Source organism: Crocuta crocuta, unplaced genomic scaffold (genome assembly GCF_008692635.1).
Source record: "Crocuta crocuta isolate KB4526 unplaced genomic scaffold, BGI_CrCroc_1.0 scaffold29, whole genome shotgun sequence".
NCBI classification, from domain to species: Eukaryota; Metazoa; Chordata; class Mammalia; order Carnivora; family Hyaenidae; genus Crocuta; species Crocuta crocuta.
The window spans coordinates 229,223-301,311 of record NW_027533280.1 but is presented as its reverse complement, the minus strand read 5'-3'; the positions used below and the strand labels follow the sequence as shown (position 1 = coordinate 301,311).

The window sequence follows — 72,089 nt, the reverse complement described above, 5'->3', positions numbered from 1 at the left end:
TGACTCACATCTCACTTGGGTAACAAGTGGGTTTTCATTGGTGGAAGAGTATTTTTTTTAATGTATATTCACCGTCCACCAATGTTCATGACACTTGTAGTCTGAGTGGCTGCATTTGCTCATCAATATTACCATCATGGGAATAGATGGTAATGGGGTGTGTTTCTAATATGATGGGCATCTCAGAACCCTGTTCCTGTCCCTTTTTAATATTTTTAATGTTTATTTATTTTTGAGAGGCAGAGACAGAGCATGAGCAGGGGAGGGGCAGAGAAAGAGACACAGAATCTGAAACAGGCTCCAGGCTCTGAGCTAACTGTCAGCACAGAGCCCGACACGGGGCTCGAACCCATGAACCGTGAGATCATGACCTGAGCTGAAGTCGGACGCCCAACCGACTGAGCCACCCATGCGCGCCTCCTGTCCCTTTTTTAAAGACAAGGACTCTCTTGATTGTTTATTGATGGTCCTTTCTTCCACCTGAGTATATGTCACATTTCTGATGATCAGTCTTCTCTGTGCGTTATTGTGATTAACTGGTCTTGGGGGACCCATGACTGTGATTTCATGGGATAACCAACAGGAGAGATGCTCAGTTCCTCTAGGCAGAAACACTAACATCTCAGCTATTCCTTATCAGAAAGAAAAATTTTAGTCACAACCTGCCTAAAACTTCTGGAGGGATGTAGTAGAAGGGATAATGAATCCAAGGCTGTTTATCTCTTTCTCCTTTGGTCACAGATAAACACTCATTAGTACCCATTCATTAAAATGTCCCAGTGTTCATGGTAAATCATATTACCCAGAAAGAAAGTGTGCTCCTCTGCCGGCACTGGTGATCTCCTGGCCTGATCTCAGAAAGCCTTGCACAGAAGAGAGACCAGAGCTGGTGGTGTTAGGTTTGCGCCTAAAACTTTCTTTGACTCATCTAACAGGCTGTCTTCCAGATCTGTGGTCAGGTCACCTTTATTTTTTTAAGTAAAAAATTGTATATATTTAAGGTGTACAACATGATTACATATTATATATACGTATTATATTTGTAGTGAGCTGGTTACTACAGTTGAGCTAATTGATGCATCTCCTGATATCGTTTCCCATTTTCTATGTGTGTTGAGGCCATCTGCAGTCTACCCTCTAGAAAACTCCGTGTTCAATGCAGTATTGCTAACTATAGTCATCATGCTACACATTAGCTCTCTAGGCTTATTCGTCTTTGAGGTACCGAATGGGTCAAGGGCTAGATTTGACTTCCTTTGTGTGTGCGGTATCTCCTTTAAATAGTGGAGTCAAATTTTCTTTTAGGCTCAGATACCACATTTTGTGATAGTAATGTGTCTTTGAGTTTTGACCCTTTTAAAAACCTTATAAGTGGGGCGCCTGGGTGGCTTAGTCGGTTAAGCGTCCGACTTTCGCTTAGGTCATGATCTCGCGGTTCGTGGGTTCGAGCCCCGCGTCGGGCTCTGTGCTGACTGCCAGCTCAGAGCCTGGAGCCTGTTTCAGTCTGTGACTCCCTCTCTCTCTGGCCCTCCCCTGCTCACGCTGTCTCTCTCTCTCCTAGAAATAAATAAAAAACATTAAAAAAAAAAAAAAACCTTATAAGTAAGCTCTGCCTTGTGGACCCATGCCACCCATAAAGCCTGTGTTCCTCACAGGCCTGATATGTTGGTGTTATTTAGTCACTGTGTGTTGAATTAAAAGCATTATGCTGTTCATTATCAGCAACAGTCGGAGCATATATCAGTTGTCAGTTTGCTGTGTGACCTCAAGTTCACCAGCAGTGTTGCTGGGGCACAACTGCGTTCTTGTAGGAGGCAGTCAATTGCCCTGAGCATGGTCTTGGACATCAGATTATCAAGTTCACTTCCAGGCAAGACTGCGAGAGTGTTAGCTCAATGCACCCAATTAGTAATACGTCTCAAGGGCATGGTGTAATTACTTATTTTCCTAAATAACACAGACATGCTCCGACTTAATTACAATAGTTTCACTGCGAAATAGAATTGTGGTAATTTCCAAGTTAGTAGATCTCATTAATGAGATTTGCTAAGTCTTATTGGCATTTCTGTGAAATGCCTTTATGTTTCAAATCATTTTCTAAATTGCTAATGTCATCTGTAGAAGAAGAAAACATTTCCAGATTTTCTCCTGGAGGTGAAATCTGTGTGCTGCAGAACAGTCTCTGGTTGAACCATCCAAGGGGCAAAGCTTTCCTGAGCAAACAAAAGAAAGCAAGAAATAAGTATAATCTTTCCCAGGTGTGTTTGACATCCACCATTAAACATCCATACAGTAGGAATATTTTTCACCAGGAGTCTGGAAAGCAGAACCTACCAAGATCCAAGAGTCTTAAATTTGAGATCTAGCTCTGGCCCTGGGGATGTCCATAACCTTAGACGAGTTACTTCATTGCTTTTTTCCAGCTTGCTCACCTGTAAGATAAATGTGCCATTCATTTACTGAGTAACTACTATGTGCCAAGCACTGTACTACACTTTAGGAAAACAGCAGCTCATGTGGGAGGCAAGATTCCTAATTTTTGGGTTGTTCTATTCTAGCAGAAAAGACAACAGACGCAGATGAATAAATAAACAAGTAATTAAGCTAAGGATAATTTGACGATGCAAACAATTGGATAATGTAATTGAAGTAGCCTGGAGGAAGTGAGGTAGCTTTGAGAAGGTCAGGGAGAGCTTCTCTTGAGTGGCAATTTGAATAGCACAGAGTTAGCTATACAAATTTTGGAGTAAGAACATAGCAGGCAGGCAGAGTGGCATAACTCCCTGAGGTGGAAACTTACTGATTCTTAAACACCATTAGCCATAAATTGCAGTGATTTCTGCTCTTTCCACTTCCAGTAAGCAGTATGTGGTATCCAGTGTTCTTTACTCTCATTGGCTGGATTTAATTGTCCTCATTTAATTGAGCTTTACCTTTCGCTCAAGGTATCTCATCATTCACTGAATATGTCTAACTAATTACACATTTCTCTGACCCCTCCCCAGATTCCTGGAACATATTTCCACCATCCCTAGTCCAAAGTACCCCTCTTCCTTGCTCCCCAATGTGACCAGCCAGTTGACAGGAAAGCATGGAGGAACAAGAAAGTCCTGCGGCTCAGACCTCATGGATTGCTATATGTAGATGCTCTTGGGTCACCAGCAGTCGTCTGGAAAACATCCAGTTTAAATTTTGTCATTCATCTAGTACTTGCAGCAAGGTATGGCCATGAAATGCCCCAGCACTTCTTGAATGCTACTAGCATCTTCGGATGAAGATGACTAGAACAAAGCAGACAATGCCTATAGCACACGCTGATCAGGTGAAGCCTTGGCTCTGATGGAATGCAGGAAGTGATGAGGGGTCTTCCTAGTATCTAGACAAACATCCACCAGTGACTATGCCCATTTCAAGTCTGTGCACTCCTAAGCAGTCAGCTAGAACTAGGCACGGCTTCTGGTTGTCATCACTCTGTACCAAGTGCCAGCAGGTCCATGATTTAAAAAAAAAAAAATGCTTCTGTGGCAAGACAGTTACTATGGGTTGACCTTGAAAAAGGCATCTCAACTTTGTGGACCTCTCAAAATAGGAGTCCATAACAGAATCTACTCTGCAGGGTTTTAAGATTCAGATGCAGCGTGCCAAGTGGTGAACACAGCCCCAACAGAGGACACCTGTGGTCATCACCAATGTCATTGTCATCATGCACATCAGTTGTCACCTCCACTGGCACCTTTTCAGTAAAGCGTTCTGTGATCACCCTATTTATAATAACAACCCTCGTCTTCACTCTTTATCCCTCCTTCCTTCTTTATGTGGCTTCTTTGCATTTATTACCATCTTGCATGTTGTCTATTTATTTGATTAATGGTCTGTTTCACTTTTAAAAAAATAAGATGCGTGCTCATAGGGACCTCGTTTTCCTCTAGGAAGTGCTTGTGTCCAGGCAAGTGCCTGGCATCCAGTTGGTTCTCAGTGAGTACTGGCTGATTAAACAAAGCAACCTTCTCCCAGGCTGTTGTGCCTGCAGCATGTGGCTACGGTTGAGCTTTACGGACTGGCCATGGGTTGGGTCAATAACGCAGAGAATCTTTAGCTCTTCTCAGCATGTCCTCAGCTGCAGAATGAGCTGAAAAGGAATTTGGATCACTATTTTAGACTACCATCTCATGGACAAGCCAGCTTCCACCTTTTTTTATTATTATTATTCTGAGAGAGAGATCGAGAGAAAGAGAGTGTGAGCAGCGGAGGGTCAGAGAGAGAGAGGGAGACACAGAATCTGAAACCGGCTCCAGGCTCTGAGCTGTCAGCACAGAGCCTGACGCAGGGCTCGGACCCACGATCCTGGGTTCAGATCATGACCTGAGCTGAAGCTGGATGCTTAACCAACTGAGCCACTCAGGCACCCTTGCTTCCACCTTTTTTTTTTTTTCTTTTTTTATAGCACCATATGGAAAGTCCTTCCGATGGCTAAGCACTCTGTAGATGGAGGGTATTACGTTATTGCATGACAGGACCTGGAGCACCACACTGTGACATCAGGGCGGTCTGCCACCTCCTTGGTCTCTGCTGAGCTCAGATTAAGCAAAAACCGTAGCAGACGCAGGCAGGAGAGATGCAGCCTTTGTGAGATAATGAACTTCCTCTATTCCACGCGAAGGGGGATGTTAGGAATCACCTAGAATCTTGAATTCCGCTCAGGGGTTGATAAATCATCATTGAAAATGGAAAAAGAACAGCCAGGTGATGGATTGAAGCGGTGTTTAATGAGAGTTTTGGAAGCCTTGGTATGCGAATCACTAATCTGTGTCCTAAAGAGGGTGATTAATCAAAATCAAAAGCAATTAAAAACAATACTAAGTTTCTGGGTTTAATTTAATAATCATTTGCTGAATTTTGCCTGGTCCTGGATTCTCATTTGGAAGCCTTTTGTTTTTCTTACTTCAATCCATGAAATACACTGTCTTCTGAAGCCTGAGTTTATTTTCTTATAAATGACCTATTAGAAGGCAACAAAAAATGAAATAAGCCTAATTAATTTAACTTTTAGAAAGTAATGTTTTTACGGAGTAGCTGAGGGGAGTATTATCTAACACATTCACACGAATTTGTGTCTGTTGTGAGCTTCACGAGTATTAAGTGACTAGGTTCATGTTCCCTAGGCGGATTAATACTTGTGTTTTAATGGAAAACAGAGTTAATCAGAAAATTCCCTCCAGCAGCAAGGGATGTGTAGGTCACAGGAGACTGTCTTTGTAGATAATTAAAGTTCAGGTTCAGCCTTTTTTTCCCCCAGAAATGTCTGATTGGATCATTTTTAATTTACAGTAAATATCAAAAGACTTGGCACCTGGGCTTCCCTCTTCTTTCCTGCTCTGTTTGCATGGGAGCTTTGTGGGCTTCTGGCTTCGTTACGCAACCCGAGGGACGTGAGCAATAATAACGCTAGTCATTATATAGAACCCTTCTGCTGTTCCATCTATATGTGACATCATGGAACATTTGTAGTGGATTGGGCACTGTGCTAAGGGCTTCATGGGGGCCATGCAGGCTTTCCAGTACCCATTTTATGGATGAATAAGCTGAGGCACTGAAAGACGAAGTTACACAGGCTGAGAGCTAGCAAGTAGCTGGGCTAGAGTTTATACTGGCAATAATAAACCATTAGACCTATTTACTGCGAGTAGGCACAGTAGGGGTGGATAGCGAAGGGCTATTTGATAAAACCCCAGGCAGCAGAATTCAGACTCCTTGACCAAAAGAGAACAGAACGGTTTTTCCAGGTGCTACGGGATTCCAGGTAGAAGCTGTTCTGCAGCTGGTGCCTTGTGGCCATTGTTTCCAGCGCCTTATTGTGTCTTTGGATCCAGATGCTCAAGGGCTGTGCCAGGTGTCAGCGGCACGTGGACGGATACACAGTAAGGAGAGCACCTGAGCGGGAACCCGGCCGTGTCACAGACGCTGGAGAGAAGGTCAGTGAGTAATTTGTTTCCTGCTCTGCTGCTCTGGGGCAGCGTGTTTGGAGGCCACCGTCAGCGTCTGGGCGCTTACCTTCTGCAGCGTGGCAATCCCCATAGAAGGAGAAGGCTCAGAACGCTCCCCTCATCAGCCCATAATGCAGGATGGGATCCTTTGCTGTGAGGACATGGTTGTGACATTTGAAAGTACGTGAATGAAGTTTGACTTTTTAAAGATCAGTAATGTGTAGATGTGGAACTTCCTGATGTTGATGGCTGTTTTGAGGCTTTGTTGATTTTGTTCTTGGTGGAGGAAATACACACTTAGGTAATTGAAAGGGATGAGGCATCAGATTGGCAATTTGCTGTCATTTAGTTGAGGGGAAAAATAACTTCCTTTTTTAAAGTTAATTATTTAAATTGAGAGAGACAGAGGCAGCATGAGTGGGGGAGGGACAGAGAGAGAAGGAGAGAGAGAATTCCAAGCGGACTGCAGCGCAGAACCCGATATGGGGCCTGAACCCATGAAATCGTGAGATTGTGACCCAAGCCAAAACCAAGAGTCTAACGCTTAACCCACTGAGCTACCCAGGCGGGCGTCCCTGATTTCTTGAGCTATACTTATATCTGTTGTATGACTTTGCGATTGTTTCAAACCTCCAAAAAAAGATGTATTCAAATTGCTCATTTAACTTCCCTCCAACATGTGTGAGTGGCTGAGCTCCTGCTGGAAATGCTCTCCTCCACACGTCTGTCCTTGTCCCTGGCACCAACGGGCTGCATAATCACACGCTTCTCCGGGCAATGGCAGAGGCTCTCAGGAGCCCAGCAGAGTGAGAACACCCACAGTTTTCTTTCTTTCCTTTCTTTTTTTCATGAGACAACATAAGATAGAAATGAGTGTGGGTCTACTAAGAAATCTGAGGCTCAGATGTGGGTCACCAACACTTATGTCTCTTTCTTTTGGCCGAAGCAAGGCTCATGGTTGAATTCCAAGTCAAAAGGGCCTTTGATGGGACGAATGGCGTCTTCCCATGACAGCAGGTATACGTGTGGAGGCTAATGATGCAATCCATCACGATGCTATAATTAGAGAGAGATGGGGTGCATAGGGCCGCCAGAAAGATGGCCACACCCCTGACCAACAGATACAGGGGAGAAGCTCATTAAATGAGGTTAAGTGTGCCCAATGCCCAGCACGATGTTTGATCCATACTTAGCAACTAATATGTTAGTTCCTTTATTTTAATAACTTCCAATCACCAAAATGCATATTTCTTTCAGGAGCTGTTGGACCAAGAAGAAAGTCTGAAAAAATATCTTAATTCTCCCTATCCCATTCCTTGCGATGATGAGAAAAAATTAATTTTTGTGTGTGTCTGTGCCAAGCAGATGGTTGGAGTTAAATGTCCCCAGAGCATGATGGTGTTGTTTGCATCATTAATTAAAGTTTACTCAATAGCGCCTTCATAAATCTTGAGTATAGCGTAACTGCGAGGTGGCTTGGCTCTATGTTTGAGTTTTGGTATGGAAAAGTGCCATCTATCTGCCTACCTTCTAATTCAACCACAACGCATTTGAGTTAGGGTTTGAGAAGGTGAGTAATAAAAGTGGAGTGGAGAAATATGATAATATGAGTCTATTTTTAAAAAGCAAAAAAAGAAAGGACTCGTATTTGAAAGTAGTTGCAAAAATTGATAGCTGGCTAATGCAGGCCTCGAAGCGAGTGGAGAGCTCTCCCTCCTAGGTGCCTCTGCTGTTTATAGCGCGATTTTTTTCACACTGGCCCTGTTGATAGAGAGGAATCTGAGAAGTCAATCTAATTACATGCACCGTTTTAGGACTTGGAAATGATCTGTATGCAATGTAATAAAATTTAATCTTCTTCAGCCAAATTTATAGTTGCTGGTGGATGGGAGCTTGTCTTATGTGGAGGACTGGGTATATTTCAGAAGACAAGGCCTGCCCACTTACAATGGGACTCAAGAAACCATGACTTTAACTCCAATTTCCCACCTGGTCTATCCAAAACCCTCTGCAGCCAGCAGATGCTAATTTACGGCCTGACGGCCTGACCCCCTTATTGCCCATTGAGTTTGGAGTCAACCGTGAATTGACAACCAGCTTTTTAGAATTATATACATATCCATATTATATATAAATATANTGATGTATTATGTATATTTGTCTTATCTATCTATCTATGTTAAATGATGTAAGAAACAAAGGAAAAAGGAAAAAGTCAATTTCCCTACTACTACGGCCCATTGACAAGTCCTTAAAACCGGCAGAATGATCTAGGAGCTCGGCTTCCTCAATGATGACACTTTGCTAAGGGCAAAAGGCAATCTTCCCTTACCATTCTCCCAACCTCCAGGATCCCATGAGTCTACTTTATCATATAAAAATTCCTCTGGAAATCTCCTTTACGTCTACACCCCAAAATAAATGTTAGCAATCATCCTCCAAGCGAATGGTCCCTGATATACATCTGAAGGGTCTCATGGCTGAGGATTCACTGAACAGTGATAACTGACCTTTCCCTAACAACAGCCAGCCCCCTCAGGGTCCTGGATACCTGTGGTGTCCGTAATCCCCTCCCAGCTTGGAAGTATGTAATCAACCACCGTCTCACAACCCCTGCCATGGGCCCTCTCCCCATTAATAAAACCACCTTTTTGCACCCAAGATATCTCAAGAAATCTTTCTTGGCCATCGTCTCTCAACCCCAACATTTCCGCATTAATAAATATATAGAATTATATATACATTAGCAATTATATGGAACTATATAGAGTTCTGTAGAACATAAATATATGTATATAGCTATCATTTACAGGTGGCTGACTGTATTATAAAATGTTTTAAGTGTAATAAATGATGTTCCAATTTTAAAAAAAATTTTCGGGAAAACTGAGCCACCGAGATAGTGAAATAATGCAATTATTCTGATTTATGGGGTGTATTGTCTCTAACTCACCCAATCCAATCTCTTACCTTCTGCGGGAGAATTCTGAAAAATTATTTTGCTAAAATAAGTAACTCTCTAGTTCACCTGATTTATGTTTCTCAATAAAACCCATATATTTTTCTACTAGGACCTGAATTTATTATTTCTTTCACTGAGACAAAATTTATTTGGGGGCCTTAAATTTCCTCAGCTTACGTTAGTGTTGGTCAGCTTCTGAACATTGGGTGAAAATTCCAGCATAATCATCAGGGCACCCTGGATTTTTTATTTGCTTCCGTTCACAGTGAATATGATGGTAACTCGCTCTCGTGGATTTATGTTGAATGGGGAGTCAGGCTAGGACGTTTGTGCTGGTGGAGACTGGGGCCGATCCTTGGGAAGAGTTGAGAAGGATCCATGCTACCTAGAGGGTGGAGGGGCAGCTTCTCCCGAGCCCACCCAAGGAGAAACAGCCCAATACCACAAACACACCACATTAAAGCGTCCAAAAGGAAAGAGAAATCTCTCTCTGTGATCCACGTCTGAAAGAGAAATGGAGCAGCACAAAGTTACAAGGAAGGCAGAAGAATCATCCAGAGGCTCCCAGTTTTGGGGAGTTTGGAGCCCGTGGTTTAGGACAGCAGCCCGCTCCCTCCCCACACCCCTGCAATTTCCTTCAGCACATTTGTCAGACGGGTGATCTGCCAGTTCAGAGAGAGTGACGGCAGCTCAGCCTTCTGTCTCCAACATCCGCTCCAAAGGCTCCCCTTTAAACTTGTGTTAGCCTGTTCTTTGCCGCATCCTCCAAATACCGCTTCCCGGCTCTCAGGGGGCACCTGAGACACGTCTGGTGTTGGCAGCCAGTGTGTGAATCCCTCTTTCCAAACCCATCTCCCCCCCTTGCGACACGGGCCAGGGCTTGAGCTGGAGGCAGAGGTGATTGGCGCCTACCTGTCTGGCTTTAGACTTGGCTGGGGTCTGTTCACTGTTTTGAGTGTGAAGCACTCCATTCAGGGACCTGCAGGGGATGGGACCCTCGAGGTCAGAGACTTGCTGGAGGCGTGTTAAGTCTGTAGGGACGGAGCGATATCATTTGCTCAGCTACTGGGGGAGCATTTACTGGGACAGGGCACAGGGCAGTCTTCACAGGAGGAAGGGACTCCTTGTCCCCAAATGCTGACCACCTCTGACTGCTCTCTGAGGAGAGGAAGGACTGAGATGACTTAGTCTGTGATTTTGCTTGTGGTTTTTTTTTTTTTTTAATGGAATCAAGTCACTATGGACTGAATTGTGTTCCCCTGTCCCCAAATCCATAGGTTTAAATCCTAACCCCAGTGTTAGGGCAGAGCCCCATCTGACAGAATTATAAGAAGAGACACGAGCGTGTGTGCTTTCTCAGTCTCTCTCTGTCTCCCCCCACCCCCACGTCAGAACTTGGGAAGAAGGCAGCCCTCTTCAAGCCAGGAAGTGGTCTCACCAAGACCTGCTACCTGTCAGCACCTTGATCTTGGACTGCCGCCTCCAGAACTGTGAGTACATTTCTGCTGTTCAAGCAGCCCAGTCTGTGGGTTTTTTTTTTTTTTTTATAATAACCAGAACAGACTCAGACACAGAAAGGACATGTCCGAATAGAGAGCTGGAAAGTACATCTGTGAGAAAGACGTGTGGCCTTTGGCAAGTCAGATTCAGTCTCTAGGCCTGGGTTCCCATCTTTCACGTGAAAAGATCAGACCATTGGTTAGTCCGTCCATCCATCCATCCATCCATCCACCCCCCAACCCATCCATCCATCCATCCACACACCCACACATCCATCCAACCATCCATCTATCCATCCAATCACCCACACATCCAACCACCCACACATCCATCTGTCCATCTATCCATCCATCCATCCATCCATCCATCCATCCATCCATTTTCTCTACAAATCACATTTAATCCCCCAGTAAATACTGGTCAGAGTTAGTTACTGAGTATACTGACTATTGTATACTGCGTATCGCAGAAATTCAGACTCATCAGTTTTAATACCTTTTCATGGTGATCAAGAACAGTAAAGATTTACACTAGGTGGTATGGTTAGTTCCTATTTATTAGAACAAGAAACAGGTTCTTCTATCTTCAAAAGTTATCTTTGATTAACTCTTACCTCATAAGCTTTTGTAGGTCTTGATCCCAAAGTAAATGTATAGGTATTTGTTTGAGCCTGTCACCCCACGAGGGTCTAGTATGGCTGTTGGTTTCCAGAATAAACCTGGGGCAAGTTGGCCTTCATGCTTTGGCATAAGCTAGAGTGAGCAGGCCCTCTGTAAGCACTGAGGACATGGGGTCCCAGGAGAGTGGGGGCCTCACTGCCAGCATGCCCCACGCCAGCCCCCTGCCCACATCTGCGCCTCCCCATAGCCAGGAATGCCAACGAGCATCGTGACAGCACCTGCCACGGTGGCCCGATGACGGGATTTAGATGCAAAGTCATTTCCTCGGACACACTCAGAAACAAAGAAATACAAAATGATTGATCCCAGGGAGCAGACTGGAGCCAGCTTAATGCACAAGAAGAGGGAAAATCAACTCAAAAGGTATTTGGTTCCATTGACCCACATCTTTTCAGGATGACCTTCACAGATGTGCAGTTTCTTAAGGTGAAGTGAAAAACGTAGACCCAGATAAACAAGCCCATAAGAAAAATGGCTGTTCGTCAGCTGGGAACAGAATTCTGGGTGTTTCTGGGGCAAACAGGACATGACAAGTTCTTAAAGTTTCTGCCACGATCTCTAATATTTGTGATCCACTTCAAAAGCAGCTACTGAGGCCACATGTGCCACAGGCTGGGTGACTGCACTTGTTCTGTACTGTTAGTGGTGAGGGACGAGGGAGACAGGGTGGGAAGGGCTGAGCTCCTGGTTCATACCTCCTCACGGGCCGTGATGTCCGTTCCGGGTGCTGCATTCTCAGACAGTGACCTGCTGTTTGAAGAAATAAGCCCGTCACTGTGGATAGGAGGCCCAGTAATTCACCACGACGGGAAGTCCTGACTACCAAGTCCACTAAGGGAAAACTCTTTCCAGAATCTTCCACCTTCGTGTCCTCGGAGTCCAAGATGCCTGCTTGAAAATGCTCGCGCTACCTCTGCCTCCGTGCTGGTGCACACAGCTGACCCATGGAGCTCAGCGTTCATGTTGTAATTCATTCATGCCCTTGGAGCCATTATACTAATACGTTCAGACTCCCTGAGTTCAAATCCCAGTTCTCCATTTATTACCAGTGGGACCCGGAAGCGTGTCTTAGGATTATGTGAACTTAATGTTTTTATCTATAAAGGGGTAAACTAATTTCCACCAGAAACATCTCATGGGAGCACATTGAAGAGGACAATATATACTAATAAATCCTATAAAATAGAAATATAATTATCAAATATAAACAAAATAATATAAAAATAATAAAACGCTTATCCTATAGTAAGCAAGTGAAAATTCATAATACAAATCATTTTAGGTCTGTATGCTTTATTTTTTTTTAAATGTTTTTATTTATTTCTGAGAGAGGAGAGAGAGAGAGAGAGACAGCGTGAGCAGGGGAGGCTCAGAGAGAGGGAGACACAGAATCTGAAGCAGGCTCCAGGCTNCCACCCAGGCGCCCCTAGGTCTGTATGCTTTAAAATAAAACACAGAGGAGAGAGGAGAAGGGAGAGAGTTCAAAAGTTTAGCAGAAGCAAGCCATGAGCCCCGACCAGTTCTAGGCGTGTAGTCCAGCGGTCACCATGCCCGTGGCTGCCTGGGACACAGGGCTACAGCCCTTCCTGCACAGGACGGTCCTGATTGTAGTGCTTTTAATGGCTTTTATTTTACCTCCTCTCAAGATGACATTTTTAAAAAATATTTTTATTTAGTTTTGAGAGAGAGAGAGAAAGAGAGCGTGAGCAAGAGAGGGTCAGAGAGGAAGGGAGATCCAGCACAGAGCCCAACGCGGGGCTCGAACTCACGAACCATGAGATCACAGCCTGAGCCAAAGTTGGTTGCTCAACCGGCTGAGCTCCCCAGGCACCCCAAAATCTCCTTTCGAGAGCTCCTTAGAGGTGTGGGCAGTGACGGGTAGGTGCCAGCTTGTAGGCAAAATGTTTGCCCGCCTCCGTCTGCCAACGCCCCGTCGTGTTTTGGTTACGACTTCAGTTTTTATTTTAAAAGATGCTTATTCTAGAAAAGTCAGGCAACGTAGGCACTTGAAAACAAAAAAGAAAAAAAAGCACCTCAAACCCTAAGATCCTAAATCTTGCATTTTTCATCTCGGAAGACTGTCATTTCTTCAGTCCTAACCCAACAGCGTGGCTATAAATGGATCACCGAATGAATGGCGACGATGTGCTATAAAAGCGCACCAGCACGCGGCATGCCATTTTTGAAAAAATGTGCCAAATTTATTTTCACGTTTTTAACAGGAGAGGAAGGATCCAAACTAACATTGATGAACTCCAAACCTTTCCTCCTTTGAAAGATGGATCGGGCCTTTTGTGAGGAGGCCTCAAAGGTCACAGAGTGTAACTTCTACCACGGCCACACATCTGCCCGAGATCAAGGGCAGGAGACATGCCCTTCGCTGCAGGATGGTGAGAGCCCCGAGTCACAGTGAGATAACGTAGACGGCATCGTTGCAGGCATTTTTGGTAAATGCAATCCGTCGTGCGTCTTACCCACAATTAAGGAGCACGCTTACAACACTAATACCCTTGAGGGAAGTAACCTGTTCAAGATTAGGTGAAAGAAGCTGCCAGGTTTTTACCTGGGAGCAGAGAGGGAGCAGGAAAGCTTTGCAAGACCTCCGCCCACTTGGCTGCCTTTCCTGGTCCTCCCCAGAACGATCTCTGCCTCTGGAAGATATTCACCTTCGGCCGAGGAGGCAGCCCATTCGTGGACGGGGATGGCGAGGCCCCATCCCTCTCCGGGGGAGGACGGCTTGCAGATGGAGCTGGTTAGTGCGCACAGCAATGAGCTGCCCAGGCCGCAGGAAACCTAATGGGACAGAACAGCGTCTCATTTTCTGGGAGAGCCAGACAGCCTCCCTGCCATTTTACATCCAATAAGAGTTCCCATCTGGGGCTCCCTTTCGGGCTGTTCGGATCTCCCGTTTCAGAGGCAGCTCTGTAAAACCAGGCTCGCCTTGGCAGGAGCCGGGCTGCGTCTGGGCAGGTGAGGCTGCCTGCTCGTGAGATACCAGCTTCGCCCCGGCTGCTGTCCCGCTGACTTGCCAAGGAGGGAAGGCACCCGGTGCCCCAGACAGGGTCCCACACAGCCGGTGGAGGCCTCTGTCACAGGCGATGCCGGAGTGCGGCAGACGGTGAGGTGCAGACAGGAAATACATACGACGTACTCCCAGCAGACCCGCCTCGCCCAAGAATGACAACAGCGAGCGTTCTCGGGCCTAACGCACGGCTTGGGGGATGGAGAATGGCTACGGTGAGGCGGATTTGCTTCTGGACACCCTCTTCCGTGCTCTTTGGTTATTTCCTTTCTCACCTGCGTCTATGGCTTAGTAAATGGTTTGAAATTGAAAAAATAAATCCCAAGAAGGGACAACATGACAGTAGCATAAGTTCTTCGACGCGAAAGTAGATCAACAAAGTCAACGCCAAAAATGTACTTTGCCAAACTACACATTGGCTGAAATGTGATTTGAACCCAAGTGTCTCCAGAACCAGGTCGGCGTTACCTCCACTGCCTCCTGCTGCATCGGTGATGAGCCCACGTGCTTAATTGTTGGCCAGCGGCCTTCCAAAGGTCCTGGGGCACATACCCTGCCCCTCAGCGGCCCCCCGTGATTGGGCATCCAAGTCTCATGTAGGCCAATCAGTGTATTCTCTCCATCTGGTTCGGTCCATAACCATGAGTCCAAGTCCGCTTATGAGAGAGATGGAGACCGAAGGAGACGGTACAAAGTCCTCGATTCTCAGAGCCCTGAGGACCCCCCGTGGGGCGAGCAAACCCTGACATGGTCGGTGCCTACCTGGGGCAAGAATACTGATGAGGACAGAAAACCGTAAGCTGACAGCACCGGGAATATTTTGAGCCAGGCTGCAATGTTTAAATTGAATGCGATTTCTAAACATAGCACATCGATGTACCCAAACCAAAACGGCCCCATCTGTAGCAGAGACAGCAACTTCTACTTAATGATGCTCAAGCAGGAGCGCAGCCAGAATGAGCTGCCTCGAGCCCACAGCCGCTTCGTCGCTGGCCGCTTCCAAGCACGCACGGCAAGCAGAGGGTGGACGAGGGAAGCAGCAGACCCTGCTGCCTGGGGTGATGTCTGAAAACCCGGCTGTTCGGTCCTGAATGGAGACATCCGGTCCAGTGTGCATTTGATCATGATCTGCCCCCGGGAAGGGGGGTTTGAGGAGGTGGATGCTCGAGGCCGGGCTGGAGGAGACGGGCCGGCGCATAGTGTGCACAGTGTTCCTGGTGTGGGCAGAGCTGGGTTCAAATCCCTGCGTTACCGCTGCCCGGCTGTGTGACCTGGGCCAAACCTCCGAACCTCTCTGAGCCTGTTTCCCCAGCTGCCCAGCGGAGGTGACTTTGCTGGGAGCATAAAGGGGTAGTGGAGGCCTGCATTTACTCATCGCGGGATAGTTAGTTACGGGGCCGCAGCCAAGGTCACACTAGGGGATTAAAGCCGCGCGTGTGCCTCGTTCCCGAAAACGTGTAATTGCAATCTGTAGGCTGGACAGATGTGGTATGTTGGGCCCCCCAATATTTTTACATTTTTTGTACTTAATTTTAAAGATTTGCGTTTAGGAATTTTCCTTAAAGTCGAGGTTTTTGGCTTATCCGAGGGGGAAGAAAAGGAAGATCTGGCTGAAGTGGACCCACATCATCCTCTGGGAAAAACTAACGGAGTCCCAGCCGCCGCCGCCCCCTGCAGACGCGCCCGTGCCCCCCGGGTCCCCCTGGTGATGGCTCCTGGTGAGCAGGCGCCGCGGTGGTCCCGTCTGCGACCCGGGCGCCGAGGCTCGGAGTTTAAACGCCTTGCCAAGGTCAGAGAGCGAGTCAGCAGAGGTCGTACGGCGGCCGCGTCCCCGCCGCGCGGTGGTCCCTGCGCGGCAGCCAGACCGCGTGCCCCCCTGACCTCCCAACGCCCCTCCACCCCAGCCCCCGCCGTCTCCAGCGGCTGCAGTTCACAGACTGTATCTGATTGGGATGGACACCATCTAAGCAATTGTAGCCTCCGGGTCCTGGGTCATTATCTCGCTCTTCCCGGAGTTGGGAGGGGATTTGCGGGCGTCACTCAGCCAGCCAGGGGCTGAGCGGCCGGGTCGCCCCTGTCGCCAGGGTCCTGGCTCTTCCTGCCTCACACTTGCCTCCCAGCAGGAAGGAGGCGACCTCTGTGAGGAGGTCTTCACTGTGTTTAGTGCCGTGGGCAGTCGACCTCACACACAGGACACACACCTCGTTGTCGGTGGCTGAGCTCGGTCACCTCGCAGGAGGAACAATTATGCCTCGTTTGGACGGCAGCCACTTGCATTTTCTCCAGAAGGCTTATTCTCATTTTACTGCCAATACGTTCAGCTCTCTGCTCCCAGGCGGCGGCTGATGGCTCTGTCGCTTCGACGTGAGTTCCAGCTGGAAGAACGTCGTTTGCGGCTCTGATGGCAAACGGCTAATGTAGGAAAATGGACGGATGGCGGGGGGAGGCGTGAACAATCATGGTCAACAGTGGAAATTAAAGCTGCAGGGAGATACCGTTACACACTCATCAGAATGGATATAATTTAAGAAAAAAAATCACCTTTTCAAGTGTAGGAGAGGATGTGGAGAAACCAGAACTTTCTTCTAGTGGGGAGTAAAATGGGGGCCACTTTAGTTTTTTGAAGTTTATTTATTTGTTTTTGAGAGAGAGAGAGAGAGAGAGAGCATGAGTGGGGCAGAGGCAGAGAGAGAGGGAGGGACATTCCAAGCAGGATTTGCCTTGTCAGCACAGATCCCCATGTGAGGCTTGAACTCCTGAACCATGAGATCATGACCTGAGCCGAAATCAAGAGTCGGGCGCTTAACTAACCGAGCCACCCAGGTGCCCCCAGATGGCCGCTTTATAAAACAGTTGACTTAAAATAAAAGTTAAACCTATCCCTTCCCCGTGACCCAGGCTTTCTACTTCGTGGTATCCAGCAGTTTTCACTAGCCTGGCTCCTGAACGTCGGTGGATGTCTCATTTGCACTAACCCAGGCCTGGAAGGGGACGAATGTCCATCAGCAGATGAATGGACGGCCATGTGTCCATAGAAGGAAATAGCACCAAGCAGTCAAAGGAACCTGATTACTGATACATGTTTCAACATTGATGGATCTGAAAATAATTGCGCCCAATGAAAGAAACCACACAGAACACGGCTGGTTCTGTTCATAGCAAATCACAGTACATCTAGGCAGCAAACCTACAGCGTCAGAAGTCAGACCAGTGCTTGTGTGCAGATTGGGCTGGGGGCCCGGGGCGGGGGGTTGGGGAGGGATGAGAATCGTTCTGCTTTCGGTCTGGGTTTCCCAGACTAATACATAGGTCAAAACTTAGAAAGTATTCTGTTTTAAGTACATGCATTCTGTTTTATAGCATGTGTACGTCAATAAAGTTCTTTACAGTCATGCTTGGCACAGGGTAGACATCTGACAAATACACGTGGCAAGGAAATCGCACTAGAATCGGGGCCGGGAGAATGACTTCACTCCCCTCCAGCGTTTGTGCCTCTTCTCTTTCCCTTTTGCTCTCAAAGGATAGGAACCCTCAGGAGGTCGGGGCTTCTACGACATTTGTCAGGCACCAGGTGTCCGGCCACAAAAGGGGAGAAAGGTCCTGGCGCCACTCACTGTATTTTCTCAGACATCCTACTTTTTTTTTCAATTTTTTCATTTTTTTTAAATTTATTTTTGAGAGAAAGAGGGACAGAGAATGAGCAAGGGAGGGGCAGAGAGGAAGGGAGACACGGAATCTGAAGCAGCCCCAGGCTCCGAGCTGTCAGCACAGAGCCCGACGCGGGGCTCGAACCCACAAACCGCGAGATCATGACCTGAGCCGAAATCAAGTGTGGGACATTTAACAGACTGAGCCACCCAGGTGCCCCCAATTTTTTTTTATATTATAAGCAATGTTACAGGAAATGTTTTCTTATATGTCTTTGTCCAGTTCTTTTGTTATTTCTTCAGATTGTTTCTTAAAATGAAATGATTAATATAATATATATTTATATATAATATAATATTTATATTTTTAACAACTATTTTTAAGGTTGCTGCTACCTATTGCCACCATGTTTTGCAGAGATGTTGTCAGATTGCTTTCCCATTAACAGCGTGAGAAATGTTGACCCATTCTGACACTGAGCACTGTCGATTGGGTTTTAAAACATACTTGCTAATTTGACAGAGAAAATGTCACATTGTTTTTATTTGCCCTTCTTTCATAGCTTGTAAGGGAGAAATTTTTGTGCTGATTGATTTGTGATATTTATGTATTCGATTGGTAAGTGGGACACATATTATCATCACTTTGAGCTTTTTAGAAATGACATGTGCGTAAAGGCCGCCTGGTTAGCAATTCTATTATGTCTCATTAATGCATTCGAGAAATAGTTACTGAGAGCCTCCTGTATATGGCAGGCATGATTCTAGGCGCTGATGATTTCGTAATGATCAAAACATTAAAATCTCTGTTCTCTGGGCACCTGGGTGGCTCAGTCTGTTGAGCAGCTGACCCTTGATTTTGGTTCAGGTCAAGATCTCATGGTTCGTGAGATCGAGCCCCAGGTCGGGTTCCGTGCTGGCAGCAGAGAGCCTGTTTGGGATCCTCTCTCTCTCGCTCTCTCTCTGCCCCTCCCACCACCCTCAAATAAACAAATAAACTTAAAATTAAAAAAAAAAAATCTCTGTTCTCATGGGACTTAGCGTCTTCCAGGGCAGAGATACAAGACATGAGTAAATATACGTGGTATGTTGGGTCATGAAAAGTGTTCAGAAAAGAAAGACCAGGAATGGCGTCCACAGGGGTAACAGGAAGGCTGCTCTTCCCCGTGCGCCTCCCCCACGCGGCCGCTGTCCCCCACCGGGTGCGGCCTTGGCTGCCAAGCCAGGCAATATTGATCGCAGACAAGAGGTGTGGGTCGGGCATCGGCGGTCCTGGGTTCTAGTTCTGACACTTACGGCGTTTGCTAAATGACTCCGGACGAGCCCCTTCCCTCCTCGGGGCCCTTCTGATTAGACGGAGTCATTTCGGTAAGATGCGTGTTTGTCCAGGCGCGACACGGTTATCACCGACGGGTTTTAATAGCACAGGTGAGGGCGTGCGTGTATGTGCTTGAGTGTGTGTGTGTGTGTGTGTGTACACGTGTGCAGCTTGTATGTGTGCTGCTATAAGTAAAATGCATTAGGAGGAAGTAAGGCAACGCTGGCCCACGGACGGTACTTGGCAAAGCCTATTGCTAACGCGAGGCTTGAGCATAGGGCTGGGCTGGTTTAAAGGAATGTATCAAGCTGGTAATAGTTGGAAGAGACAGGGATATAGTACAAGGTGTGATGGCAGGTGTGGGGGGGGCTCTCTGTGCCTCCTTCAGACGCGAGGCCGAGCCCACCCGCTCCCACGGCCCCGTGGCGTGAGCGCGTGTGTGCGGGAGGAGTAGGTCAGGGTCTCGGAGGCGAACCCCGAATCCCACGGGGGACGCTGTGCAGGGAGGCCCCCCAAGGGGAGAGGACGGCCCGAGTCTCAGGCTTCGGGGTTCCTCGTGTGACCCCACTCCAAACACACACCTTCTCCTCGTCATCAATGTATTTCATCTTCAGCCACCCAGACAGCGGGATTTGTCACTTACAGAAGCAAAGGTGGCAGCATTTTGGTCGAAGGTGACGAAGCCATTAAAACAGGTACCTTCGGGTTCCTGAGCCGCTGGAAGATGAGGAGGAAAGTGCGCCTTTGTTGTGGAAACTATCTCTTTTAACTTTTACAAAAAAGGAGGGAAGAAAGCAATTAGCACAGTCCTTTGAAGAATTAAGCAGCAGCGATGCTAGCGGCTGAGAGAGAGGAGAGAGAGAGAGAGCAAGAGCAAAGAACTGCTTTATGAATTACATTCAAGCTGAGACGCCCATGCCCATGGAGGTCGCATCAAGTGATAACTTGCCGAGTATCATTTCCTGTGCATTTCTTTAAAATCTGGGGCGCCCTGGGGAAGTTCTGGTGGGGGGGGTGGAAGGGATGCGGATCCACACAAGATAAGATGCCGTGCAGCTGTGAACAGGGAAGGTTTAGATTAACCCATAAAACAATCGCACCCTGCGGCTGTGGCTTTCTGCTATCAACAGTGCATCTGGATCTGGGGGAGACATAGAGGCTTAATCTAAGTGCGTGAAGGTCCATGTTAACTCCCGATGCAGAGGCTGTACAATTCGGTGTTTGCATCGTGTGAGGTCTTCTCGCTCCGCACAGTAAACGTGTTCCCTCCTTTCCCACGGATCCAGAGAGCGCCAAGAATGAGCTTCTCTGGTCAGTTTTCTTGCGGCCTCCCCCCTTCCCTACTTTTTCCCTGCCTTTCACAGACAGCTAAGGTCCCATTGGTCTTTTGTGTTTATTTTTTCCTGCCTCGGGCTTCCCCTGAGCTATTGGGAGGGATGGCTGTTAGATATGCTTTTGTCTGCGAGCAACAGAATAGCTGAGTCATGGTAACTCAATAGAGCAAAACAAAATAGAATAGGGGCTCATTTATCTCCAGGGCAAGAGGTCTGGAAGCTTCTGTTTTGGCTCCAGGGCTCTGTGATATCTGGATCAGAGTTTTTGAGATTCTTTAGATCCTTTCCCCATACCTGTTGCCTCATGGTGCCAAAATGGCTGCTGGAACTCCCTGGATGGGGCTCCGCCTCACTTCCCCTGGCAGGAACTTTCCATAGGATAATAGGCTGGTGACTATACTTCTCATTACGAAGAGGACCCAAAAATGATTGCTTGGCAACTTGAGAGTTCTTTGGGGGAAATAAAAGGAAATCAAATGGTTTTCCCCAAACTACTGAGGTATGTTTTAGGGGATGAAGAAGATTTTCTCTGGATGAAGGCAAGGGCTGCCATGCTTCTTTTGTGTTCTTCTAGCAAGATCATCACCAGACTGTTTAGTGTGAGCCCTGCTTCCTGTAGCCTTAAGAAATGGGGCCCCTGGGGCCCCTGGGTGGCTCAGTTGGTTAAGCGGCAGACTTCAGCTCAAGTCATGATCTCACGGTTCGTGGGTTGAGCTCTGCATCAGGCTCTGTGCTGACTGCTTGANGGACGCTTAACCGACTAAGCCACCCAGGCGCCCCGCCTGCTTCCGATTCTGTGTCTCCCTCTCTCTCCCCCTTCCTGATCACAATCTATCTCCCTCATTCTCAAAAATAAACATTAAAAAGCTGAAATAAAGAAAGGAGCCCTTGGTGTGCTCCAAGACGTAGGCAAAGACATGACAGCTGACTTCGATGTAACACTGGGAATCGAAGATAACCTTGCCCCAGTGGACCGACGCGTACGCATCTGTGCTCCGGCCTAGCGCTCAGAAGCGCCGGGCAGCACGTCAGAATTGCTTTGGATGATCATAATTTAGCAAATCATCTAACTTGTATATTAGGCTGGCTCAGTAAATACGTCCTTGCTATTTCATCTGAAGGAAAAAAATCATGGTGAATGATTCTCACAAACAGAAAAAAGTCACCCCGTCTGCTGTTCAAATGGCACATACGAAGGACGGCTTCTCCAAGACCCCCTCCGAGGACACCTGCTTCCCCCCGGGCGGGGAAGGGGCTCGGCGTGGAGGCCATCAGCAGAACACGTGATGTGGTTTCCAGAGAATTTGGCTTATTGCTACCCTCTTGCAACCTTCCTGAAAGATAGCAATTCCAACGGCTTTACGGAAAAAGATGACAGTTTTCTATCAGATATGCCCATGCTGACACACAAACTGCTTTTCTTTATGCCTAGGAATTTCCTCCAAAAATGTCTTAACGAATCAAACTCTCCAGAGATGAGTTTTGCTTCTTGGCGAGGGGGAGGGGGCGGAGACAGGCTCAGGGTCAAGGCGGGAGGGGCATTCACAATCTCCGCCGCGAGTGGCCCCCACATTTCTCATTTCCCCAGCTCACCTGCCTTCTGTCCACTCCGCACACCTTCCCCGCCCACCGTTCTCGATCCGTCCACCGCGCACTGTCTCTGCTTCAGGTCCTAACCCGGGTTCTAGGCACAAAACAGTCAAATGATACCCACCCCTTACCTTCGGGATTTGTACCGTAAGGCTGAGAGACAGGTATGTGAGCTACATTCCTATGTGCTAAGAGGCGACATGGCTCCAGATTTGAAGAGACGGCTGGTTCTTCCAAGAGGGAAACATGTCACCTGGTAAGGCTTGAAAGTAAAGACAATATCAGAACGGGGTTTTGAAGGATATGTAGGAGTTTGCCAGCAAGAATGATGAGCTGTGAGTAATGAAATCAGTAGTTACTGTTAAGAGCACTAACTGTGCCCCACACATGCCCCCTTTTTACATGGTTTAATTGCCTTGTCACTGTCGGCCATTCAGCAGTGTGAGAGAGAGGAAACGTTCACTGTGTCCATCTTACAGATGAGACAACAGAGGGTGTGGACTCTCCAGACTACAGGCGGGGCTTTCGGCCATCACACCACACCGGTGGGCGGTGCTGAAGAAAGTGCATCGGGAAAGAGAGAGAAGACACTGAAGCACGGATGCTTAAAGGAAGTGGATGTATCTCATCTGCTCAAGGACTGGACGGTGTGTGACTCCCCAGCTGTGTGACTCGGGGACAGATGACTGAGCCCTGCTGAACCTTCACAAAACATGGTGGACCAGTGGAATCACTTACAGGGCTTTGTGAGACGCCCCCTTTCCAGGGGCTCCTCTCTTTGCTTAGGCCTCCCTCTCCTCCGTCCCTGCCCACATGGGTCTGCTGAGCATGCACTACGTGCCAGGGGCCTCCATAAGCACTGGGGATGCAGCTTAAATGGGGACCGGGTGAGGCTGGGCCCTCATGCTGGGGCCGGGGTGACACCTCAGTTACCGGTGTGAGGGCGTCCGGAACACTGTAGTTACAGCTGTGGGAAGGGACAGGCAAGGAGGGCCGCACGCATCCCTGAGTCAGAGGTCGCCTGGCCTCCCTTCCCTATCTCTCTTTGACGCTGTCTCTGTGTCTCTTTGTCTTGCCCACTGTCGGCTCTGTTAGCTTTCATCTCTCTGTCCTTGGCTGTCTACCTCTGTCTTGGATTTCCTATTGTCTTTTTACCAGTCTGGCTTCCTCGTTGCTTCTCTCTCTCTCTCTCTCTCTCTCTACACCCCCCCCACCCCCCCCGCAGGTCATTCTGTTACTCAGTTTGCATCCATACTTGTAGATTCTGCCCGGCCCTCGGCTCCTGTCTTAGACTCCATTCAACACGTAGGGTCTTTTTCTCCACCCCCTCCTCTCCATCTGCCTTCTCCCTGTCCCTTCCCGTCGCCTGACTCCGGCCGCGTCCCCCCCGCTGACCCGACCTGCCTGTGTGCATTCGGCAGGAGCCACGGACCAGGGGGCCCTCGCTCTTCAGCGAAGCCGCCGCCGGGGCCTGGGCTTGTAGCCTTCCTTCCAGAGCTCTTCTCCCCCAGCTGCTGTCTCATCGGGGTTGGGTGTTCGTTCAGTGGCCGATGTGTGCATGCTAGCTCTGTGGCAACTGGTGTCCTATTTAATTTTCATCCGGCCGACGGCGGAGAGGAAGGCGCCTTCAGCCGACAGACGGTTGCACTCACAGGTTACAGACGTCGTCAGGCAGAGCTTGACTGAACTGCTAATAGATTCACAGGCGCCGGGAAGGAGGTAGAGATAAACACGGATTATTCAGTGCTGGCGCTGGGGTGTGCGGAAGAGCGGGACCCACCTGCGTGATGGGGACCCGGGCGTAGAGATGCTCCGGTGTAGCTGGGCGCGCTCGACCTTGACCGCCAGGCTCTGCCGTGTCCCCACACGCCTGTCGTTCCCTCTTCCGCTCGTCTCTCTGCTGGATGAGCGTGTCCTTTCCTGTGGTCGCTGTTAACAAAGGACCATAACAGTCATCTGCTTAAAATAGCAGAAACGTGCCCTCTCAGTATCCCAGGGGGCGAAAGTCTAAAATCAGCGTAAACTGGGTCCGCAGGGGGCGCACTCTCCGCGGGCCCTGGGGCTGCCCCCTCCCCACCTCTTCTGGTGGCCCCTGGCGTCCCTTGGCTTGCGGCCACCTCCTGAGGCCCTGCCCCGCTGGGCACACGGCCTTTTACTCTTCCTTCCTCTCCCTGCCCCTTTGAGGACACAGGCAGGTGTGTGCAGGGCTCGGCCGGATAATCGAGGACAGCCTCCTCTCCTCGAGACCTTGAACTTCCTCACCTCCGTGAATCCCTTTTCGGCCATTAGGAGGACACTGACGTGTCCTCGGGATCAGGTGGTGACTCCAGTACCGAACCAGAAGTTCATTTACTTTTCCAACCGACGAAACAGATAGGAGCCCCCCCTCCTGAGCCGCATGTCCTGCTCGGACCCCTGAAGACACAGGCCAGACCCTGTGGCAGCCCTTCCCTCCACCCACCCCACAGGCCTAAGGGGCCACGACGCGTCACGCCTTCTGGTCGCCTTCTCCCAACACGGTGATCCAGCCCCACCTACGGCCTCCGGGACTGTAGCAATCTCTTCACAGGAGGGTCTCTGTCAAGCAGCTCCAGGCGTCAGTCAAGACCTTGCCCTTGAAGCCGGGCATCTGAGTTCCCCGACCTGCTGGTGGTGGATGTTGGACCTGGGCGCACCAGCCTCAGTTTCCTGTCTTGTGAAACGGGCGTGACGCCGGCCCTGCCCGGGGTGGGGGTGGGGCATCAGCTGATCATTACTCAGCATCGGTGTGTGGGGAGGGGGTGCGGGTAAGCGGGGCCAGCTGCCCAGGCAGAGAGCACAGCCCGAGGTCGGGACATGCATACACTCTGCATTTCTCCTTCCCTCGTGGGCCTCGTTCCTGTGACTCCGTCTGTCTGAAAGCCTCTGTGCCCATGTCTGTACTTCTCCGTCCGTCTCGCGGTCTCCGGCTACGTGGACGCTGTGTGTGCTGCGCTCTCTCTGTTGTCTTTGAGCATGAGGATTCTTTGACGTTCTCTTTCTGCCTCAGTTTCCTTCCCTTCTCTGCCTGTGTGCCTGTCTCTCGTTCCTGTCCCTGCCCCTCACTCAGACGAGGGTTCTGTTCACAGGGGCCTCTGCGGTCTCTCGTTGGCGCGGCACCAGGAGATCACTCGTCACCTTCGCTGCCCACAGACGCCTGACAGACACCTGTGACCCAGTTCAGATGCCGCAGACGGAGCGCAGCCCTGAGCGATAAGAGAACATCAAAGCTTCGATTCGCCTGTTCTTCCTTATCCACCAAATGCAGAGGGAGAATCAGCTGCGGATTGAATCCCCTTCGCTTCTCATGGTTTTTATTCACCGTGACACGGTACAACTCTGCTCAGCCACCGACACAGAAAACAGCACACGTCACCCCTACCTGGGTCACAGAGCCGCCACGGGACCCCGTCTCTGAGCCTCAGCTCCTCCTTCGTAAGATGTGTGTCCCCAAACTTCCCCCGGTGGGAGGCATTCGGTGTCGTTCTGTCCTCTCCATCCCCATGTCGACGTTTGGAGGTCTTTGTCTCGGGGACGCTTACTCTTTCCAGGGTCCCAGCTGACCTTTCCTCTGCTTGTCACTATAATAATTCTCTCTCCTCCCTCCCCTCCTTCCCTTTCTCATCATTGCCCGGCCACTGTCCATCCTTGGGAACCGCGACCGGATAGACTAGGGCTCCCAGCTTTGCAGACGAGGAAGTGGACAGAGGCCCCTGCTGGCTTGGGTCACCCTGAAAACTTGCAGCACAGAGGAGGCGAACCCTCACCCGTGACCCTCAGTGCACAGCCTCTTCTACTGACTCTTCTTCCCGCCCCTGCAGCAAGGCCAGGGTTGTGTGGCTGGCAGTGTAGGAGCCGGCATCTGTCTCTGATGGTGGGAAGGCCTTACGTGCTTTAGGATGATGGGGAAAACGTAGAGACTGTAGGCCAGCAACCCCCACAGCTCACTCACCATGGAGAGGGCATCGGTGTTTGTTGCTATGGTGACAGAGTGCCTCCCAGACACCAAGGGCAAGAGACTCACCCCTGCCCCCACCCCCACCCCATCTTGCCTCAGGATGACTTGGAACCGGCCCTCGAGCTCTAATTTCTGCTTCTTTCTACAAAAGTGCTTCCTTATTGCTCTTTCTATAGGGCTGCTTTCTCTGCTTTTCATCTCGGTGGCATGAAGCGGCCACCAGCTGCTCCCAGGTTTATGTCCCTCCGTCTCAAGAAAAGAGCTAAGGCAGAGGCTTAACCCCTCAATCCCATGGCTGTTTCCTCAAGACCCAGTTTGGGTCAAGTTCACCAATAGAGCAATCGGTGGTGGCCAGGGTGGGTGGGTCATGCTTCCTGGCTTCCCAGAATGGCTTTGTGGGTCTCTGTGGCTGTTGCCAAGCAGAAGGACATCAGGAGGGAGAGACTCCAAATGAGAGTTTAGAACAGCACCGTTTCACATTTATTTAACAAACATGAGGCGGCCACTCATTCCCCATGTTCCAGACATGAAAGTTGGTCTTTAGCTCTCACCGGCTTTCTGGTCCCTTCGATTTTTCTTGGTTCAGATGCCCCCACTGTCTACAGAAGGGGCATCTGTCTTGATGTTTGCCTTCCCAGCTTCAAGATTTCCATGCAGAGGTGAGAAACTCACCTGTTTCATATTCTGCCAACAAGTAGTATAGATGGATTTAATGGAGAAAACTTGGTGAAAGATACATAAAGCCCAGTGGCCAGTCGCTTCCTCACAGTGACCCCGGGGGGCAGGTAGGTGGATGCTATTATCTAGTTAGTCTTGGCTACTGATGGACATTCTTCATCCACAGGGTCGGTGATAATGGGAATTTCCTCCAGCTTTGCCGTCTCCCTGTATTAGCTATTACCCGCTGGACACAGCAAGTGTGCTTTGAGCCGAGCTGAATTTTTATTGAATTTTTCTCTAAGTGCTATCTTATTTGAAATGTCTTTCCTCATTTTCTTTAGGGACCAACAGGTAGCTGGATTTTGAAAGTGTATACCACCAGGATAGCCTATTATCAGAGGCCACAAAAATAGAGTGTAAATGATAGGCCAGGCAGACTTCAGAGTTATCTGATGCCCACCACGGGCATTGAAAATCATGATTTACGTTGTAGCAAAACCCGAGGTTTTCTCTGCCAGAAGTTTATAGCTGTCTCAAAGTTTTATAAATCATAACTCAAGGCATGTGAGGGCAGAGGGAGAAAAATGGAATGAAGTCATCTTCAGAGGCTGGCACGGCATCTCAGGGTTTGCTGCCTCTCTTGGGACTTTCTGGATGTAGACGGATTGAGTATATAATAAACCACAAGCTGGGTGGCCAATATGCATGAGCCTTGGGGCTCCTTCAATATTTCTCTACTGGCAGACCTTCACATTGTGCAAAACACAATTAGTTATCGTTGGGTTTGCTTTCTCGTTTGTCTTCACCAAAGTTTTAGGAGTTCAGTGTTTACCCTCAAAGGTCCGTTTTTCATTAGGTAAGATGACACTGTAACTGCGTTTGTTGGAGGAGGTGACTTGGCTGAGGAGATACCACAGTGGCTCTGTAGGACAGTGGGTGCTGATTCCAGGTGCCTCACTTCCGATCTCGGCTCTGCCACCGGGCAGCCGCTGTGTTAACCGGACCAGCCAGCTGGTAAGGAATGCAAACCGCGGCACACACGTCTCCTAAGAGAGACACCGCACAGAATTGGTCCGCACCGCGGTGGGGCCGGCAGGCACGTCAGAAACCCACAGCGCGCCCGTCAGGATTCAGGACAGGAAAGCTGGACAGCAGCCAAGACTTCCGTACACACGTGGGATTCTTCTTTCTTCAGGGAAACCTCAGTTCTGCTTCTAAGAACATCTCTCCACATCAGTACTTTGGTCCAAACTATAATAGCGTCTTTTTTCCCCCAATTCCTCAGGGCTTTCCTTGTGGATATCTTATTTATTTGTGTTTGTTTACTCTTTCTTGTGAGCATGGATTCTTCTAAGGGGGGGTGGGGAATCTGTACCATTTGATTGTTTGTTTGTTTATTGATCATCTTGATGTACAAAATAGAAAAATGACAGAAGTATGTGTTCAGGTAAGTCTTGGTGTGCAAATGGATGAATGGATGAATGAATAGATGGATGAGTGGATGAATGGATGAGTGAGTGAATGAATGAATGTGTGAATGATTGGATGAATGGATGAATGAGTGGATGGATGAGTGGATGAATGGATGAGTGAATGAGTGAATGGATGGATAGATACATAAGTGAATGAATGGATGTGTGAGTGGATGAGTGAATGATTATTCAAGTGGATGAATGGATGAGTGAGTGGATGGATGAGTGAGTGAATGAGTGAATGAATGGATGAGTGAATGGATGGACTAGTGAATGGATGAATGAGTGAGTAAATGAATGGATGTATGAATGGGTGGATGTATGAACGGAAGGATGATTGGTTATAATTCTATCTAGAAGGAGAAAAAAGCCCCACACATTTATAACATGCCAATGCTTCACCTTCCTTAGCTCCATTACCATATTTTCAAATTTTCACTACAAATTTTCTGTGTTCTTGCCCAGGAGTTGTTAGTTCCAAATTTTTATCAAATAAAAACACATCCTCTCTATGTAGAAGAGAAGAAAAATAGAGCTTACCATATGCATGTTTGAGAAAGTCAAGTTGAGCCCCATGATGGCATGTGCCACGTCCCTTCGCACCTGTTCTTTCTAAACCCTATGCCCTGGTACCTATCAGGAGTGGACTATGAAAAGATTGGATAAGCAGGACCAGAATTTCAAGAAAGAACTGTGCCCCTTTGGAAATAAAGAATGTGCCTAAATAATTCATTGGCAAAATAAGCATTCTCTCTGTCAAAAATATCCAGTCTAAGACCCATGGAATTAGACTCCACGTTTGCTTTTGGTTTTGCCCATCTGGGAGTAAATTTGCGTGTCCCTTTAGGAAGTGGATTTGTGTGCAGGAATGTCTATATAATTTTTAACCTCCATTGACTGAAAGCTCCATAGGGTAAGAACTCTATCTTATTCACCAATGTTTATCACACAGAGGTACTCACGTGTATGTAGGATGGATGGATATTAGGGAAATCTGTACGAGTCGGCTAGAGCTGACATAACAAAATACCATGGGCTGGGGGGCTGAAACAATAGAAATTCAATTTCTCAGCAAGGTCCAAAAGCAAGACGCTCTCAGGGGTGGTGTCTGGTGAGGCCTCTCTCGCTGGCTTGCACATAGCTGCCTCCTGGCCGCGTCCTCGGGTGGCCTTTCCTCTGTGCACACGTTCAGAGGAGGAGGTCCCTGGTGTCTGTCCCTTTTCTTGTAAGGACACCGCTTCTGTTGCTTTGTGGCCTAATCACCACGTCCCCCCTAGAGGCCTTCTCTCCAAACAGTCCACCTGCGAATTTGGGGAGACACAGTTCAGTCCAGAGCTCTGTCCCAAGATGCAGCGAGCTCCTCTCCCTGTGGGCGCATAGTCTTTGCCAGAACATCACCGGGGAAGGCCCTGCTGTTGGAAATCTTTAAAGAGGAGCGGACTGGTGTCTGGAGCACCCTTGTTGGAGTGATCTGACTTGGGCTTGAGACCTTGGGGGCCGTGGTCCAAGCGTGACTTTGCTTCGTGGAACTGATGGTCCGCCGTGAGCACAGGCGGCGGCGCGCAGCGGGCTTGGCGGGCTTCCTACCGGATGGGGTACGGCTGCGAGTCCTGCCCGCGCAGGGCGGTAGCCAGCTTAGGGGAAGAACTAGTTGACGCTTTCTGGAGCTCTCACTGTGCGAAGCACTATGGTAAGCAAGTTGCATGTACTCACTCACTTAACTCACACACGTTTCTGAGGTAGGTAATACTATTTATCAAGTGATGTTATAGATACATAACCAGAGGGGCAGGGCCGTTAGGTAACTCACCCCAGGTCGCCGAGCGGGCTGGTACTTACGGATGCTTGCAGGTGCGGGAGGTGCCCCTCACCACCCTGGGCATTACTGAATTTTCAGTGTGCAAGTGTAGACAGAGGCCATTCTCAGAAACTAGTGGCAAAGTACCATTCCTGCTAACTCCCCATCAAAGGCATCTGTTAGTCACAGTGAGCTTTTTTGAGTTTTCAAAAACACTTCTGTGTTTAACCACATCACCTCTAAGCCTGGTATTATTTTTTGTTTTGTTTTTCCTTTTTTTTCCGTTTCTTTGAAGCTCTCTTCAGGAAGGAAGAAAAATGTGATTTCCAGGGTGTGACTATAGTGTAAGTTTTGAGAATCTATCTTTCTGACTGGAGGCGGGGCTCCTGTTTTTCCGTTACTGGTAACTGTATTGTTTGCCAATTAACCTTGGCTTCCGGAACACCAGAAGCCAGCCCCACATCAGCAGCAAGGGGCCAGATTCTTTTTTCCATTCTTGGGGAGAAGTAGTTAAAACCACTATTGCTGCTGTGGAAGGTAGAGCCTCCCGACTTACTCCATAATAAAGTTTTCAGGTTCCCAATATCTACTGGACTGAACACTAATGAGATGCCAAAAGACTCCCAAAAAGTCACATTAGCATTTTAAAGGCTTTCCTGCCCCAGGGAGGTGTCTTTTTTTTCAAACTTAGTTTACAATGGGTAAGGTAAGGCTTCCTGATAGATGTGCTGTCAGAGGAAATCTGAACATTACCTGCTGTTTGCTCAGAAATGCAAAGAAAATCTGTCAGTACGGAGAAGACATACTGGATGTCAGACATCCAGAAGCTGATGTCATCTCTGGAGATCATCGGCAGCCTGCAATTCCTAAGTCCAAATGAGCTCTCCTACCAAGGTCTCCTTAAATGATTTCCTTCAATGGTTAACCAATGGGCGAAGTTAGAGGAAGGATTAAGCCATCAGTTATATGCTTCTTGAATGCAGACCTATCGAGGGGCTTGCTTGAGCCTTACTAAGGTAGGTGAAGACCTTATGGAAAATTCTGCCTGGAGGGACGTGCGCCCAGGTGATAGGCAGTGGCTACTGCCAAGTCCACCATAGTTCTTAGGTTAATTATGGTATTTTGGTTGCCCTTGGTAGAAATGCAATCACACCGGCTCAAGAGTGCTCTCTTCGCAGAAGAAGTATCCTAGCTTATATGGCTGAAAACATGATGGCTCTCAAGACGTTGGGTCAAGGGCCTCTCTGGTGGAACCAGATTTTTTCTAGAACTTTTCATTCCTGAGAGAGGCCCTATGTACGTGGGGACAGCTGGTCCCCAGCTGACTCAGGGCCCCTGCTCTACCTAGGCTTTTCCTCCTGACCTCTCTCACTCCACAGCTGCTGCCCCGTACAGGGATCAGCCTGTTGGCTTCCTACTGGTTTTATGAGGCTATGCTGTGTGGGACAGGTTGGTCCCTCCCTGAGATTCCAGCTTCCTGAAGGCAGGGACCACGTCTTACTTACCTCTGCATCGTTGAGGTCTATATTGATGGGGCTTTGGAGTGGTGTGGAGTCCAGAGCTGATGATCAAGAAAGAATTTTTGAGACATCTCTGGTACAAAAGGGTGGTTTTATTGAAGCACAGGGACAGGACCCTTGGGCAGAAAGAGATGCCCTGGGGTTGTGACAAGTGACTGGTTATATACTATGGAGTTGGGGGGGGGCGGGGTAAAGACAAAAGAGACGCCTCGCAAGGACTCTGATACACTAAAGAGGACTCAGGAGATACTAGAGGCCTTACTATTTCAGGCTAAGGCTGTTTTCCCTCTAGTAAGGCATTAACACAAGGACAGTAGGGGGGTCCTGGGGAATGTTACTCTGTATTTGCCTCAAGTGTTTGGCAGTGGGCTGCGGGTTATGAGGAAATTTCATTTTACCTGCCGTTTCCTTCTTGCCTTTGTTCCCACATCCCTGTGGGGGGGAGGGCGAGGGCAGTGGGGGGTCCTGGGGAAAGTCACTCTGTATTTGCCTCAAGTGTTTGGCAGTGGGCTGCGGGTGATGAGGAAATTTCATTTTACCTGCCGTTTCCTTCTTGCCTTTGTTCCCACATCCCTGTGGAGGGGAGGGCGATGCTGGGGCTCCGGGGAAACGGAGTCTACCGGTTTCTGGAGGTTAGACTGTGGATAAGACGGCCTCTTCTTGTAATTTACTAAGACATTTGTAAACTGATGGAGACTCGCATCCTGCATGACTGTGATCTTGTCAGTTAAACATTTGTTTTCCCCTTTCCCTTGTTCTTAGGCCGCCAGGGGTGCCTGAGGAACGTCACACGCACATCCCGCCTGAGGGAAGGGGGTGTTGTTAGCTGGTGCCTTGCCCTCAGCCTGCCTTATGCTCCCTCATCAATGTTACTACTACTACTGTTAACAATAATCGGATTATTACTACAGCTAGGACCTCATTCTTGGTCAAAGAAGCATCTTGATATGCAGACAGCAGACTCACGTGTATACAGAGTGCACGCATATGGAAAATTTCTTTTCAAAATGGCGACCATAGGACGTCAGCACTGGTTTGAGCCTTGGCTGTGGAAGGGCAGAAAATTAAGTACCTGGTTCTTAACTGGGCTTGAGAAGCAAGACGCATGGGCAACACTTCCTGCAAATTACTGGGCATGCATTTCCTTCCCATCGGCCATCCCCAGCAGCCAAGAAGTTAAATATAAACTGTCCAGAGGTTCAGAGTTCTTGCCCAGCTTGGTTTTCCCTTCTGTTAGTAATGTCGCCATCTGTCATTCCTTTCTGGTTGGAGACAGGGCATCTATTTCCTGGTTTCTGGACTGGAGAGAACACCTTGTTCTTAACCTTCTGCTCCTGCTGTGCAGATTATGATTTCAATATTAATTAGGCAGGGTTTTTTTTTTCCCCACTACTGTTTTGACGAGCTCCACTAAGAACACACATTCTTCAATCCTTTAATGTGGCACCTCGAAGCTGTCGGTTCCCCAGCCTCTCTGCCGGCCCAGAACGTTGCCGCAACTTCTCCCTCCTTCCGGGGCGAAGCCTCCCAGGGCCATCTCAGCCCCTGCAGCCACCTGCAGCCTCAGGAACATGGGCCTCTCAGAGCTTTGGGGCCCGTCGTGGGCCGCAGGTCTAGACGCTGCTTCACCCTGGCTCTTACTGCCTTGTTCCTTTTGGAGATGCATTCATTTTGTGCTCAATGAGAGAAAAGAACACCTTCATTTCTGTGGCATGTGGGTGGGTGAGTGTCTGACTTTGACTGTTAGCTCAGGTCGTAATCCCAGGGTCGTGAGATCGAGTCCGACATCTGGCTCCATGCTCACCCTGTGGAGCCTGCTTGGGATACTCTCTCTCTCCCAACTCTCTCTTTCTTTCTCCCCCCCTCTCTCTCTGCCCCTCCTCTGCTCATGCCCAGCACGCAGGGAATTTCATTTTCCGAAGAGTTTCAGCAAAAGCCCTGGGATTGACTTGATGGAGCAATTCACCCCACGTCCTGTCCCCAGCCTGGCCACCGCGCTCAGGGGACGAGAACGTGAGGACTCACGCCTGTGTCACCGGCCACTTCGGGATCCAGCTCTCCGCGGTCGGCACAAATCGAGCATGGGGAATTGAGGTCTCCCCAGGGAAAATCAGAGCTCTGTCACTCAGAGAAGCAGGAACGACTATCAGTCCGTCAACAATAATAACAAAGTTCCACTCCGACTTGCCTGGCCTCTTAGAAATGCCGCCCAGCACGGGATAAACAGCATTCGAGCAATGACAGTGGCTAATATCGATGTGATGCCGATTATGGACTAGCTGCTCTTCTAAGGAACTCCTGCGTCTAGTTCACATATGGCTCTGTAGTTCTGAGGGATGTTACTTCACCAACCCCACTTTACAGAGGGGGAAACTGAGACAGCAAAGGTAAGTAACGGCCAAGACTTTACAAGTCATAGTAGGGGCCTGGACTTGAACCCAGGCCTGTGCCATTCTCCCGTTCCGCCCATAACCACCAGTCTATTTTCCCCACTGCAGAACACCAACGTTCCTCTCCTGGCTACTGACTGTGAGGCTCAGCAAGTCAGTTCAACTCCAAGAACCTCAGTGTCTTCCTCTTTACAGAAAAAAATAAACTCAAGCCTCCTTCCCAGCCCTGGATGCAAATATGATACACTATTGTTATTCATTAGTCAATCAACAAACATCAGTGTTTCCAGGTGCTTCTGGACTCAAAACGGGCAGCAGCAGTGAGTAAGGCATTTCCTATCTTTGATAATTTGTACAATGCACTTCATGAAACAAAGTTCATTATTACCATGACTGCCGCTCCTGGGAATAAGTCAGTGGGCTTGTGGGTTGTGACTCTGCAAGTTAAAACAATATTTTTTACTGTTTATTTATTTTTGAGAGAGAGAGAGAGAGACAGAATGCAAGTGTGGGAGGGGCAGAAAGATGGACACACAGGATCCAAAGCAGGCTCAAGTCTCCGAGCTGTCAGCACAGAGCCTGACGTGGGGCTCAATCCCACAGACCATGAGATCATGACCTGAGCCGAAGTCGGACACTTAACCGACTGAGCCACCCAGGCGCCCCTGTCTCTGCAAACTTAAAGCCTTAAGTGTGAGCATTTTCCAGGCGTGCTGACGGTGGTAGGTGGTAGAAACCTCATCTCAGCTGTGTTCAGCCCTTGGTGGAGGCCTTTTACTCAACTTTATAAGACGCTATTAGTCATAGCACTGAGGCTGTCAGATCCTCCCTTTGTGACCATTGTTGTAATACGAAGTGACACGGAGGAGCCCGCTAGGCCAGGGACAGGCAGACACTTGGGTAACACCTGTCAGCCCAGCCTCACCCGTGGCAGACGACGCCAGCTGGTCCCAGGGGTCACCTGCTTCCATTCCTCCCTTGGCTCCACTTCGCAAAGCCGATCTTTCCACTAAAAGACTTCACGGTGGAGTGTTTGCCTTTGCAAAAGAGAGCACAAGGTGCATGGAGAGCTGCGTGCCGCAAGCTGGCGCCTCCCTGCCTGAGAAGCCCCTGCCCCAGGTGACCCTGAGCAAAGCAGTGGCCTGGCCCTTTGCTCAGTGTGGCTGAGGGATGTACAGACTCATCAGGTGACTGCAGCGCCTGGGCACATGGCCTGAGAGCCACGGGGCACACTTCCACTCCCGGAAAGTTCCAGGAGGGCCCCGAGCCCTCCTCTGCTTTGCTTGCTCAGCTGGGGCCCCGGGGACCACACTCACCCCTACTGCCCTTGCGACTGCCTCTTATGTCAGGCTGTGTAGGCTTCCAAAGCCTGCCTCCCACGGTCTGTCCACTGCCCTTCCCCCGTCTCTCTGTTTCTTTCCTGGCTCTGTGCCCATATGCGAACCTCACCATTGAAATAAAATGCTCCCTTCCTTTCTATTCCATGCTGCTTGTGATGCATTTCAGACAGTCTTTACAATCATGATGGTATGTGGGTAGGTATTCTGCATAGACGTCTATACTGCAGGGTGCAGGGCCTGGGCCACAGGGCATTGGTTTGGGTCCCGGTGCTATTACACCTGACATTATCTCAGGCAAGGTGTTCCACACTTCCAAGCCCAGCTTTGTAATCTTCTCCCAATACCCACATCCTACTCAATACGAGCATCTTCTTGTTGGTTTCACGATCAGTATGAGAAGATTTTTCCATTTGTCCCAAGTTTCCCCAGATTTGACTTTCTTTACGGCAACCAAGAAAGTAGAGAACAGAGAACCATTTTACTTGCTTTTTAAAACTGCATTGATGGGGGCACCTGGGTGGCTCAGTCAGTTAAACATCCAACTTCGGCTCAGGTCATGATCTCACGGTTTGTGGGTTCGAGCCCCACATCGGGCTCTGTGCTAACAGCTCGGAGCCGGAAGCCTCCTTGGCATTCTGTGTCTCCCTCTCTCTCTGCCCCTCCCCCACCCCCACTCTGTGTCTCTCTCTCTCTCTCTAGATAATAAATAAACACGAAAAAGATTTTTAATTATTGATTAATTTGGGAAATGATTCTCAGGTGCCTGGTTCTCTCCTCTAGTCCCTTTCACTGGTTCCTTAAAGTGGTGGATCCAATAGGCTTTTAAGATATATATATATAATATACATTATTATTATATTATATATTATATATAAAATTATTATTATATTATGTATTATATATATTATATATATAATTAAAAGATAATATATATCATATACAAGTGATATAGTCCCTGTTGCACTATAACTAAGGCTCTGGGAAGTGTACGTGCCCACATCATTTGGGTACCAAACACCCAAGATGAGGTTTAAGTCCCGATTTGTCCTACTCCAGAGCCTGTGTTTGGTCAGCTCTGAGCCACACCCAGGATGATACAAACTCAGAAACACTTGGTGAATCTCCTGGGTTTTCCCACAGGGTGGAGTATTTGTGAGGGGCCCCGTGGATCGGGACAGCACACCAGCGTAACAGCAGCTGCTGAAGGATTCTGCTGGGCAAGGGAAGAACAGTCAGAGTCTTGGACCCTCTGGGGAAGCACTTGGAAAAGCCAATGCTTCTGCACGGAACCGGGCTGATGGTATTCCCGCAGGGTGGCATGGTAAGGGATACAGCAAAATGGGGCAAAAATGAAACAAAACAGGAATACGATCTAATGGGAAACGTTTAGAGAGGACCTTTCTCTGTAAAGAGGGCATCCCTCAAGACTGAATCAATGCACTGCTCTCATATTCTGCATTATCCACAGGTTCATTAAAAAATCAGTGGCCTCACCGATCAATGCAACTTCAGGGACTGAGAGACCTGTCAGCATAGAGGCCACAAATTGCAGAGAAGTAGACATCTACTCTGGGAAGAAGGAGTTCTTTCAGGCCCAATCAATAGGCAACATCTGCAGCCTGCATAATCCATGGAATGCTGATAGAGCTGTTTGAAAAAGCCAGGGCTAATCACTTCTGTTGTTACTTGATTTAACTTCAAGAATTGCCCTGTTTCATTGATGGAAAAGGAGCAAGATCAAGAGGGAAAGGGAAGTGCTTTTCGTATGCGATCCAGGAAAGCCAATGTGCAAAAGGAAATAGATTATTTTAACCTGGGAACACCCCCATTTTAGGATGAGGGGAGCGGTTTGGGGGTTGACTTGCCACAAGTAGCTTCAAACTCATATCTGTGCAACTCTACAATAAGGAAGGGAAAGAATCTTTTCCAATCAAGTTCAGCTCAAAAGCTCCTGTGAAGGGCTCTGGTCCAGCTTGGGTAACACATCTGACTGCAAGTGACTTCTGAGCGGTCTGTGTTGGGAGAGAGCTGAGGCATTCTGTCGGCTCACATGCTCTCTTGTTGGGCAGGCCTCCTGCCAAAGAGAAAGGAGGAAGCTTTCTCATTGGTTCATTCATTCATTTGTTGATTCATTCACTCATTCATCCACCTGTCTGTCCATCCATCCATCCATCCATCCGTCTACCCATCCATCCATCCATCCATCCATCCATCCATCCATCCATCCATCCATTTTCCGTCCATGCTAGTGCCATTCCTTGTCCTGTGTGTGGAGGATATGAAGGTGAATAGAATACTTGTATTCTGCCTCTGATAGGTTTCCAGTCAGCTTTTCCTACATGTTCAGCTAAAACTGAGACAGAGAACTAAGTTATCTCAACAGGTGGTGACAGTACACTCTTTGGTGATTTGGGGAATGACTGAAAATGGTTTGGAAATAGATACAGGAGGTCAGAGGGAGCAGAAGGAATCTCATTAGGAAGACAATGACAAATAAGGCATTCTCAGCACTGAAAAAGCATCTGCTAATTATTGTTGGATTTTAATGCCTGATGCGCTTGGGCAAATGGGGAGTTATCGGTTTTCTTGAAGCACAGAGAGCGGGAGAGGTTCTGGGGCTTTCGTGCATGAGTTGAGCAAAGGAGTTTGGAGTTTACCCCCTGGTCAGAGGGGAGCCACAGGACAATGGCCATTAGGTGCTCGTTTTTGAAAACGAGCTTTGGAATTAATGAAATTCGATCAGGTAGGGGGTGGGTAGGAGAGAGGGAGAGTATGTCTGAAGTTCTCTTCAAGGATCGAAACAGTGCTCTGGAGGGCTTGAGAGGAGACCAGAGAGAAACCCTGGTGATGACTGTGTTGAAGGTTAAAGACTCTGAGCACAAAGAGCCATAATATCCTCAAACCTCTCTTCCCTCCATGCCATGACCATGACCGCAAGGCCCTGCCCAGCCACTACATTCCTTGACCCCTTTGGCTTCCTTTACAGAATCTACCTCTAGCTGGCCTTCTCCTTTTCCTTCAGCTGGTTGATTTGCCTGGTGCCGTCTGTCTCCCACAACAGAACGTGCCCCTTGCGAACTCTCACGTGACTCTGGTGTCCGAGGCTGCCTCGACATCTAGCACAGCATCTGGCCCCACTGGGGTGTTCAGTAAATATTCACTGAGCTGGTTCACCCATCCATCTATTTTTCATTCATCCAGTCATTAGTCAATCATGCACATATCCAGTCACGTGTTCAATGCACCATTTAATGAGTGCCTTCTCCAGCTGTTTCATAAAAAAGACATTCTTAGTGGATATGTGGGTGTTTGAAAGGAAATAATGTCTAAATCGATAAGCAGAAACTAATAGATATTTCAACTGTGCTTCTGTGTCACAGTTTAGATCTTGCCACAGGCCCTTTACGTGGACTGCATCCTCCCCAGTGGAGAATTCTTCCTTTTGACAGGCAGCCCCAAAGAAAGCAGATCTTCTTGAAGTATTTGCTTGTAGACGGGTAGAGAAAATCACACTTTGTGTGGAGGGTTTGTTCTCAAAATCATGGTTGTGGGAGATGTAGAAATTGGGACACCCAGACATTGCTGGTGGGAATGTAAATCGGTGCCACTGCTTTGGAAAATGGTTTAGCAGATCCTCAAAACATTAAATGTGGAGCTCTCACGTGACCCAGAAGTCCCACGTGTAAGTAAATATTGAAGAGACATGAAAATATAAGTCCGCACAGGCAGAAACTGGTACATGAATGCTCATGGCAACGTTGTTCACAATATCACAAAAGTAGAAATAGCCGAAGTGCCCATTTTCTGACCGTGGGCTGCACACATGTGGTCTACCCAGATAAGAGGCTATTACTCAGCTGTAGAAAGGAATGAAGCCCTGATCTATGTTACAGTGTGAATGAGCTTGAGAACATGATGCTGAGTGAAAGGAGCCAGGCACAAAAGGGCACGTAATGCAGGATTCCATTTATATGAAATGTCTGCAACAGAGAAATTCATCGAAACAGAAAGTAGATTTGGGGTCTCCAGGAGCTCGTAGGGGGAGAGGAGTGAGGAATGAAGTGACATCTAAGGAGCATGCGGTTTCGCTTGTGGGTGACAAAAATATTCCAGAAGTAGATAGTGCTTATTGCAAGCTGAGTCTATCAAAACCCCATCAACGTATCTGCCTTACAAGGTGAATTTAATGATAGGTGAATTTTCTCTTAATGTTCTAAAAGCATAGCTGATTTCCCATGGGCCACGTAAGCAGGTTCCGCGAGAGGAGAACTTCAGAGGTTCTCAAGCCACGGGTCCCCTTCTGTCCACAAGGGAGAGAGTTTGTGCAGATATCTATGTGGGCAAGAGAACTAAGGATTATTACCTCAAAAGAGGAAGTTTGGAGAAGCCCGGGTATTAAATTATTTGAAGTCCTGCTTATGTGATTTTTGGCACTCGTGCAAAAGAGCTGAAGCCACCACGGGTGCCTGGGGGGCCCAGTTGGTTGAGCGTCTGACACCGGCTTGGGTCATGATCTCACAGTGTGTGAGGTGGAGCCCCGCATTGGGCTGGCTGCCGTCAGCACAGAGTCCGCTTCACATGTTCTGTTCCCCTCTCTCTCTCCGTCTCTCTCCTGCTCACACTCGCACACTCAAAAATAAATACAACATTAAAAAGAATTTAAAAAAGAGAGCCGAGGCAGCCAGTTGTTGCTGCCGAGAAGCATCTTGGAACTTTCTTTGTATTAGGATTTGAAGAGCCTTCCAAAGCCTCCTAAAGGATTTGGATTTGAATTTATAGCAAAAATGGCAGAGGTAAGACAGGCATGTCAAGCTCCCTAGCACCCGTCCAAGGAAGACAACACTAATCAATCCTTGCACGCCTCTCCCCAGAGTTCAGATTCCTTCTCAGGACAAGCCCCCCTCCCCACCCCATCCCCTGAGCCTGTGAGGACCCATCTACATTCACAAATGTGACGAAACCTTTCCTGTTTATGGTGCAGTCTGAGGGTGCCAGGAGCAGTAGCGACTAAGGATCGCAGCATAACATCCGCGAGGTTTCCCTTTATACCGGATGGTTCCAGACACTGAAAAAATAAAAGTAAACCTACTCCAGTTTCCTCTGCTGGGCATCAGAGGCATTCTGTCAAGGAAAGCATTACGCCCAAGGCTGTAAAATGTCAATTCTTGAGGCAAATACAGACCCAAGACTTGCTTNTAGGTCATGATCTCGAGGTTCGTGGGTTCGAGCCACGCGTCGGGCTCTGTGCTGACTGCCAGCTCGGAGCCTGGAGCCTGTTTCACTCTGTGACTCCCTCTCTCTCTGCCCCTCCCCTGCTCACACTGTCTCTCTCTCTCTCTCCTAGAAATAAATAAAACATTAAAAAAAATTTAAAAAAAAATCAGATGCCCTCAAAAGGCAGCGCTGGCATTCCCGCGTGGAAGCAACTCGTTTCGGCTGTGGTGACTGCCTCCCTCCAGCGAAGCCAGCTCGTTCCAGTTTGACTTGTCCCAATGCCCCCAGACCCAGGACGCCCCCCGGATGCTGTGCTGTTGCTACGGGCCACACGGGGTTGTGCTGTGTGTGTTGTGTGTGTGTGTTGTGTTGTGTTGTGTTGTCTGAATGGCATTTCACCCCACGCCTGTATTTATGAGAATTTGGGGGTAAATTACCTTCTTCCCAATTGAATTCTATTGTGGAAGTACAGGGTTACAGGACGATGAGTTTGTTTTGTTTCATTGGTGTAAATCTAGATGTTGATTCAAGTGAGGGCCTGGTGTCATCTCACCCTGGCTGTCTGTAGGGGACAGGACTGTAGGTACAGCAGAGATGCCACACGCCGAGTCAAGGTTGTTGCCATTGATGAGTGCGGACAGAACTTTCTCAGGCAGCTCAGAAGAAGTCTCTTCTAGGCAAGGATCTCGTCAACCTCTGTTCATGGTGGAGAGAGCGCCAGCTCCATCAATGGGCCCGCGGCTTGTAATGCCGAGCACATTGCTTGTGCACCAAGAATCTCCCCGTGAAGGGCCAGGGCTGGGCTAGATTCTGAATTCCCAGCTCCTTGAGAACTACTCAGTGAGACTGTGAGGGTGGAGGTCCCGCCTTCTCTTGGCAGCAGGGACCACACCTTGCGTCTGCCGGGCCCTGTCCGCTTGGGACTTTCAAATTTCTCTTTATGGAATAGGTGGTTGAGAGGCCACTGCTTGCATTACTCCCGTCCTTTTCCTGGGAATCACAGAATAAACTCTCCACTATTGATGCCTCATGCCGTAAGTGCATGATGCATGATTCTATTATTTCGCAAGTGCTTTTGTTTCCTGATAGACACTTCCTAAGCAGCTTTCATAGAAGTTGGAGAAATTCTGTAGAACTTTCTCTTATGCTTCCCCCTGAAAACCTGTTTATCCTGCCAAAATACCTTATGAGGGTGTGTGTGTGTGTGTGTGTGTGTGTGTGACTAATCTACGTGCAAACTCCAAACATCTAAGCCTTAGCTTCAACATCTGTGCCAATGGAGCCTAATTAACAGCTCATCTCTCCAGCAGGCCCGGTGCGCGCAGTCAGAGCGGGTGCGGGGAGCCGGGCACGGCCATATGCTGGGCTCTCACCACATAAACGCCTCCTAATCCCTTCTGGGGCGCCGTTTGATGCATACGAAGGCCTTGGATCTTCTCCGAAGCTAACAAGCGTTGATGGTGCTTTTAAAATCCCCCAGTGTCAAGGGATGAGATGCTAATATGAACACATGCTACAAATGAGGGTAAGTTAAACTTTGTGCTGAGACATATTGTCCTGCCTGGGGTGCTCTGAAGTTTTGATAGGGGATAGTTTTCAGAAGATACTTACTTAGAAATAATAAAACCTTATGGAACATGTTTTGGGGCAGGGGCACCTGGGAGGCTCAGTCGGCTTAAGCATCTGACTCTTGACTTGGGCTCAGCTCGTGATCTTGCGGCTCGTGGGATGAAGCCCTGAGTCAGGCTCTGAGCCTACAGTGTGCAGCCTGCTTGGGATTCTCCCTCTCCCTCTCTCTCTGCCCCTCCCCTGCCTGTGCATGCACATTCTCTCTCTCTCTCTCTCTCTCTCTCTCTCTCTCTCTGTCAAAATAAATAAATAAACATTAAAAAACAAGACAGTGTTTGGGGGGAGAGCTTTTTCCCTAGAGGAAAAAACTAACATGTCTTGGTTTTGCCATAGTGATGGCCCATCAGATAGAGTCCAGGGTTGTCCTGGGCCATCAGTGGAGCTTGGCCGAGAGAGGTCAGGGAGCCCCGCTGTGCAGATGCCATGTGTCTCTAATTAAGGTGAACAGTGGACATTTCTTGTGGTTCTGGGATAAAAATAGCCAGTGAATATGTTCACCCTCCAGGTCTCACGGGAGCTCTAGGGAAACACAATTGAAAATATCTTCTGCCAACTCAGAAAACCTTGCCAAAAAAAAAAAAAAAANAAAAAAAAAAAAAAAAAAAAAAAAAAAAAAAAAAAAAAGCAGAGGCGAAAGAAAAGCAATTTCATTATTGAGTCCATATTAAACCAGAATGTGACGTGCATCACCGGCAATCAGATGGCAAAGCCAGAGATGTCACCATTTGACAGAGCCACGCAGATATAATCAGTCTCATACATGTTCTCATAATAAGTCCATTTTTCTCATTTTTAACTTTGATTGGCCCCTAGAGAACCCTGGCCGGTTTACTAATTGCTACATCCTCGGTGTGTGTAGTGCTTAAGAGAGTGAACATCAGGCCTGGGGACACAGGCAGGCAGGAGAAGCGACAAATGGGCCCAGATCCCCCGGTTCAAGTCCTGTGCCCCCTCCCTGAGAGTTTAGCTGGAAGACCCTGGAACAGTCACAGAGTTCTCGCTGCTTGTTCATTCTCCTGTGTCCCAACTGGACCCAGTGCTTGATGGCGAAGGGTCATGGCTTCCATCCTGTGTGTTCATGCTGAGCTGTTAACCCAGATCGGTTAGGAACTTGGCCTTGCATCCAGGTATCATGAGCCTGACACGAAGCTCGATCTCACGAACTGTGAGGACGTGAACTGAGCCAAACTCAAGAGTCAGGTGCTTAATTGACCAAGCCACCCGGGCACCCCTTCCCCAAACCACGTTCAGTAAGGTTTTGCTATTTCTAGAGAAGTATCTTCCCAAACTTATCCCTTATCCTGACTCAGCTCAAATCCTGACTCTGTCTCTTGCAGGCTCTGTGCCCTTGATGAATTGGCTTCTCTTAGCTTCAGCTGGTGCCTTCTGGTGGAAGAGTCAGCATACTTCATGCCACACGATTGTCATGAGGATTAAGTGCATAAAGGACATACTAAGTTCTAAGAACAATGCCCAGTGCATGGAGCGCGCTCCACACAGGCTCGTGATGTTAAGGCAACGCCCCAAAATGTGCGCAAGTGCTCTTTAAGGGGAAGAGAGTAATGCATCATTTTTGCAAAACTACATCAAGCATATGAAACAGCCTTTAGGTTTGTATCAAAAATGACTGTTGAGGGGCACCTGGGTGGCTTAGTCGGTTAAGCGTCCGACTTTCGCTTAGGTCATGATCTCGCGGTTCGTGGGTTCGAGCCCTGCGTCGGGCTCTGTGCTGACAGCTCAGAGCCTGGAGCCTGTTTCAGTCTGTAACTCCCTCTCTCTCTGACCCTCCCCTGCTCACGCTCTCTCTCTCTCTCTCTCTCCTAGAAATAAATAAAACATTAAAAAAAATGACTGTTGAAAGGTTTTTTTTGTTTTTTTTTGTTTTGTTTTTTTTTTAAGTGGCACTTGGGTGGCTTAGTCAGTTGAGTGTCCAACTCTTGGTTTCAGCTCAAGTCATGACCTCCCCGTTCGTGGGTTCAGGCCCCACGTCGAGCTCTGTGCTGACAGCATGGAGCCTGCTCGGGATTCTCTTTTTCTCCTTCTCTCTCTGCCCCTCCCCAGCTCATACATTCTCTCCATCTCTGTCTCTCTCTCTCTCACTCTTTCTCTCAAAATAAATAAACATTAAAAAAGTTTTTCTTAATGTGTTTTGCATATCTTCATATAGATTTGTGCATTTTCTGTGTATGTGTGCAAAACTTGCCATCTGATTCTGTAGCTTTTCTTCCTTGCTACGCAGCTTCCCATCTGTCGGGTTGAGAGCAGGGTGATGAGGGGAGTTATAATGCTCGGCCAGGCTTCCTGAAGTTGAGACAGACAGATCGATTCACTGGCAAACTCCGCGAGAGGCCAGGGGTGAGCGCACACACTAACCTCTCCCTTCTCTTTTTAAAGACAGTGAGACGGTGGGAGGCATGGATGCCGGCTCCCTGCGAGTCCTGCCCTCTGTTCCTCTCAGTGACCTTGGGCTGGTGACGGGTGCCGTCGGTCCTCAGCTTCCTCTCATTCCATTGGGAATGATAACAGCGTTCCAGATGATAGTTCTATAACCCAAGACCTCTATATTCTATAACTCAAATGTGTGTAATGCATGTACATATAAAACATTTACCTTCTATGAAGTATACATGAAATACACAATAACCCATAAAGCATACATACAAATTGTACCTGTACTATGTAACATTAATATATGTAATGAATACATAATGCCTACAAATACAATGTATTTATATGTTATGTAAGTATAAAATACGTATAAAATGCATAATAATCCATTAGACACAAATTATATATCATTGCTATACATATATATGTACTATAATACTAATAATGATATATATAATGTATTGTACTATATGATATACATACACATTATATATGATTGCTATACATATACACTATGTATATATACACATATATTCTATGTATATGCTATACATATATACTGTATATACTATGTATATATGTATACTAATAATACACTATAGTGTAATATGCACAGTATATATGTATAGGCATGGTATATTATTACTATTATACTATACATAACATATATGTATAGTCATACACTATACGTACTACATATGTATAGTCACATACTGTATTACTATACATTGTATCATTACATATTATGTTACTGACTGTACATGGGTATTGAACCCACACCCAGAGCGTCTAACCAGTATGACCCCTCTTCTTGCGATGACCTGAGGTGCTTTGCCCCTGTGATAAGATAACGATGCAGGAACTGCGACCCGGTGTTGGGCTACTACTATTGCCCATATGAGGACAAGTCAGGAGGACCATCTGCTCGACCGCAGTTGATCACAGGTGAGTGAAGCTTTGGATCAGGGGACGACTGTACTGTCTGCCCAGCCTAGAATCATCCATGCATCTAAGAAGCCTGGCCCCTTGTAACTGCAAATGACATCAGAAACCAAAAGAGCCTGGAGAAGCATGAGAAAAGCAATGAGTGGGGTTAGAAAAATGTGCGGCGAAGGGCAGAGAGCCTCAGTGGGGAGGCACACATTACACGTATGAACACGCATGTAAACATGTGCATTGCTGGGTGGGGGAGGGGCAGGTAGAGACACACGTCCGGGAGGCAATGGAGAGGAGCCCCGGTAGATGTGACCGCTGTCCACCAGCAGGGTGCGTGCGCATCCGCAGGGCCCTGCTCCTGAGGCCGTGGGGGCAGGTCTCACGATGGTGCAGGAGGCTCTGGCCAGAGGGGGCTGCCCTTGACCTCAGGAAGAACACCGCTGCCTGCAGACTGAGCATCTTCTGAAGTTCCACCTTCCTGGACACCTACTTCTCACTCTTCATGAAACTTCTGAGGCCATGGGGTGGCAGAACTTCTCGAGAAAACTCATGACCCGACACTCACTGTCTTTCAGGGAATGGAGGAAGCTTTCTGTTTTCCACTTGGTTTGCTTTTTCCTTTTTGACCGTCACTAATGGAACATTTAAAAGTCAGCTTGGGGACCCTTTCTGAGATCCTGGACTGAACTCAGGTAGCCAGGGACAAGCTGGAAACCTGCCCATCTGCCCTCTGATTTTCCCAGGTGGCGTCTCCGTCTGCGCTGCAGATTGTTGCGGGGGGCGGTTACAGGCACATCTCTCCCGTGGGAGAGTCATGACCTCCGTGGTCCGGGAGAATAGCCCCCAGGGGGTGGGGGTGTATTTATTTATTTATTTATTTATAATGGGGAGGGGGTGGCTTTTAAACCCAATTTCCCAAACACCTTGCTCCTGTAGCCGAATCTTTTCCTTATGTTTCGTGTGCTCTGGAAAGCATATGTATACATTACATTAAAAAATATGTTAGGAGGGTAAATCTCCTACGTTAGGTGTTCTTACCACAAGAGTTATTATTATTATCATCATCATCATTATTATTATTATTTGAAAAGGCCAGATTTCTGACAAATTGGGTGCCCTGGCTTCCCCAGGAAACAGAGACTGGGAATTCGTGAGCAGAATTCAGAGGTCATTTTCCCGGCTGCTCCCCTCACCAGCTGTGGGCCTGCGTTCTGTTTATCCAAACACTTGATCAAGAAACACGGGGACCCACGTCTCGAGCAGCAGACTTGCATCTTCTTGGTTGCTAACAAAACAAAACACAAAGCAGCACCATGAATTTGCTTTCGTAATAGGTCTTCTGTAACAGGTGTAGCCGAGTCTATAAAGAGACACCCAGTATAAACACCCTGGAGGGAGAAAGAAGACAAAGCAACTCTCTCAAGTATCATCATAAATAAGCGATTTTTGTTGTTGTTTTGCTTTGACTTTGGAAATAGCTATCAGCTCACGGAATCCAGCGTTGCTGAGGCAATGAATCCCCCAGCATGGGGGCAGAATGAGGGAGCCGATAAGTGCCTGGGGCTGAGTATCTGATTTTTGAGGCAGAAGAGAAGCTGAAATGAGAGGATGAAGTGCCTATTCTGTGTGTAAACAGAAAGTGGATTAGAGAGGAAAGCGTTTATGTCCTATGAAGTCTAACAGCCGCTTAAGTGGATGCTATTATTTGACAGGCAGTGTGGGCTGCTAATGGCCGCTCTGCTCCTCTCCCTGTTTCGTAGCCGTGCAGATTGAAATGATAGCAGAGGAGTCCTTAGTGACGGAAGGTGCCCGGGGTCGTGCACGCTAGGTGGCTGCCGCTGCCCCTCTGGGAGACCACGGGCGGCTAGAAGTAGCTCCGTGGCTGGAAACCGAGTAAATCCGCCAAGGGAGAGCAGCGATGTTGCCCCAGCAGCCGATGCCGTGCTGGACGCCGCCGGGGACGTTGTGAATTAGAAGAGATCTCTGTGTTGGTCTTTGTCTGTGGTTCCTGGTTCACAGCCCCCAAGACCCTTGGGGTTTTCTAAGTGGTAAGAGCAGTTTTGAGCCTCTGCCGTTACCATAGTGGATCTTGTGTCTTGAGTGGGGAGTCATAAAGGCAGAAGGGCTGTTGGATATTCATAAGGAGCCCCTTATAACCACACAGGCTCCCGACCCACCCTGTTTCCTGCCTCTCCTGGAGCCGGAGCTGAGCCCTGTGAGATCCCCACCCGCACCTGTCCTGGCGATGTGAACACCACCATCACTCTTACCTACTATTGCTCGTGTCGGGTGCCGGCCTCGGNCCTGTACAGCCGCCGCTGACGTGGGCACCCCCGATTTCCCAGGAGAGGAGAGGGAGGACCAGAGTGCTCCCAGGCCTTGTCTGAGTTAGTGTGGAACAAGGCTACGGGGCTAGTTTTGTTACGATCTGGAGCTCAAACAACTGCTTCCCCAACTGCTTCCCACTGGAACGCTAGGGGCTCTTTGAAACATGCGGATGCTGGGCTCCGACTTCAAGTCACCCTGATTAAATTGCTGTGGGCTGAAACTGGGGAGTAGGATCTCCCCGGGAGGTTCCATAGTGCAGCAAAGTTCGGGAACCCCTGACCACCTTCTTCATTCTGGAACTGTCTCTCCCACTGGCTGGATCCCACCCTTGAGCAAAGACAAGTTGGGGTCAAGAGACAGCGTCTTTGTTTCCTGGGTTCGGGGCATGAAGCCGCAGTTGTGGCGGAGGGTGAAGACCCTTCGTGCCTGATGGCGAAGATGCTGTAAATGGATCTGTGGACACGCACGTCTGGCCAGGAGAGAGCCACGTCCTGACATTTCATGACCATAGTCCCGCGACTGCTGGACAACTGAGGGTTTCTCAAACACCCTTAACGATGATCATGCTCCTTCTGGCTTGTTTGTGTCCCCAGACCCACCCGGGGGAGTGAGGATGAGGAGGACGAGGAGAAGAAGGGGCGCGGCTGCTCCCTGCAGTACCAGCACGCCACGGTGCACGTCCTCACCCCGTTTGTGGCCGAGGCGCCCGACTTGGGTCAGCTGAGCTACATGCTGGGCCCTGACTGGCAGTTCGACATCACTGACCTGGTGATGGAGTCCATGAAGGTGGAGGAGCCGAAGATCGCGCAGTTACAGGGTGGCTGGACCCTGGTGGGCCGGGAGCTGGGGATGACCAGCGTGCGGCTGTAATTCACTGCCTGACCCTTTCCCCAAATACTAGACCCATTCTTTGCTCGTGTCCGGATATGTTAGTGTGAGGCGCTTCTGTGCATGTGAGTGTCTGTCTGTGAGAGGGGATGATGAAAGCAATACACGGAGTTCATCGGTTTGTGCCCCGTATTCAGAAATTTGTTTCTAATTAACCACAGAAAGCTTTTCAAATTAAAGACCCTCTTTTTTTTTAACATCTTTTTTTTTTTCAAATTTGTATTTAAATTCTAGTTAGTGAACGTACAGTGCACTGCTGGTTCCAGGAGAAGAATTCAGTGATTCATCACTTACATAGGACACCCTCCTTAATACGCGTCGCTCATCTAGCCCATCCCCCACCCACGTCTCTCCGTCCACCCTCAATTTGTTCTCTATCTTTAAGAGTCTCCTCGGGAGCCTGGGTGGCTCAGTTGGTTAAGTGTCTGACTTCGGCTCAGGTCATGATCTCATGGTTCGTGGGTTCAAGCCCCACGTGGGGCTCTGTGCTGACAGCTCAGAGGCTGGAGCCTGTTCAGATTCTGTGTCTTCCTCTCTCTCTGCCCCTCCCCTGCTCACGCTGTATGTCTCTCTCTCAGAATAAGTAAAACATTTAAAAGAATTTTAAGAGTCTCCTATGGTTTATTTCCTTCTCTTCTCTCCCCTCCTTCCCATGTGTTCACCTGTTTGGTTTCCTAAATTCCACATGAGTGAAATCACATGGTATTTGTCTTTCTCTGATTGACTTATCTCACTTAGCAGAATACATTCTAGCTTCATCCCCATCATTGCAAACGGCAAGATCTCATTCTTTATGATGGCTGAGTAATATTCCATTGTGTGTCCAGCCACAGGACACTTGGCGAAGTCTGGACACATTCTGCTTGTCGTGTGTATTTGCAAGTACCCGCGTGTTTCACAATGTTAAGCCTTCTCTTTTGTTAGACTATTATGAAAAATATCTCATAGTTATTTTAATAAGATGGCTGTGAAGAGATTATACAATGGATCGTTATCTTTACAAAGTGTTTAGATATTCCTTATCACACCACGACTTAGGGCTTGCCCAAACCTGATTTTGCAAAAGCTGGTTTACTGATACTGCATTAGTCCAGGTCTGAAACACTCTGGTTGCAGATTGTTGCTTTATGAGGTGAAGTAACATTTTAGGGCCATTAAGATTCCTTTTTCCACGGAATCTTCTCAGCAAGCTCAGTGATGCCACAAGGCTCTGTAATTACTGTCTGATAAACATCTAACTATCCAAAGAGAAAGAATTAAAAGGGGGAAGAGGGCGAGACACCATTTCCCTAAATATTTTTAGTAAAAAGATGTCAGAATATAACTATTCATTCTGAGCAACATGTCACATTTTCTGTGCTTTAATGGGCTAACACCAGCAGGGAGATAATATTCCTTAATTTGGGGGGAATTGTCGCTAAATTAAATCAAGCTCTTTGGAGAACATAACTGACTAACGTTGTAGAAATCAAAGGAAATAATATGTATTGGGTAGATCTATTTATCATTCCGTGTTTTCCAATGAGGGGGATGCAATTAAACATTAAAAATGTTCTTCTAAACCATATGCATTTCAGTGAGTCGCCCAAGCCCAACACCATCTGTCATCGGGTACAAATCTACTGTCTGACAAAGTCAAGTATCCTGACCTATTGCTCTTGGGAAGACCACACGCCGAGGAAATGTGGGAAATCTTATTGGACCCAAGAGATAGAGTGTGGAAGAAAGCTGGCAAGGGCTGAGGGCAGGGAAGTTTCTAACCAAGCAGAAGGCAGCTCTGGACACACTGGACGGTGCAACGGCCCCAGGGTTCTGCTTGATAGCGAAGCACAGATCTCACACACGTGGGGAATGTAGCTTCAGAAACCCTTTGTCTGAAGTCCTGCACTGGAGGTGGAAATCAGACTCGCTTCCCTGGGTCACAGTGACTTAGATCCAGAAGGCAAGAGACGGATTCATCCTGCGTGATGACAGGATTTCAAAGAGCAAAGTTTCCGATAATCTTTGCGTTTAGAGAACAGGGTTCCTCAGGGGCCAAAAAAGATAGCAGCCACCCCCCAAAAAAGGGGTTGATTCTGATACTGCAGCTGTATCTTGTCCCTGGGAGGAGTGTTTCCTGCTAATGTGGCAGGTGACTTTAGCCACGTCTGTCATCGCAGCCGGATAAAGGGAAGGGCAGGTTTTTCCTCTCTTGGTCTGAGTAGTTCCTACTTTCTGGAGACTCATTTAGCGCTGAGAACACACTCTGGGGTTTAAAGGATGATGAGCAAAGAAATTATTGAAAATAAGGCATCCACCTGCTTACAAAGCCCCACGTTCTTTTGCAGGAATTTTACCAGTTTCTTTTCTTTTTTCCCCCTCATTAATGATGTGTGGAGCAGAGACGGGCTTGCTCGCTTCCTTTGAAGGTGCTCTCCCCACTCTCTGACTCCATCCTGGCCGAGAAGACGGTGATCGTCCTGGGTGACTGCGTCACCGTCGCCGACCTGGGCGTGCAGCTGGTGGCTGGCTTGTCTCTGCCCTGCAGCCTCACAGAGCGGACAAAAGAGCCATCGTCTTGATGGTGGCCGCCCAGGACGTTCTCCAGGCCCCTCAGCAGGTGGGATTCCAGAGTCCTTTTGTCCCTGGTCATTGAGACCACTTCCCTCCCCCTCGCATCTGCAGACGGCATCAGTAGAGCACCTGTAGCTAGGACAAGTCTTTGCAGCTTCTTCCTGCTTCTATCCAGTCTGTCTCATCTCTGAGAAAAGTGCTTCGGACTTTGGATAAATTGTCCTCTTATATTTTACATACTGACCATGTGTCCANGAAACTACTGATAGACCATAACCAAAGGATGGCATATATTAACTTTTCCAAAATAAGTAATCATTGATACTTGCAAATTCTATTTCTGCCACTTAAACAAGTATGGCTAATGGGCACCAGACATCTGTTGGTTTATATTAATTATGGACAACTTTAAACTTGTAGCAAATCTAGTTGATTTATGCCAAGGTCATTGTGTCTTTCAAGCATGCCAGTCCCCACAGTACATCATTTCTCAGATACTTCAAATGAGCGTGTCTTCCTAATACAGAATGCTTGAAGTGATATTATCTTGAGCCTGATTAGTTGCACCTGAAAATGATTCAGATGCATCATGTGATCTTTCACACTCTTTGGAGAATTCAAAGTCAAATTCTGTTATATGACATTCAATACGTTAATATACACAGCACTGCATGCACCACGGTCTACACATTTGCTACTCACACCTGTACGATTACAGTCAGTTATTTATGCCAGTTTGATATATGACAGCAACCGATCCAGGTTTTAAAACATAGTTATTCTTCTCTGTCTAGGTATTGAAAACATCTCTCGTAGGAAACCACATATGTGCTTTATACATTTGTGTACGTGTTTACCCATTTGAAGGAAGTGAATTATAACATAAAGCTTTAATTTCATTTTTCTTTGTCACTGGATTTTGTTCAGTGATGGTTCAGTGACACCCTTAGACATTTATGATCCCAAGGATTTTTCAGTTACTGTGTCGTCATTGGATGAAATGGTGGTGTCTGTCCAGGCAAACATTTAGTCCGAATGGCTGGTTGTGGTTGCACAGGGTGAAGGACAAGGCCCCCTAATTAAATTAGAAATGATGATTAGTGAGCCCTGTCAGAAGACCAAGAGGAAGAGTGTTCTTGCTGTGGGTAAAGGAAATGTCAAGGTCAAATTTGAACCAAACGTTGATGAGCACCTGGGAGGCACCAACGATATCGAGGACTTCAGTCGGGAATATAAAGACCACTTCAGTAATTCCATAGGGCGTGAAGGAAACCAGGAGAGAGCGGTTCAGGAGTGGTTCCAACATGGCGCCTCTGTTGGCCAAGAGGAACGTAGCAACAAAAGCACAACCCCACAGTCCCCCCTGGAAGGAAAGGATAAGAAGTTACTCAAGAGTGGCGGTCCAGACGCCTTCACAAGCTTCCCCACTCAAGGGAAGTTACCGGAACCCAATAATCCCAGTGACCTTACAGTGAGCTCAAGGGGGTTAACTGACTTGGAGATCGGCATGTACGCTCTGCTCTGTGTCTTCTGCCTGGCCATTTTGGTCTTCTTAATCAACTGTGTGGCATTTGCTTGGAAATACAGACACAAAAGATTCGCTGTGAGCGAACAAGGCAACATCCCCCACTCCCATGACTGAGTCTGGCTTGGGAATGAAGTAGAACTTCTGGAAAACCCCGTGGACATCACCCTCCCACCAGAGGAGTGCACAACCATGATAGACAGGGGGCGGCAGTTTGAGGAGAGGAACTTCCTTCTCAACGGTGGCTCCCAGAAGACTTTCCACAGTCAACTACTCTTTCACAAACATGACTAGGGAAAAGTCTAGTCCTTTCTTCAAGATCTGTTTGATTGTCATACAAGTTCTGTTACCTGGGATTTGTCATGTCTTGCCTTGACTGAGTGCCCATGCTGGACATTGGTTTTCTCCACCTGCCCTCACATCAGTGTTCAGGGGCAGTGAATAAATTCATGTCCCTACTTTATCTTTCCTAGTTTTCTTTATTTGAAATATTTTGTATCTGAATTGTACAAAAGGCTTCACTTAATATATGTGTCAATAAAAAGTGCTCTTTAACAAATAATTTTCTATGAAGCTTTTTTCCCACATAAATTTTGGGGAAATATTGACATCACAAACATGTTTATTGTGTTTCCTCTGGTCGCTATAGCTTCATGAGGAAACTAATGCGGCTCCTTCCTTGGGGGCGTCCAATCTCTCAAACTATTGTTAGCTGTATTTATGAAGCACTATGAGCGTCAATTTTTTGCACCCAAAGTGAAATCTAAAAATAGTGTTTATATGTACAGCGAAGGAATTGCCAAGGAAACAGCAGCAGATGAGACCTGCCATTTGTGTGAATAAAAGTAAAGAGAAATGGATGATATTCCAATTTAACAGTATGTTGACATCCAGCTGTATGATAAGAAGTGAGATGTTCACAATTGTTTTTGTGGTAGAAACAAAACATCCAGGGGTGCCCAGGGGGCTCATTTGGTTAAGCGTCTGACTTCAGCTCAGGTCATGATCTCATGGCTTGTGAGTTCAAGCCCCACGTCAGGCTCTGTGCTGACAGCTCAGAGCCTGGAGCCTGCTTCGGATTCTGTGTCTCCCTCTCTTTCTATCTCTCCCCTGCTCACCTTCTCTCTCTCTCTCTCTCGTTCTCTCTCTCTCTCTCAAAAATAAATGAATATTTTTTAAAAATTCAAAACATCCACAGGATGCACAGTGGAGAGAGGAAAGTAACTGGCCTGGATGTGAACACACACGCACACACAAAACACACACAAAAATCATGAAAGGAAATGGCAATTCCAAGATTGAGCTTTTTTAGGGAAAACACAGTGGGTGTAAATCCATGGCAAAGAAGGAAGAAATTGCATATTGCATGATTCTTGCATAACTTATAAAGTATAACATGTTACTGGATAAACCACAGAAATGGTCAGAAGCAAAAGAATTCAGGGTAGTAAGATTAAGTACAATTTTTTTAGATTTTTTTTTTTTTTGAGAGAGAGAATGGGCGAGAGAAAGGGAGAGTCAGAGAGACAGAAAATCCTAAGCAGGCTCCACATTGTCTGCACAGAGCCTGATGCAGGACTCGAACTCACGAACCGTGAGACCACGACCTGAGCTGAGATCAAGAGTCAGACACTGAACCAACAGAGCCACCCAGGTGCCCAGGATCTGTCTATCTTAATCATTGTTTTCATGATTATCAAGGAGATTGGTATCTATTGTAAGGTATCTAAAAAACGTATACATGTATAAAGGAAAAAAGATAAAATGTCAGAAATAACCACTGACAATAATGACAAAGATTATTTAAAAAGTGGCTGAGGCTTGCAGGAAGCGTTTTTTGTTAGCCTTTGGATGATTCCGAGGTTTCCCACAGTATCCCCTGGAGGGGTAGCCTCACCAAGCAGACAGAACATGCTAATTCCAACATAATTATTCAAATGAAGTCGACTCCTTCTCACTTCACTTATCTCCATTTGGATACTTGACATTTGGCTCAAGCATAATGGGAATTCGCTTCTGAAATAGAAGCGTCTAAACTCAGTTACAGGGTGAGTCATGCACAGTCAGCCAGGCACGTCCCCTGGAAAGGAGACTTTGGGGTGAGGGGTTTGTGTGTTGGGTGGGGACACAATGGATGTCACCTCCTGGGCCATAGCCTGTTGATAGCAGCCTGCGCACCATGACACCTCCCCCGGCGAGCTGGCTGACTCGTATTGGTGCAGGACAAACTGACAATGTGGACACGTGGCGGAGGTGGACGTCAGGACTGGGAAATGTACCGCGTCCCTGAAGAGGAGTTTGTGGGCAGAGATGATGTGGGCTCGCTCAGCGAGATACAGTCGCTCCTGGGCAGTCCATCTGCAACTTGTGCTAAAGCTCAGCATAAAGTCAAAAACCGGACCAGGGCTGGGATCCCCTTTCCAAACTGCCCCCTTTCCCATATGTCTGCGGGGGGTGTAATATTTGTTACAGAGCAAAAGAATAAACATTTTGGTTTGAAGCCACGGGGCCTCTAAATGTCGGCGAACTCTGGCACTGGCTCTCATCCACTTAGCAAAATTTCTCCGGCGTTACGTCTGCTCTGAAAGTTCCTTTGCTAATTAGAAGCCGTGGGCTGTCCTTACTCTTGTCTTCCATCTACAGAACAGACATTGTGTCCTGAGAAGCGAAACGCAGCGTGGAAAAATGGACACAAGTTATTAGTTCTGAGATGCAGCTCCCTGGGGTCATAGGCCGTTTGCCTAAATTGAGCAGGGTTTTCGTGGATGAGACACTCACATTGTGGGTCTGAGCAAACAATTCCATCCAATGCGTGCTATAGATAAAGGCCCTCACTGCAGGATGGAATGACTCAGATTAATCCTGGTCAATCCGTCTTGGGAGCCACCCAGTTTTGTGCATCCTTGAAGACACAGAAGGTACAGGTGATTCTCTGAGAATTCACCTCACACACTGCGGTTGTGAGAGGTCCGTCCCCTGGGTCTGGCTGGGGGTACCATTTTGGAGACCAGGAAATGGGGATGGGGAAGCGGAGACCTCACAGAGACAGTGGGGTTGAAATCCACAGGCGCACTGAGTCGGGAGACAGCAAGGACAGAAGACATTCGACATCTTCCCTGGGGATAAACAGCACCCAGCACCTCCCAGAAAACACCACGTGTACAGAGCGGAACGGACTTCCTCGCTTTTATTTTGCAAACAGACCGAGTTATTCCCAGACCGAAACCATCCAGAAGCCCCTCCAGAACCCGGGGGACAGAGAACATCGAGGCAAGAGGGAAGGAGAGTTCCTGGTTTCACGGCCACGTGGGCAGCTGAGTTTACCGTGACTGTGCGGTTTGAGCAGAATGCCGATTTCACCCCATTTCGTGGGGGCGGCAGTGCAGGCGGGGCCGTCTGGGTACAACCCCAGTCAACAGCGACGGCAGAAGGAAATTGCCTCCCATCTCAAAACAGCACCGAAACGGGTTTTTCTCCCCTCAAAAGCCTCAGCCCACTTCTCTGTCCGTGTAAACACAATATGAGTGCCTTCTGAAATAACGGCCATCTCCCGGGTCGAAAATATACCTGACTAATATCATGAACTCAGGGCTCAATATAAGGTGTCAGTGATCCGGCTTATCCCTCTGATGGAGAGAGGGGGCTGGCTCTGCTCCGTGTGCTGGTTCCCAGACCGGGTTCCAAGAATACTCTGGATTCCCTGCCGTTGCTGTCCACACACTCCATTTCCCCCAGCGTTTTGGCAAATAGGACTGACCCCACTGGGTGGGTGCATGTTGTCTGAGGTTACGACCCTGGTCCTGCCCTCCAGTGATCCAGGTGCTTGGCAACCAGCCCTATGAGTTCACAATATTCCCATGTAAACATGGGATTTTTTTGCAAATCAGTTAAGGTAAATGTGAACTTAAAAGTCTTAAAAACAATAAGAAACTTTACCTTTAAGAAACATTTTAGGGGTACCCGAGTAGCTCAGTCAGTTAAGCATCCAGCTCTTGATGTGAGCTTAGGTTATAATCTCACAGTTGGTGGATTCGAGCCCTGCACTGGGCTCTGTGCTGACAGCATGGAGTCGGCTTGGGATTCTCTCTCTCTCCCTCTCTGTCTGCCTCTACTCTGCTCATACTTTCTTTCTCTCCATCTCTCTCAAAATAAATAAATAAACTTAAATAAAGAAACATTTTCTTTATTCCTGTAGACACCCAGGCAAGATTTTCTATAGATGGTTGTCCCAGTATACTAAAGATAGGAAGAGGTCAGGTATTTTTCACATCCCACTCAGGTCAAACCAAATTAAAACTCAGAAGAAGGAAATATTCAAGGTCTAGCAGATGGTTCTCTTCATTCCTCTTTTGAGCTATATTTGTGAACAGCTTGGATGTGGGCATGTATGTGTGTGTTCATGTATGTGTATTTGTGTGCATGTATGTGTAGTGTGTATTGTATGGTGTGTAGGTCGGTGTCCGTGTGTGTTTATGCATGTGTTTGTGTCTGCATATGTGTTTGTGGTTGTTTATGTGTGTTGCTATGTGCATGTACCTGTGCATGTGTGGTTTTTTATGTGTCTTGTGTGCATGTATGTGTTTGTGTTCATGCACATGTCTCTGTGTGCTCCGTGTGTGTATGTGTGTGATGGGGGCAGGGCATGGGCCCACGATCTGTCTGGTGCTCCACAGCAGACAGAGCTCTAGAGACCTAAGAAAAATGCAAGACAGCTGGGGATTCTGGTTGGATCTCCGAAGATTTGTGCAGACATCTCAGCCGAAAGACTGGCAGGTGCATTTGCCAAGTTCTCTCAGCTGTATGTGCACTTTTCAAAGCTACCAGCATCACCCTGGCCATTTTGGCAAATGCCACACTTTGCTTTCAGGATGAAAAGAGAGATCTCCCTGGAAATCCAGGGTTTGAATCGCTTGATAAGTCTTAATAAATCCCCTCAGCCAAGCCTGTTCTTTGTCCGCACCCCATAGGAACTCACAAGTAAGTAGGCACCAATGGCAAAGGGTCTTTGTGAAAGAGTCTGTGAAAGGCTGTGGCTGCCTGCTTCAAAAGGGCTGGCAGAATATGAATCAGATGCTCTTGCAAATTCCCAATCCATTCTTCCCCATCAGCATAATTCCCAAACTATAAAAAATATTTTTCACTAATAGTTTCATCCAGTTTGTTTTCTAACAGAAAACAGAGCCGAGCCACTGGCCACTGACAGTTCTTGCTTCTCCCTCAGTGTGCACTGATGCTTAGTAATTGCATTCCAGGATAGAAGAAAGTTTGAAATGTAACTCAAAAAAAAAAAAAAAAAAAACAAATCACTTGATTTAGAAGTTTCTGTGCAAAGTACAAATGCTGCATTTGAGGGTTTGTTTGTTTTTTTTTTTTTTTGGTTTTGTTTTGTTTTGGTATTAAAGTTCTTTCCAATTTTAGTATATGTGCTGCCGAAGCCAGCCCGGTATTAAAGGTCTTAATACCTTTGTTGAAGATTTCCTACTGAATCTATATAATGCATATGCATCACCACAGCAGGGGTGTTGCTTGTTTTTAGAAATCTTAAAATACAGAGCAAAGTGTGGGGAAGAATTGAATATAAACTCTTCCCTAGCTGGAGACCCATAGGTGGGAGTAATCCAAGGGCTTTAAACTCTAGCAGGGAAATAAATGTTCTTCTCAATCTAAGAAGACTGAGATGCTATCAACGGATAAAACCAGTCGGTATCTGTGTTTTAGGAGAAGCACGAAAATGACTGGTTTTAATTGTTGACTAGGTCATTTGTTTAGAAGAAATGTGTGCATTGTATTTTAGGTTGAGGGTGGTCCCTCTGGAGACAGCTGACGTTGGGAGTAGAAAGAAACTTTCTTTTCATTAGGATAAATTGCACTTTAGAGTGAGATGGGTGTGGTTTTGAAACCCGGGCTCTGTGTGAGGCTCACTTTTCTACCCATGTAAACACGTTTTGTGTGTCCGGGACGGCTTTGGTCACTCCTGACTTGCCACACTCCCATTACTTCTTTCCGCCCCACATCACACAAAAATAGGGGTCCCTCACATTTCTCATATAGCATNGTTTGAGTCCCGCATCAGGCTCTGCACTCAGTGAGCACAGAGCCTGCTTGGGATTCTCTCTCTCCCTCTCTTTCTACCCCTCTCCAGCTCGCTCTCTTTTTAAATAAATAAACTTCAAAAAATAAAAATAATAGATTATAAACAGGTCTGATCCAGTGAGAAAATATACAAAAATGGCAGGTATAGGCATGGCTTATGACACGTACTTAGTTCATACCTCTCCTCTCCCCCTTCCTTGGGGAGGGGTTTTCTTTCCGTTTGAGAATGCTCTTACTCTAGTTCCAAGGCTCTCCCTCCAGGGCAAGTGTTTCCCAACCATGAGAACATCGTAGGCGGATGCGGGCGGACCACAGCCGGCGTCTGGGAGCGCACGCCTCCCGGTACAGGGACTTTGAGTTCTTTCTAACGTTTTGATGATTCCGCCCGCACGTCTGTGTCCTGGTGCTGGACCCAGCACCCCGCAGCTGCACCCAGGCTGCACCCCGGCAGCCAGACGCCACGCTGAGAGACGCCAGCGCCCGCACACGGAAGGATTCAAGGGCTCCTTCTTGGCTCAGAACACAGAACCACAGCATGGGTTTTGCTGGCCTCTCTGGTTTCCACCATTTTTTAAAATGCTTATTTATTTTGAGAAAAAGAGAGGGAGTAAGTGAGCAGAAGAGGGGGAAAAGGAGAGAGAGAGAATCCCAAGCAGGCTCCATGCCGTGAGCACAGAGCCCAATGTTGGGCTCAATCAGACCAACCGGGAGATCATGACCTGAGCCGAAATCAAGAGCTGGACGTTTAGCTGACTGAGCCACGCGGGCACCCCTCCACACCCTCTTAAATACCTACCCTTCGTGGGGAGCCTTGTCTTCCTAAAGGTCTCCTACTGTGGACCACGTCCTGAATTCCAAAAACAGATTAAAGGACCCCCACTCCCTATGGGTGAGTTTCTGGGGACCCTCACTGCCTCTGAGGTTTAGACAAACCCAAAGAGCAGCAAGGGTCAGCGATGGGAGCAGAAAAGCAATTAACACAGAAAGGATCCAACCCAGGGGAAAAGCAGTGTTTCTAACACACTGCGGAAGTTACTTGATATTCTACGAATGATCCAGGCTCTCAGCAGAAAAGGGGTTTATGCCGTACCAGCGGCACCTTAATGCTGATAGCGTTGCTTCTCTATGATCTGTGTTTAAACAACACGCCTTCCTACCACCTGTTCATGTGTGTGCCGCACGTTAGTCCCCAGCCACGGTCTCAGGGCAGTGGGTTGGGTCTGGGCTCCTGGGGCCAGACGTGGGCTGGTGCAAAAATTGGGAGATTGTCCGATGAAGGGTCTGTGGGAAACTGTCTGGAGGACAGTGAGGTGGGGCTTTCTGCAGGCAGAGGAGGGACAGGCGGCCGGCGGGACCGGTGACGCGCCCACTCAGCCCTGGAAGTTGCAGGGCAGGTCAGCCCAGCAGAGAACTTACTCGAAAAGAGAATCAGGGTGCAGGGTGGGCGTGTGCTGGGTCCGGAGCATGAAGCTCTTTTACTGAGTTACCAGTTCAAGGAAGACTTTCCCTAACAGCTTCTCTCTCTTCGGGATCCCTGCTCAGACCCAAGGGGGTCACAGGATGGCTAAAAGGCTGAGGCTTGTCGAAGCGAGGAGGAAGGAACGCTCCTGTCATCGGCTTCCGGCTGGAGGCAGACCCAGGCTAGGGGAGGGCGGTTTGCGGCGACATCCAGAGACGACTTTGATCTTCAGCCTGGACAGGACGTTTTAATGAACGCAGTGAGCTTGTGCGCATTAGCTGTACTGTCCAGGGATGGTTGTAAAGAGTCAGAGGCAAACTGCCAAGTCAGGGAGAAGGGTCCCCACTAGATACTTGTGAACCCGAGTCCAGCCTGGGGACTTCTGAGGGCCACCCTCCGTTCTGGTGATTCACTAGGATGAGTCGCAGGTCCAGGAAACGCTGCTCTGGTGACTGCAATTTTCTTACAGGGGAAGGATACAGTTAGAACACGTCAAAGGAAGGGGCGTGGGGGGGGAGGTCCAAACGGGAGCTCCTGCCGCCTCCACCCTGCGGAGTCCTGGGCCGGGCACCCCTCCCTGCTGCGACATATGAGGCACAACCCAGCATCTCCCGCGAGGAAGCTCACCCGAGCTTTGCGCCAGAGTCTGTGCGGACGTCAGTACACAGGTATGAATGATGCAACTCTTTCCACCTGGTTTCATTCAACTTCCGGCTCATCCCTGGCTGGAGGTGAGGCCGATGCTCAAATCCCCCAACCTCTAAGCAACTGGGTGATCCTTCCGGCCTGGCCGAGCCCCGCCCCAGTCATCTGGTTAGCATAAACTATCAGGTGTGACCCGAGGAGCCACATGCAACTCAAGGACAGGGCCACCGGTGAGGAAATGGTGTGGCTCCTGGCTCCCCTCCCAGCAGGCAGGGTGAAGGACAGGCCTCACTCTGGACGGAGTGACTTCTTCCGTACACAGTGGCCCCTTATGCGAACAAGACAGAAAAGCGAATTGATGCAGGGTCAGGGGGATCGTGTCTTCTCTGAATAAATTTGAAAGAGACGATGGGAGACCTATATTTGTGTGACGGTCCCGTGTCACGTGAGTGCGAACGCGGACTCGGGGGGTAGGTAGGCGCGGGGTTGGGGTAGATGCTGTGCTGTGACCAAAGTCACAGTTACGACGTCATTGTCGTGATTTCTTCTTCCTCCACTGTGACCCCAGGGAGGGCAGAGCACCTGCAGGGGCTGGCCTCTGTCGTCCCGTGTGACATCCCGACCGCAGGGCCACCCCAGCCACGAGGAGGAGAGCGTGGTTGGAGAAGCAGCCTCTTGGAGGCAGGCAGGTCTCAATATTAGGATTCCGTTTTGCAGATGGGAGCCCTCGCGGTTAGAAGTCGCACAGCAGCCCTGTGCTTTGGTGAAAGAAGTGAAGCTAAGGTTCAAGGCCTCCTCCCATCCCACGCTCGTTCCCCAAACGCCAAATCAGAAGGCCACCGCTGCCCTTGGGACGTTGAGGCAGCCGATGGTGTCAGCCTGCTGCCCTCTGACATTGAGCGCAGGAGACACTGGGCCTCTCTGTCCCCCGTCACCGGGCGCTGGCCGGGAGTAAGGGCTCCAGTCACTTCCGCGTCTGTAAAGCGAACGGTAAGTCAGTCCCTCGAGCTGAGAAGCATTCAGTGCAGCACCGGCAGGCTGTCATCTTGTCACCTCCCGAAGACGGAGGCGAGGACGGGGGCTGGGTTCGCGGGTGAGCTGGGGATCGAGCCGCTAGGTCCTGAGATGCGGGACGGAGCAGTGCCCCAGCTCTCGTAAATATTCATCTCGCAGCGCATCCAGTTAGCGTCAGGGCGTGAGCTGGCAGCCGAAAACCCAGGAGCCCGCTTGCAAAGTTTGGAGCAAGTAATTAAGACTGCATTTGAATAATGTGATGAACACGCTTATTTATTTATTGTCGAGCTGTTTCAAGACACCCAGCAACGGCCCCTCCCGCGGAGCGCCGGCGGTGGGGGACAGCTGATCGTCATTTGGAGAGGGAATTAGGAATGTTATTTTTATCTCCCCATTATTAGAGGAAACACACATCTGCAGCCTTGTGAGGAGTGATTATTAGCTGTTCAGCTGAGAAATAGCCTGGTGTCCACCATGCATCGTTTACCAATTATTCTGTTATTTTTCAATGCCTTAAATTCTACAAGCACATAAAATTCAGCTCATTTAATCTCTCTAAATTATGGTTTCTCCATCTGCCATGGTCTTACAGTTTAACAAAATTATTATTCGTTATAAACCCAGTAAAGTCATAGAAACAATTGAGGGGACCTCAGATTCAGTGTTTAAAAAAAAGGAATAATAAACATATCTGAACCGGAAAATAATTTTCATATTTGTCTGTGAAGGGAGTTAGGGGATTTTTACAGGGTTGCTTATCAAGCTGACAAAAAGAAATGCACTTTTATATTTTTCTTATGAGATGTTCGGGAAGACTGTGATATCAGGAAGTAGCGTGTTCCGCTGCGAACAGAAAACTAGCAAGATTCCCTGACCCCATAACTCAGTTCCGTCTCCCTGTGGCTTTGACTGCATTGAGCAACTTTCTTTACTGAAACCCTCTGCTTCGTGTAGCTGCCTCGGATCCTCTGAAACACTGACTAGAGGCTCGGAAGGGGTCTGTATACTTTGCGAAGTTTATGTCAGGAAGTCAGTCAGTTTTTCCACGTGCGTGGAAAAGCGTTTGACATTGACTGGCAGAGAAGGTAATGGCATTAAGGTCAATTTCATGACAAAGCAATAAAAAACACTCTGCACTGTTAATTTTTATTTTTTAGGATCTCTGGGAAAGCTGCATAGAAACCCAGAAAATTCTCTTCCCCTACGTGTAATAGAGTCAGCCGTATGTTTCTAGAATTTCACCATCAGAATCTCAGGTTCATTGGGAATCCCCCAAGGTCGCTTTGTATCAGTGCTCACCAACAAATACTCAAGAAGAAGGATTTACAAAGTAGGGTTTTATTATTTCACAGAACAGGATGTTTAAAGCTGGGTGGTCACACAGTTGGTTCAGAAGCTTTCAGATGTCTTCAGACACCCAGGGGTTTCCCAGGCCTCCCCTCTAGATTCTTCAGTCTATTGGCTTCTTTGTCTCCTCATGTCCCAAAATAGCTGCCAGAGCTCCTACCATCACATCCTCGTGTATTTTTTATTTTAGAGAGAGAGTGGTGTGAGCAAGGAAGGAAGATGGAGGGAGAAGGTGAGGGAGAGAGGATCCTAAGCAGACTTCATGCTCAGGGCAGAGCCTGAGGGGGGCCTCAATTCCACCCCCCTGGGATCATGGCCTGAGTTGAACTCAAGAGTCAGACGCCCAATGGACTGAGCCACCCAGGTGTTCCCTCATACAACCATATTTAAAAGCAGGGCAGGGGCTCTTGGGTGGTGCAGTTCATTAAGCGTCTGACTCTCGATCTCGGCTCAGGTCTCCTGATCTCAGGGCTTCTGAGATCGAGCCCCGTGTCGGGCTTTGAGTCGATGGTGCAGAGCCTGCTTGGGATTCTGTTTCTCCTTCTCTCTGCCCCTCCTCTGCTTGTGCTCTCATGTTCTCTCTCAAGATAAATAAATAAGCTTAAAAATAATAAAAACATTTAGAAGCAGGACAAAGTCAAGCGTCTTTATAATTAGTGAAAAGTCTCTTTTAGAAGCCTCTTGTGCCCCACCCCCAATCAGACTTCCTCCCAAGTGACTTTGTGAAGCTTTCAGTCACATGCCATTGACAAAGGGGCCAGAAAGACCCTCAAGGTAGCCATTTCTATCATCGAGATCGGGAAGTAGAGTAGCTGGGGACAGGCACTAGAGAGAGCCTTCTGTATCTTTCTAGACTCGATTAAAGGATCTTTTGGTCTAAATCCTTTGACCTATAGACGTCGGTAATTCAAAGGCCCTTAATTTGAAATCATGGGTAATGTGGACACATAAAAGTCATGAATTAAGAAAATATGTGGTGAGCAAAGAAAAGGTGTCTAAACAATAGTCTAAAGTAACAAAAATACAGAAATGCCACAACCTCTTCCGAGGGGCGAACAGCCCGGCTGGCCCTTTTCACCTGCTCTGATTGTGTCCGTGTGGTCTATTCCAGTCATTTTTAAGAAGGTCTGAGAAAAAATAAACTTGCAGCGTAATGCTTCTCAGCCTTCTCTGAAATGCCATGGGTACCATATCGACAATAATTATATTTGATTTCAACGCTTTAATCATTCAAATTGAAGCTGACGAGGAGTTCATGTTTCTTCCGTTAGAATCGTGGGAAACGGTGCTGGGCTGCTGGCTCGAATTCTCAACAGAGCTTTCATTGGAAAGGAGGGAAATAAAAATCCATAAAACAGGAAATTTGACTTTGTTTTCACTAATTGGTGCCTGGTGCCTCTGTGCCTGACCCAAGACTCACCAGCTCTTCTAGAACAACAGGCTTATAGCTTTTTCCATAAAACCTCAAACGCAAGAAGAGGAAAATGAGGCGGAAGCTGGAGAGGGAAAGGCCGGCGCCTCCCACCGGGAGGTGGGAAGACGGAGCGCCCGTGGGGTGTTCTTCCTCGGGAGCAGTGGTGCCCTCTGCGCTGAGCACCTCCCTGGACACGCTACACGGCGTCTAGGATGCAGACCCTCTTCTCCACGTGGGGTGGATTAAGCATCCTTCCGGTGAAGACAGGACATAAATTAAGGAAAACACTGAATCTGACTTTAATGATTCTTCTAGGTCCTGGGATCTCTCTGATTACTTCTCTAAGCTAGAACAGATTACCCATAAATATAATTATTTAAGTTTATTTATTTATTTTGAGAGAGAAAGATGGAGAGAGAGAAAGAGAGACAGAGAGAGACACAGAGAGAGACACAGAGAGAGAGAGAATCCCAAGTAGGCTCCACACTGTCAGCCCAGAGCCCAATAGGGGACTAGAATTCACAGACTGTGAGATCATGACCTGAGCCAAAATCAAGAGTCAGATGCTTAATGGACTGAGCCACCCAGGAGCTCTGAAAATACAGAGACACACACACACACACACACACACACACACACACACCATCTCCCAAGTGTCAGACATTCGAGAATCCTATTCAAGATCTTTGCCAAAGCCGCTCATGACCACTGGTCCCCACACGCCATCTTGGTACCATGTAGTGCTTCTTCAGGTCGCCTCACTTTCGTGTTCTAGGTCGCCGTCCTAAGTGGAAGTTAAACAGGAAAATACAAAGCGACAGTGTGGCCCGCTCTGTTCATGGCCAACTCAAAGCCACTTTTCCCCATTCCCCGTGAACCAATCCACGTTTCCTACTGAGGGGGCAGGACATCGCCGCCCCCCCCCATCCTGAGGAAGGGGGCCAGTGCGGCCGAGCCACACAAGCGTCATCACCCCGTTGCCCATGATCCGTCTAAGGATGGTCATGTGACCCAGGAGAGGCCAGAGAGGCAGAGAGGGAGGTCAGAGGAACAGTGTTTCAGAAANGGGGACTTCCCAAGATAGAAAAAAAAGAGTTTTTCAAAAAGAAAGACTCTTCTCTTCTTGCTCCCCTCCTTCCTGCTTGGAAGGCTGATGTTTGAACGTTTCACGTGCAAAGCCCAGACATCCACGTGTGTCCACGTAAGGAAACCCGCTGGAACTGCACCTGCTCGGAGAAGCTCCCCTGGGACCTGCCTTCCTCCACGTGCTGTGTGAGCTAATCCCTCATCCATGTCTTTTGGGTGTTAAATGTAGCCGAATATTCCAGCTGGTACAAAGGAAGCATCTCTACTTAGATCCTGATCTTCACCAAAGTGCTGGGGGTGGGGTGATGCTAGGCTGTCTTTGATTAATGGGGAAACCAGTAGGTGCTGGAGTCATCAAAGAGACATAATCCTCAGGGCGCCCGGGGGGCTCAGTCACTTTGCATCCAACTTCGGCTCAGGTCATGATCTCATGGTTTGTGGGTTCGAGCCCGGTGTCGGGCTCTGTGCTGACAGCTCAGAGCCTGGAGCCTGTTTCAGATTCTGTGTCTCCCCCTCCTCTGCTCACACTCTGTCTGTCTCTCTCTCTCTCTCTCTCTCAAAAGTAAATAAACATTAAATAAAAAAGAGAGAGAGAGATTCCATCCTCAGAATGAGACCTTCTCCCCAATGTAATGAGAAGGATTGGAAAAGAATTGAAATGAAAACCAAATAGGAAATAAGCTGAATGCTTTCTGGGCATCACCTCAAGTTATATGACACATCACCTGTGGGCCAGTCTACGCTTTAGAAAACACGGATAAGATGGGTATTAACCAGAACTGATATTTTTATGCCTCTGAGCCTAGTTAAAAAATATAGGATGCAGCAGATTTTTCTAGGTAGGACTGTTGATGTTACTCACCATGATTTTTGAAATACTTTTTGCTTGGATGAACCAGAGATTGAGAAACACTCTTAAAACGCTGTGTGTGGGTGGGTACGTGTGCCTGTGATATACACACATGTGCATCTGCTCCTGAATTCTGTCATTTTAGTTCCAAAGTTAAGAACCAGAAATCAATAATGGTTACTGATGGCCTGGACTGTATCGGGCTGTTATAATGGGAATAGTTGGCAGCAGTTAACGGCAAGTGCCGTGTCGGCTCCAACAAATCTTGAAACGACGCTGTGTTTTGACTTTTAAATCTGCAACAGTCTGTGTGTTTGGAGATTTACTGAAGAGTAGTGAGGTGCTGTCTGAAGGAGGAAAGGTTTAGCACAGGGTGCTTATTTTCTGGATGTTTTCCTTTGGAAATTAATCTAGAGGCAGCATTCAGGTTTTCCCGAAGGGTCTAGTTGCCCTGTAGACCTGTTCCTCTTCCAAACCTGCCTTTTTGCTAATCTCCGAACACCACCTCCCAATTTTTAATCTTCTGTTGAACATTCCTACAACGTCTCCCACAATTGCCGTAATGTGTGATTGTTATCTTTGTCACGTTTACTTTCAAGTACTTATTTTACGTACACAAATGTATTTTGAAAGGGAATTTTAAATACCGGAAACTGTATGACTGGAAAGCAGGGATGGAAAATCAGCCTCTTATCAAAAATGATAGATGACTCTGGAGATAAAGAAAATAAATACAAAACACCGGGGCCCAGAGGCTGCTACCCTCGTTAAGATTTCCGCCTGAGTTCTGCCTCTTTTACGTCTGAAAGGAAGATTCCAGAGAGTCAGGAAGCATTTACAGGAACACACACACCAACCAGACGACTTCTCCTTGAGGGGCCAGAAGGACACAGAGTCGTGGAAAGGGAGTCGCGAGTCACCGTGACAATGACTGTCACGTCCCCCGGAATTGTGCCTCAGAACCTGGAGAAGGGGGACGTCTCCCCGTTTGGGGTGGGCAAGGTTGGCTGCCCTCGCCCACCCCAGGGGATGGATCGTGAATGGCCAGGGAATGGGCCAGAGCCAGGGCGTGTGGTCCAGCGTGGGCCAACCAGACGTTGGGAGGGTCTTCTGGGGACTCTCCTTCTCTTGATGATAATCATCCTGCAAGAAAGCCCTGCTGGCCGGTCTTCCCATCCTGATGTAGAGTTTTGAAAGGAGTGTGGGAAAGATGGCGGGGGTCTAGGACCTTGGTGACGAAACCACGTCTGAACTCACCGCCATATTCTAAACTCTAAAATTCATATTCTTGGGGGCACCTGGGTGTCTCCGTCGGTTGAGCATCCAACTCTTGATGTCAGCTCAGGTCATGATCTTAGTTTCGTGAGTTCGAGCCCCATGTTGAGCTCTGCGTTGACAGCACAGAGCCTGCTTGGGATTCACTCTCTTTCCCTCTCTCTCTGCCCCTCCTCCACTCACTCTCTGTCTCTCTCAAAATAAATAAATAAACTTTTAAAAATACGTATTCTTATGGTTTAGGGAACCATTGGCTGAGTTTTCTGTGCCTTGACCTGGACACATTTACAATTAATACACTTGTGTCTTGTTCATTCCCAAGATCTGACTTCATCCTATGATCCTGGACTCTTAACGAGCAAAGGCTTCCTCTCACTGTCCTGCACAAATCTCATCCTTTTAGCTTCACAAAGAGGGTGCAAGGAAAACTTACATGGGTTGAAATCTCTTGGGATGAAACTCTGATAAAACAAGAATATTACACAAAGAAGGGGAAAGACATCCTTTCGGATGTTGTATGGATGTGGATAGTGTATCTGTCTGCATCAGGAGACCAGCCTGTTACAAGTCACAGACTTTACTACTGGAATGGACTGCAGACAGGAAGAGGGGAGGGTCTAGAAGCTTCAGCTGGAGGATCAGAGGGGAGTAAATTGTGTGATCCTTTTATAGGCGTCACTGCTCAAGAGTCTATTTCAGGAGCCTCGGTGGCTCAGTCGGCTAAGCGTCTGACTCGTGATCTTGGCTCAGGTCATGACCTCACAGTTCATGAGATCGAGCCCTGAGTTGAGCTCTGTGCTGACAGTGCAGAGCCTGCTTGGGATTCTCTCTCTCTCTCTCTCTCTCCACCCCTCCACTCTCTCTCAAAATACATAAATAAACTTTTTAAAAAGGCCATTTTGGACTATTTACATGCAAAATTCTATGTGATCCCAAACTAGGTGGCTTGGAAGGAGTGAGTTTTTTCTTAAAGAAAAAAGTAAAAACAAAACAAAACAAAAAAACACTTCTTTGGTTTGTTGTTCCACTTCCTTATTTTTTTCCCTAGAAGTTAGAATTTTGTGGCATCAATTTCTTTCTAGATTCAGGAAACCCCACCAAAATATAAGTGGTGTGTGGTGGTCAGCAACTCATCAGTGTTTATGGGTTAAGTGTGATGGAATTTGGAGATGTCACCGGAGGTTTGTGATTTTCTCCGTTTGTCCGGTGTCCGTTCCCACTGGCCGTGGGCTGGCTGTGTTGCGATAGCCCAGGAGCCAGGGGTACCTGCATATTAGCTGAGAGAAAACGCACACCGCTTTCAAGACGAAAGCTGGTCATCAGACTCCAGCACCCCTTCCAGAGCTCAGGAGAAGGACATCGAACTCAGTTCTTGAGCGGGGGCTCCGAGGTCGTTTTGACAATCTTACATCTTCAAGTTACAGACACCTGCAGCCAAAACCTGTATTTAGCCTCAGATTAAAGAGACAGAGGGGAGACAGCTGCAAATCTGGCACTCTCGCCGAACAACATGGCCGTGAATCTCAGGCTCTTTACAGCTTCTCTCTTAGAGCTTTCCTGACACAAGGAATTGGAGAATAAACATATTAGAGGAGAAACACATCCTAAATGAGAAGGGCTGAGGACGGGAGGCTCCTGTCACTTACCGGGTCTGGTATGGAACTTTCCACAAGCCTGTAATCTCCGTCTCACTGAGCGGTACATCCGCGGCAATGAAGAGTTATATCCGGGGAGCGCTCAGCAGACGTTCCTCTGATTTCTTCCATCGTTTCGTACTGCTGGGAGGGCTCTGCTGGTCAGAGCAGGAGACGGACGCCACGCTCATATGAGAAACAGAAGTTAAGGACGGGAAATGGAGATATGTTGGCCTCAGAGCCATAACTCCATTGACTGAGTTAAATGTGTTTGACTCAGGTAGAAAGATTCTCACCTGCACAAAATCATCACGGCCCCTGGTACAAACCAGAACATGTTGAGCAGCTAAGCTAGAGGTGGGAGAGGAAAGAGAGAATGAGAGAGAGAGAGAGAGAGAGAGAGAGAGACTGGTAAACCAGATGTCCCAAGCTCCTGGGTCCATGTATTTTTAGTGCTCCAGAAGTATTTGTGGGTATCGACAGATTGAAATTCATAGATCTCTCCAGCTCACAGATATTGTGATATATTTCCAAAGTCCACAAGTTAATTTATAACTGAAGACAGAACTTTCAGTTGCTTATTCTACACTGTTGGAAAGCCAGCTAGCAGATCCATCTGTGTTCCCGGAGGGGCATTTTGAGGACATTTGCTGAGAATTACAAATGTCTCCCATACTGTTTGTCTGCACACCTCTGAGCGTGTTAAGAGGAGGCATTTGGGATTGGGGCCAGTCACACTCATCTAACACCATTCCCTGAAACACCACGGGGCCCTGGCCCTCAGACAGGATTGCATGAGTCTGCGTGGAATTTAAGTCACTCGTTTGCCTAAGAGAGAGATGAAGAAGGAAGCGCATACAGGTCCTCGACCGAGTAGCCTAGTCTGCATCACGAAGAGTAGAGATTGGGACTTGTGTGTTGCAGAAAGACAGAACACGGGCCGGACAAGCTGCAGTCCTACAGTGGAGATGCTCCTCTTCTTCCCTGTCACCGGGCAGCCACCTGGCCCCTGCCAGCATCGCACCCCCAACTCCCCCCTGCTGTGTCCGTATAGCATTGGGAGTTTCCATCAGTTTGCGGATCTGGGAGTTGCTGCTAAGAAAAGAGCATATTCACAATGTACAGAAAAGTGAAATAAAGAATACTTGCCTGGGTACCGTCATGAATGTCGCTGTGGTCTTTTAGTGATGAAAAGAAAGCTGACATGTTTCTAGAATTCTCTCCCGTTTGAGTCTGGCTGCTTCCTTCTCTCATGTGCCAAACCATCCCATGTGTGAGCTGAAGAGAGTGGAGATTCCGGAAGCCTTTGGAATCAGCCAATGCACGACACCCCCCGTAAGATAAATGACTCAGAGGAGTTCATCTTTCCTACGAAGAATATGGCTTTGGTTGGTTTTGTTTTTCCAGCTCGAAGGCTCATACTCAGAATGGGAGAAGGGCAGTTACCTGGTGGGAGCTGGCAGTGTGATGGGCCTGGGGAGTGATGGGTCCCTGGATTTCCCCACATGCTGGGTCTTCCCCGCTTGCTCTGCGGTCTGCACGGCGGGGCCGACCTCCACAGACTCTGTGTCTGAGCCTTCTTTCTGCACCCACGTCTGCGTGGGCTTGACCGGCAGGACCGTGAGGGAGGAGAAGGTTAGGCACCCCTCTCTGCGCTGGGGTGTTTCCAGCATCAGCTTTGTCTTCTGTCTCTGGTCCAGCCCCACCCGCATCCCCAAGGGACACCTCCTCGTGGCCCTGACTCCAGCTGGGAGAGTTCCCACACTGGCTCTGGCCCTGAGGATGCGCCTTCTTTGAGGGTTTAGACTTTTCCTCAAAGTCCCGGATCCTTGGCTTGCCCAGCCCTGAGGGAACAGACAGTTTTCTGACATTGTTCATCTCCAGATTGCCCGGCTTTCCTCTAGATTACGCTCTTATGGTGATGCTATAAGTACAGTGTATTATCTGTAAATAGCGTATTATATACGTATATAAATAGCATATAAAATTATCTCTGTTGAACTGTGTAGGCAGGTTCTGTCCTTTTATTTTTTTAAGTTTATTTTTGAGAAAGAGAGAGAGAGACAGATAGAGCATGAGCAGGGGAGGGAGAGAGAGAGAGAGGGAGACACAGAATCTGAAACAGGCTCCAGGCTCCAGGCTCCAGGCTCCAGACACAGAGCCCGACGCGGGGCTCGAACCCATGAACGGTGAGATCACAACCTGAGCTGAAGTCGGATGCTCAACCAACCGAGCCACCCAGGCACCCCTGGTTCTGTTCTCCTGATGGGACCCCACGGACACATCACTGGCTGGGATGAGACGCTCATCGTGAAGAGAAGAGATACTTACAAAAACAAGTATGAAATGGCTTATTTGGTTTTCATCCAATGTATATTCCCTGTTCGTTCACTTTGGTTCAGCTGCACGAGAGGCGAGTGAGACTCTGTCCCAGACCCTTCTGTCAGATGGCAAATGCAGTCATGAACATCATCAAGTAATAAAACATGTCGACAGCAGCCACCAGCAGCAGGAGCCAAGCCCAGCCTTCCCTGACTGGCCCAGCACCTAACGTTCTTTAGGAACAAGAGAAAAATCACGCTAGATGCCCACCCCACAGAGTGGGATGCAGAGTCACA

General features: G+C 48.1%; 1 pseudogene; it reads left to right on the top strand.

Annotated features, from left to right (window-relative positions):
• The first annotated feature begins 14,224 nt into the window (after positions 1 to 14,224).
• On the top strand, positions 14,225 to 52,948 carry LOC144218106 (transmembrane protein 132B-like; annotated as a pseudogene).
• Positions 52,949 to 72,089: the final 19,141 nt, after the last annotated feature.